This window comes from Pipra filicauda, unplaced genomic scaffold, assembly GCF_003945595.2.
Source record: "Pipra filicauda isolate LSUMZ 115617 unplaced genomic scaffold, ASM394559v2 scaffold633_size201376_pilon, whole genome shotgun sequence".
Classification (NCBI taxonomy): Eukaryota; Metazoa; Chordata; class Aves; order Passeriformes; family Pipridae; genus Pipra; species Pipra filicauda.
The window spans coordinates 20,071-85,605 of NW_024104791.1; the positions used below are offsets into that span (position 1 = coordinate 20,071).

Below are 65,535 nucleotides of genomic sequence, written 5' to 3' on the forward strand. Positions count from 1 at the left end.
GTATTTGTTTGTTTTAACAGGTTATTTAAAACAAGGCCTGACAAATAATTGGCGGGTTTGGAGTCGTACCTTGCATTTTTCTGTTTCCAAAGGTCTGCCGTGATATTTGCTGGGGATTGGATCCCCCCACAGGAGGAGAGGAGTGGGAACTCTAAACCAGCGGGCAAATTCTGGGATTCTTTTTTTAGGAACTTAAAAAAAAAAAAAAAAAAAAAAAAAAAAAAAAGCTGGTTGCTTTTCAGGACAAGAACAACTGGAAAAGTTTTGAGTGTTTCCCGCCGGGAATTCAAAAAAGGGTAATCAATGGCTGTCCACAGAGGTGGAATAAAAATGATTAGAAATGATCATTTTTGTTGGATAAGGGATTAAAGCCTTTCCACCTCTAACCTGCTGGGAATCTGAAAGGCCTGAGGAGATGGAAGGGTAGTCCTGGGTCCTCTTCAATTGTAGGTGGAAATTATTGGCTCAGAGACATGATGAGCCTTGTAAATTAAATATACCTCAATTCCTATGTAAATTATGGCCTGACACCCAGGGAACCCTCCATGAATTCAATCCACGGGTGTGCAATCCGAGCAACAGAGAGCAAAGGGTTTAGAAAAACACAGAGGTCAAAAAAAAGGGTCCTAAATCTACGCTGGGCCCCACAAACCAACACCTGATTTTCGAGCTGCTGGAGCACCAGTGGCTTGGCCCCAGGTCTGAGGGCTCTGGCTGACGTGACTCGTCCAAAGCCACACAGGAAATCTGCTGCAATTCCAGGAATAGAGCAAAGATCCCGGGGCTTTAACCACAGGCTGGCTCCGGGTTGTTTGTCAGCAGCCCATTCCCACAGGGAAGGAGGGATCCTGTTCGAGCAGGACCTCGCTGGGGATGAAGCTGAAAGGTGCTCCTTGTTCTCCGAGCGTGGGAGTTGTGGGGGAGAGCCCCCAGCAGCTGGGTCTGCCCAGGACACTCGGGATGGGAGAGCAGAGCTAAGGGAAAGGTTGGGAAAAAAGGAGGAGACGGCACAGATTGGAAGAGCTGCTGTTGGCACTGAGGGAGAGGTGGGAAAGGCTTTTTAGTTCCTTCAACCAGCTGGTTTTGGGGTACCCAGGAGGACAGAAGCTCCTCTGCCCACGGGTGATCAGAGAATCATGGAATGCTTTGGGTTGGAAGAGAACTTAAAGATCATCTGCTTCCAAACCCCCTGCCATGGGCAGGGACACCTTCCACCAGCCCAGGTTGCTCCAACCTGGCCTTGGACACTTCCAGGGATCCAGGGGCAGCCACAGCTTCTCTGGGCAACCTGGGCCAGGGCCTCCCCACCCTCCCAGCCAGGAATTCCTTCCCAATATCCCATCCCACCATGCCCTCTGGCAGGATGTTTGAGGGTGCCAGGGAGGAGTGAAAAATATTCCAGTGGTTCTCCAAGACTCTGCGCTGAGGTAACTCAGGAGTGTTTACCCCAGGGAAGAGGATGTTCCTGACCTTCAAGCTCCTAAATCCATGAATTCAGCACTGATGGCAATCATGGAATGGTTTAGAATCATGGAATGGTTTGGGTTGGAAGGGATTTTAATGATCATCTTGTTCCTGCCATGGGCAGGGACACCTTCCACCAGCCCAGGTTGCTCCAACCTGGCCTTGGACACTTCCAGGGATTCCGGGGCAGCCACAGCTTCTCTGAGAATTCTATCCCATCCCCTTCCCACCCTCCCAGGGAAGAATTCCTTCCCAATATCCCATCCCACCCTGCCCTCTGGCAGTGGGAAACCATTCCCTGTGTCCTGTCCCCCCAGCCCTTGTCCCAAGTTCCTCTCCAGCTCTCCTGGAGCCCCTTTCAGCATTGGAATGGGCTCTGAGTTCTCCCTGGACCTTCTCCTCTCCAGGCTGAACAATCCCAGCTCTCCCAGCCTTTCCTCCCAGCAGAGGGGCTCCAGCCCTGGGATCATCTCCGTGGCCTCCTCTGGACTCTCTCCAGCAGCTCCACGTCCTCGTGTTGGGGTCCCAGCACTGCCCCCTCTCAGTTTGAAGCCATTCCCCCCTGTCCTGTTCCTGCCCACGAGCCTGAACTGTTTGACCCAGAATTATTGTGCAGGTGAGAAGGGGCTGCAGGGAAATAAAGCACCAAGGCCCAGCTTTTGCATGGAAAACATCGAGAGTCTCCTCAGGATCCATGAATTTGCCATTGTCCAAGGCCAGACGGTGGTTTCCAAATGACATCTTATGTAAGTCCTGAGAGGAATAAGATAACAAAAAGGTCTGTGTTGCAGTCAAAGACCCGTAACTAAAAACTCTCTGAACATTATACTTATATACTTATTGCTAAACCAGGGAGGACAATTCCAAATTACAAAGTCTGACTGTTCATTACCATAGTTCTCCTATCGAGGCAAACCACACATTCCTCTTTGGCAGATGCTAAATTTGAGGATTTAAAGGCAATTTTTTTCTGGAGTTACCCAAATAAAAGGAGCGTTTGAGTGATTTTTTTTATTTTATTTTATTTTTTAAATTGTTCTGATTGATCAGTTCTAATCTGCACAGATTTTCCTTTGTCTCAAAAGGAAATATATTAAACTCTGGATTAAGCCCAAAGAGAGAAGGTTTCAGGCTGTGCAATGTGAGGGGTGGGGGAATTGTCAGTGACAAGTGGGTTCTATTGGAAGTCCCAGCTTGGTTACAACAATAGAACTGGTATCTTGATACTTGCATGTAAGAAATGTGGATTTCCCCATCCTGACCATCTTCCATGAATTACTGCAGATCTGACACATCGGAGTTATTGGGCTCCTCCTGGGAAGTTTTTAAAGCCAATTGTAACAACAGATTATATGAAACAGCTGCTCAAACAGAATGAGGAACCAGTCCACTGGCATTTGATGAATTAATAAAAACAGGCACAATACAAATTTCAGCAATAGGCAGAAATTCTCCCGCAGAATGGGGAGCAAAAAAGCAAAGAGGGGGGATCAAATTACAGCAGCTGTTTGGCCAACAGGTAAGGGGGAACTATTTCTTCGTGGCTAAGGCTTGGAAAACTCTTCAGTGATTCCCTGGGGATAAAAAAAAACGAGCTGCTTGCAACTTGTGCAGATGATAAGAGGAGTGCAGAGGGGTTTAAATGGATTTCTGACTGGAGGAAAAGCTGGTGAAAGAGGGGAAAAATGCACAACAAGTTGTCTGCAAATGCAGAGGCAGAGAAGAACAGGCTCAGGGGTCTTGTGGGAATGAGGGGCTGTGGGGGCAGGAATCCTTTCACTGTTGCATGAACTGTAGCATAGAATCCCAGAATGGTTTGGGTTGGAAGGGACAGTAGAGATCATCCAGTGCCACCCCTGCCATGGGCAGGGACACCTTCCACCAGCCCAGGTTGCTCCAAGCCCCGTCCAACCTGGCCTTGGACACTTCCAGGGATCCAGGGGCAGCCACAGCTTCTCTGGGCAACCTGGGCCAGGGCCTTCCCACCCTCACAGCCAGGAATTCCTTCCAATATCCCACCTAGCCCTGCCCTCTGCCAGTCTAAAGCCATCCCTCCTTATCCTGTCCCTCCATCCCTTGGAAATAGTCTCTCTCCATCTTTCCTGGAGCTCCTTCAGGCCCTGCAAGGCCACAATCAGTTCCCCCCAAAGCTTCTCCTCTCCAGGCTGAACACCCCCAGCTCTCCCAGCCTTTCCTCCCAGCAGAGCTGCTCCAGCCCTGGGATCCTCTTGGTTCCTGCTCTGGCCTCTCTCCAGCAGCTCCATGTCCTTGCTGGGCTGTTCCCCAGGGCTGGAGCAGCTCTGCAGGGGGGTCTCCCCTGAGGGGCAGAGGGGCACAATCCCCCCCTGCCCTGCTGCCCACGCTGGGGGATCAGCCCAGGGCACGGGGGGGGTCTGGAATTCTCAGGACTCGAGGGCTCAGTCCCTGGAGAACCCCGGGAATCCAAGTGGCTGCAGCTGAACTGCTGCTCACAGGGTGCTCTCTGTCACCCACCACATCCAAGGGAAGAAAGAACCACCTGGGAAATGGGGATTCCTGAAAAGCTTTGGATGAGGCCCCTCAGCATAGGGGGTTAAATACAGGAATGAGGCTTTGTATGAGAGGGAAAGAAGGAAAAGTGGAAGGAGCCCATTGGGGTAGAACTGAAATGTGAGAGAGGAGGGTTAGATGGGATATAGGGGAGAAATTCTTCCCTGTGAGGGTGGGGAGGGGCTGGGATGGAATTCCCAGAGAAGCTGTGGCTGCCCCTGGATCCCTGGAAGTGTCCAAGGCCTGGTTGGACGGGGCTTGGAACAACCTGGAATAGTGGAAAGTGTCCTGGATTGGATCTGGATGATCTTTAAGGTCCCTTCCAACCCAAACCATTGCACAATTCTGTGTTTCTAACTGAACTGTTGCTATTCAGAAAATTGGTCTGGGAGCCCCTGGATAATTCCCAGAAAAGCCAATTCAGTGTTCAGTGATGGTGAAGAAGAGGAAAAGACAGGTAGCAAGGATTAGAAAGGAACCAACTCCCCCAAAATATGGATTAAATCTCTGTTCAAATCCATTCTGTGCAGTTGTTGAAACTGGAAAAAGGCAGAAAAGAGGAAAATAAAACTGATGAGAAATGTAGGAGAAGAAATGAATAGACTGGAAAAGATATGAATGGTAATAGAGATCCATAAAATCATGAGGAGTGAGGAACAGGGAAGGATTACTCATCACTCCTGGGAATAAAAGAAGCAAGAAGAAGCTGATAAAAGTATCAGGCAGAGGTTTTAAACCAGACCAAAGCAAGAACTTTTTAATTCAATGTGTAATTAAGTTGTGAAACCCTCTAATCCCAACAAATCGTGGAGGCCAAAGGTTTCAATCCGTTGGGAGCCAGTTTGGACAAATCCACGTGGGATGGGTTTGTTTATGACTAATAAACAGGCTCCAGCCCTGGATTTTCCAGTGGGAAATCCCAGAAATGCAGGAGCTGTGGCAGGGAGGCAACACTCTTTCCATGGATGAACCTTGGACACCAGGGGAGGTAACGGGATGCTCCATTCTGGGAAAACAAATCCATCCTCTCTGAATTCAACTCAGGGTGAAAAGAGAAGGGGTTGGTGTGAGAGAGATTTAGGAGGAGGTGGTTTCCTTCTCCAGAAGACCTTTGTTTGATCTTTATTCTCCTGCAGCCCCTTTTTTGACCTCCTCCATAAATTCCTTGAAGATAAGGGGAGCAGAAGCAGGAAATTCCTGACCCAGGAGCTGCAGGCAGTGGGAATCTCCCCCCTCCTGGTGGAGTTCCAGCTCCAGGCCATGGAAAGACCTTCTGAGAGGGGAACTCTGGAGAATGGGGGCACCACAAAAAGGAGCTGCAAGGCACAATCAGCGTCTCCAGCTCCCTGGGATCCGTTCCCAAGGATGTCCTCAGGCTGGGGATGTGTTTTCCTGGAGAAGAGAAGGCTCCAGGGAAACCTTGGAGCCCCTTGCAGTGTCTGAAGGGGGTTACAAAGAGGAGGGAGAGGGACTTGTTATACCTGCAAATGCTGACAGGACAAGGGGCAATGGTTTTAAACCGGAGGAGGGCAGGGATAGATGGGATATCAGGAAGGAATTCCTCCCTGTGAGGGTTGGGAGGGGCTGGGATGGAATTCCCAGAGAAGCTGTGGCTGCCCCTGGATCCCTGGAAGTGTCCAAGGCCAGGTTGGAGCAGCCTGGGCTGGTGGAAGGTGTCCCTGCCCATGGCAGGGGTGGCACTGGATGGGCTTTAAGGTCCTTCCAACCCAACCCATTCTGGGATTCCAGAATTCCGGGATTCCAGAATTCCAGGATTCCATGTGTTTGATCACAGTGGAGACTTTCTTCCACCAGATGTTCTTCAATGGCATCCCAAGGCTCTCCACACCCCCCCAGTGTGTTCAGCTCCGACCCAAAGCAATCCAGGACACTCTGGGACAATCCAGGGACAATTCCTGGGACATTTGGAGGCTCTTCCAGAAGAAAGAAACCAGGAAGGGCTCATCCCAGTGTCCTGCAAAGGACACCCTCCATTGTCACCCCGTGGTGACAGGGTGTGAGGGAGCACAGAGGACCCGAGGCAATTAAAATTCAAATTATTGGCTCCTTTGAACTCCATCCTCCAGCTCTTTTAGTCTGGAGCCGTTTTCAGGACCTGGAACAGTTTGGATTTGGGATCTCAGTGGAATAACACTCCATCTCCCAGCAGCAAACACAAAATAATACCTCAAAATAATTGAGATGTTCTGCACCCACACCACGAAGACTTCCAAGGCAGTTTTTCAATGGATCTTGCACTGGGGGGAAATTGTTCTTTATATTTTTCACCGGATGGAACAGAATCCTATTTTTTTTAACTCAAGACTCCCCTAGAAAAATCTTTCCTCACCAAACAGAAACGACCCATTGGGATATATTTGATGGGGCTCTGTTGTGACATTGTCCAATTCCCAGTGTGGATTTATCCAGGACAGAAAATATGAGTTGACCCTGGAGTCTGAAAACCGAAATAGCCACAAGATTTATTTTTTTTTTTTCAACGGGAAAAAAACCCCCAATAAATCCTCAGCTCTTCCAAATGTGTGTAAGAAAATGCTGCATAAAGGTATTGTTTGAAAACCTAAATATTCAGTTTTCATCAGGCAAATCAATCAAGGATTTTCCAGGGAACTCTGCTAAGCTGGTTGACTGGTTTATGGGAGAGTAGTCAAATATTTCAGGCCTTGAGCCTGTTCTAAAGTCATTTAAACAGATTAAATTGGAATAAGGGAAGCTATTAATTTTTCAATCATATGATCTTATATTTACTCTTGTAATCAAATGACATTCCCACCCCCTCAGCCTCACTAAAGAAATGGGAATCTCAGTTCAAAAGAGAAATTAAATTACAGCGAGTTTACTTTATATGGAATTGCTTCATCAGGATTCAGAGGTCCTTTAATCATATTTAAATATAGTCACTCTAAGCCAAACATTGACCTCAGGTTAAAAGAATATTATGGGCTACTTCATGCAAATCCATTTATAGAGCACCCTAAAGAATTGTGGAGGGCAAATTGAGATGAGCAGAAATGCAGCAATGAACTGCCCCAAACCATCGGCATGTCTGGGGAACAGCATTATTTGCTTTTTATTTATATTATTCTGCAATAAAAAAAAGGAGTTTTTTATCACAGAAAAGAGGGAAAGAGCAGGAAAATCAGGATTTTTGCCTCCAGGACAGCAGAGATTTCCAGAAGGTGAATATGAAGTGAATTCCATGTGCACCTGTGGTGGTTTGAGAGCCCCAAAAAAGCAATTTCCAAGCCCCCCTCCCACAATTCACTTCAGTGTGAGAGGGTTTTCCAGACATAACACAAGACTCAGTATAGGGGGGAAGGGAATTATATTACAATCATTACACAAATAAATACTATAATATATTATATACACAATTTTAACTCTCTCTCCTATGGTAAAGCAATATATTTACACCAGATCAAATCTCCCTCCAACAAAAGTTCAGAGGGGAAGAAGGAAAGATCCTTTCCATGAAAGATAAAGATTTTTATATCTCCAACACATTCTTTTGGCCACGGACACGAGGTTGAGGTGTGAAGATGCACAGGCTGAGATGTCTGAGGGTCTTTGTCCTCCTGGTTTTAATTCTTGTGGAGCACCAGATGATTCCCAAAGGCACGAGCAGCTGTTTGGCTGAATAATGATTAGAAATGACAGGGAATTCAATGTTTTCCTGATGGTCTTGGCACGGAAAAGCTCCCCAGGAGCTGCAGCATCTCGTGGCTCCCACAGCTGGCTCTGCCTTGGCTCAGGGGAGGGGCGGCATCCGTGGAGTTGGGGCTCCATAGTTGGGAGAAGAGAAGCTGGGAAGGGTCTGGAGCACCAGGAGCAGCTGAGGGAGCAGGGGGGGCTCATCCTGGAGAAAAGGAGGCTCAGGGGGGACCTTCTGGCTCTCTCAGAGGGGATTGTGCCCCTCTGTCCCCTCGGGTGAGACCCCCCTGCAGAGCTGCTCCAGCCCTGGGGAACAGCCCAGCAAGGACATGGAGCTGCTGGAGAGAGGCCAGAGCAGGAACCAAGAGGATCCAGGGCTGGAGCAGCTCTGCTGGGAGGAAAGGCTGGGAGAGCTGGGATTGTTCAGCCTGGAGAGGAGAAGCTTTGGGGGGAACTGATTGTGGCCTTGCAGGGCCTGAAGGAGCTCCAGGAAAGATGGAGAGAGACTATTTGCAAGGGCTGGAGGGACAGGACACGGGGAATGGCTTCAAACTTCCAGAGGGCAGGGATAGATGGGATATTGGGAAGGAATTCCTGGCTGGGAGGGTGGGGAGGTGGGGAGGCCCAGGTTGCCCAGAGAAGCTGTGGCTGCCCCTGGATCCCTGGAAGTGTCCAAGGCCAGGTTGGATAAACTTGGAGCAACCTGGGCTGGTGGAAGGTGTCCCTGCCCATGGCAGGGGGTGACACTGGGTGAGCTTTAAGTTCCCTTCCAACCCAAACCATTCCATGATTCTATCAGAAAAATTCCCACTATAATCTCAGATTTATCCATCAGCACCTGCAGTTTTCCCAATCAATGTGGACACAAAAGTCAAGCTTTCCTTGCCCTGTCTGGTTGCAACAACAAACTCCTTTCCCTGCCTTCTCCTGGTTTTATTTCCTCTCAATTTACTGCTCTCTGAGCCTTGTTCAGGTCACGTTTCTGAGCAGTGCAGAGGTGGGGTGGCATTTTCCTGGGCTCAGAAAGGCCTGAGGGTGAAGAGGGGCCAAAGAGCCTCAGAAGAACTTCAGGTAAATCCCTGCAAACCATGTCAGTCCTTCCCTGTTTTATCTTCCAGCGCCGTGGCCAACGACCCTTCCAGGTTCAGCTCCTCGGGGAAGCTCGTGTTGCAGCAGCACTGAAATTAAGCTCAACCCCTCTGTCTGTCTGTCTGTCTGTCTGTCTTTCCAGGCCTAAACCAAGATATTTATATCCTGCTCCTCACCGAAGCCGAGTGTCCTGGATCCCACAAACTCGCCTGGACGTGAGGGGGCAGGATTTGGCCTGGGAAGCTGAATCAGCCCTTTTTTTTCCTGCCAGTCCTTCACAACTTTGTCCAGGGGGTGGTTTCTGCTGTTCTGCTGCTCCTCCAGCCAGCACAGCTTTCCAGAGGCCTTGGGATGTTCTCCACTGGTGGGAACGAGGGGACAAGTTCCTTGAGGGACTCAGGGAGTGCAAATGTGCAGTTGGCAGCTGGTCAGGACGCTGGAGCTTGGGTCCAAGAGATGGAAAAGTGTGAGATGAGCTATAAATAGGATTTAATCCTGGTTTTCCTTCTGTGCAGATGGTTCTGTGACCTGGAGGACTGGGACCTGCTGTGGAAAGTGAGTCCCTTCCATGAGGGCATGGAGTGACAGGACAAGTGGGAATGGCCTTAAGATGAAAGAGGGAATGGTTAGATGGGATATTGGGAAAAAATGCTTCCCTATGAGGGTGATGAGGCCCTGGTAAAGGTTGCCATGGGCAACCACGGGCAGGGACATCTTCCACCAGCCCAGGTTGCTCCAAGCCCCGTCCAACCTGGCCTTGGACACTTCCAGGGATCCAGGGGCAGCCACAGTTTCTCTGGGAATTCTATCCCAGCCCCTCCCCACCCTCCCAGCCAGGAATTCCTTCCCAATATCCCATCTAACCCATCTCCTTCACTTTGAAACCATTACCCCTTGTGCTGTCACTCTCTGCCCATATAAAAATTCCCTCTTTTATATAATCCCCCTTGGGCACTGAGGTCTTTCCAGAGCCTTCTCTTCTCCATGCAAGGGAGAGAAGTTCATCTGCTCTTCAAGACCACTGACACCCCATGTGTTTGATGAAGACAGTGAGAAACCCTTTGATCTTTAGGGATCTTCTCCATTTTAGGGACACACTGTTGTTTTCCCCAGAGTGAGGTTACTCCTTCTGGAATGACCAGATGTCTGGGAGTAGGGAAGGCTCAGACAGAGACAGTATTTCATATTTCCCTGTGGTCTTGTGTCTCACTCCTGCCTCTCTTGATTTATTTGCTCCCATTTATCTCTCCTTTCCTCCTCCTGCCTCTCGTTTTTCATTCTTTTGTCCTACCCATGTTCCTTTTTCCTCATGGCCTTGGATTTTCCTGTCTCATGGAGAGCCCAGCGAGTGAGCTCTACAGCAGTGAGTGAGGTCATTTTTACAGCTTATGTTAACACTTGTTGAAGAAATCATCGAGAAATGATGGTTTAGAAATGCCCCACAGTTTCATTTGGAAACCAGCTGTCCAAGCCTTGCTCTGCTTCCAAGTTTTTCCAGCATTCAGATGAGGAGAAGTGATGGGTGGTGACACCAACAACCAGGATATTGCCTGTTGGATGCAGTCACTGTCCTGACTGCCACCAGGATCCAGCCCTAGGATCCATCTGCTCCAGTGCAGGGATTGAGGATGGAGGCGTTTCCTGCAGGATTAGTCACCCTGCGAACCCTCCGTGGTCAATAAGGACACACAAACACCTGCAGAGCACGTTTCATCCAGTCCTAAATCAATCACCTACTTTAGGCCAGATGAATCCCACCCTAAAAAACTCCTTGTTTGGTTCTTGCTTAGCAGGGGGAATTAAATCAAGTGGCCATATTGTGTCTCCTAAAGCCACGGGATCCGTCTCCCCTTGTCACTGTCTCAAGTCAAAGCTTAGAATTCTTTGCTTCAAGTTTCTCTTTGACTGCTGAGCGTGGGGCAAAAATATTGCCAAGCTGGAAAGAACAACTCAGAGCAGGGTCAGGAGAGCTCAGCCCAAGAAGAGGAAGTTCCTCATGTCAGCTGTGAACCTAAAAGGGCTTTGAGCCCTTGTGTTGGGCACGGGTGAGGCCCCTCCAGGGCGGTGTCCAGGTCTGGAACCTCATGGAAGAGAGACATGGAGGGGCTGGAGGGAAGGGAACGGAGCTGGGGAAGGGGCTGGAGCAGCAGGAGGGGCTGAGGGAGCTGGGGGGGCTCAGCCTGGAGAAAAGGAGGTTCAGAGGGGACCTTCTGGCTCTGCAACCCCCTGACAGGAGGGGGGAGCCAGGGGGGGTCGGGCTCTGCTGCCAGGGAACAAGGGACAGGACCAGAGAATCATGGAATTAACCAGGTTGGAAAAGCCCTCTGAGATCATCCAGTCCAACCCTTGATCCAACCCCGCCGTGGTTCCCAGCCCATGGCACTGATGCCACATCCAGTCTGTCCTTAAACACCTCCAGGGACAGAGAATCCACCACTTCCCTGGGCAGCCCATTCCAATGGCTGAGCACCCTCTCTGCAAAGAAATTCTTCCTAATATCCAACCTAACCCTCCCCTGGCACAGCTGCAGACCCAGCCCTCTTGTCTTGCTGATGGTTGCCTGGGAAAAGAGACCAACCCCCCCCTGGCTCCCCCCTCCTGTCAGGGAGTTGCAGAGAGTGAGGAGGTCTCCCCTGAGCCTCCTCTTCTCCAGGCTGAACAGCCCCAGCTCCCTCAGCCTCTCCTCACAGCACTTGTGCTCCAGTCCCTTCCCCAGCCTCGTTGCTCTCCTCTGCACCTGCTCCAGCCCCTCCATGTCCTTCCTGAGCTGAGGGCCCAGAACTGGACACAGCACTCCAGGGGTGGCCTCACCAGCGCTGAGTCCAGGGCAGGAATCACTTCCCTGCTCCTGCTGCCACACTGTTCCTGAGCCAGGCCAGGATCTATCGGCCCTCTTGGCCACCTGGGCACACTCTGGCTGAGAGGGAACGGCCTCCAGCTGTGCCAGAGGAGGCTCAGGTTGGACAGGAGGAGGAATTTCCTGCTGGAAAGGGTGGTCAGGCCTTGGCAGGGGCTGCCCAGGGAGGTTTGGAGTGCCCAGCCCTGGAGGTGTCCCAGGAAGGCCTGGCCGTGGCACTCAGTGCTCTGGGCTGGGGGACAAGGTGGGGATGGGGCACAGGGGGGATCCATGGGCTGGGAGGGCTTTTCCAGCCTCAGGGATTCTGGGATTCTGATAGAAATGGCATTTTGGCCGTTGCTTATGGATCTTCACAATCCTTGTCTGTCCTTCCTCTCCCGGTCGTTGAATGAGTGTACAGGGAAGGAAAAACTCACAAACTGCCTGGTTTAAACAAGAAGAATCTGCAGGAAAGGTGGGATGGGGAGCACTTACTCCTCTTCAACACCTTCCTCTGGCAGTGCCTTCTCCATGAGCCTCATTGGGGATCTTTGCTCAGAGGTCCTGGAGCCTTCCCTTCCAACCTTCCAGCTTTGCCTGAGACAGCAGAATCATTTTACCTCAGCACTGGCACTCTCCAGAGTCCCCTATGGAATAGCTCGAAGCTACACAAACACAAATCCTCGAGAAACAACATTTAGTTTTCGAAGACAATGGGAATGTTTTGCCCAACCACCGTTTTGGCCCAGGGCTCGCGCTTTCATCTCCGATTTGTACCAGATGCAAAGGCAAAGATATTTCCTGCACGTCCCCCAAAGCGCCCAAATTCCTCTGCCTTTGTGTTCACTTAACCTCAGCTTCCATGCCACATAATTTCCTTCACCTCAACTATGTTTCGTGGGACAACATTGAATTTTTGGGCTGCTCATCGTTGGCTTTGTTTGCCTTTGGTGCACTTTGCAGGGTTGGCTCGAAACCCAAAACACAGTGGAGAAGGAATCCAATATGGGAATATAATCATTTGCCTACTGCTGCAGGAATAGTTTCCATTATGGCCCCTATTTTTCACACTCTCCTAACTTTCCAAAACACTCACCTTTTAGGAGTTTTCCATGGCTGGTGTTCGCCTGGAGGTTCAATTTACCTGTGGGAGCGAAGACATGGAGTTGCTTTTACAAGACGGGAGAGTGGAAAAACCCTACTTTTTTATTTATTTATTTATTTATTTATTTATTTATTTATTTATTTATTTTCCCCTCTCCCAGCATGGGGAGAAAAATGTGAAACCACATTTCTAAGAAGGGCAGCGGCAAATCTGCTGAGGGTTTGGAATTTGCCAGGCACAATCAGGGGTCTTAAACTCATCCCCGTGTCTCCTGGTGTCTGTTTGTGTTTGATGGTCCTGCAGGATGAGAGTCAAACCAACCAGTCACCCCAACCACCAGCAACTCATCCCTGTCCCTTTTTCCCTGTGGAAGCACAAAATCAGGAGCTGTATTAACCAAACTCAGGAGCTGTATTAACTAAAGTTCAATTTCTGACCATGTTAACCCGGTCTATTGGAAGGGGTTCAATAAGTCTGGGGGTGAAGGGGTTGTTTGTCCAGTTAAACCTGGAGAACTGAGTGGTATTAAAAGAGCTGGAATCTCTCTTGTGCCATTGCTTTTCTTTTTCCTGCTTAAAACATCCACCTGGTCTCTCTGAAGAAGTTTTGGGTTGGAAGGGACCTCGAAGATCATCCAGTGACACCTTCCACTAACCCAGGTTGCTCCAAGCCCCGCCCAACCTGTCCTTGGACACTTCCAGGGATGTGTCCCATTCCAGGGCTGGGGCTCCACAACCTCTCTGGGCAATTAGTGGATTATTATCTGCAGGAAGAAGTTGTCTTGGTTTAACAGCCAAGCCATTAAGCCAAAAAAAAAACAACCGAACAAACAAACAACAAAAAAAAGGAAAGAAATACAATAGTTCCACAAGAGCATCTTCTCAGTTGATACACCAGGAACTCTTAAGAAACCACCCCTGAGCTTCAGGGAGCAAAGAGGCCTCATCCACACCACGTGCAAGCCAAAAAAGCCAAAAAGAACATCATGACCTGCAGGCTGAGGAAGCCAGGCTGCCCAGGACCCAGAGAAATTACAAGTTGTGGGTGAGATAAAGGTGATTTTGGTGAGCCAGACGCTCCCAGAGAATGTTTGAAGCACTGAATTAAATGAAATGTCACGATTCTACCTCTGAGAAGACGCTTTTACATTAATTCACTATGGGAATGAACAGTCCTAAGCAACGAGGCAGGAATTAGCAGTGGGAGGGGGAGAAGTTGGAGCTGGGAGTTCTCTGGGGGGTGTTGACACTGCCCAGGTGAGATTGAAGAGAAGTCCCAGAGCCACGAAACCACCTGCTTTCAGTCAGGGGAGGTCATTCCAGCAGTGATTCCAGAGCAGGATGAACAAAGCCAGGTATCCCAGCTTGTGCCTGCCCTGCGCTCCGAGGTGCAGGATCACAGCACCCCACCCGTGTTCCTGGGTGGAATCCATGGCTGTGGCACTTCTCCCACACATCCCTGCACCATTTCAGTCAGGCTGAAGATTCATCCTCACTCTTCACTCCTGAGCCCCAGGGACACCCTTTAACTGGCCACGTTGGAGCCCCTGATGTCTCTCCCACCCGAACTGCCCCCCCTGCAGAGGTGCTGCCCTGTGGGGTCCCCCACAGTCAGTCACAACGGGGTTGGGTGTCCCTGGCTCTCTGACCCCCACAGGTGGCCCCTGTGTGCCCCAATCCCTGTGCCTGTCCTTCCTGGGAGTTCCCCACCACCCCCTGTGCCTGTTTATTGTCTGGATTGCTGGCAGGAGGTGTCACCCTCCACACTGTGGGATCTCCCACCTCCAGCAGCCACCCAAGTGACCGTGGGGAGCTCAGTGCCACCCTCAGCTCCTGCCAAAGGTGTCCTGGGTGTCTGAGAGCTGCCTGGAGAGACCAGCTGAGAGCAAGACCTGGGGCACCTTCGTCCCCAACCTGCCCCAGGGGTGGGCAGCCGGTCCTGCTCCACCAGAGACAGCGATGGGACACGGTGGGAATGTTGTCCACGGGGCCAGGCCCCGAGGGACAGAGGTGAGGGCTCTCTGGCAGGTCAGCGAGTGCAGAGAAAGGCACGTGTGGTAAAAATACTTTCTGGTCGACAAGTGTAATCCTGTGGTCGAGGCCCAGCAATCAGCAGCAGCCTCACGCAGAGAAGCTTCTGGCACGAAGTCATTCCTGAAAGTCAGCTCGCATTCCGTGGCACATCCGTGCAGTCCTGGAGGTCACTCGCATTCCCCGGACCCAGAGAGATGGGTCATGGCCCGGGAGGGAGGTTGGGAGGGTTATCACAAGCCACAAGCTGGCCTGACCTTTTTCTGCCCCGAGCTGCAGGGCAGAGCTTGGCTCCCCGGGCCGGCTCCTCGTGGAAGTCGCTCCGGGCTCAGGGAAAGTGGCTCTTCTGCTTCCTAAAGTCTGGGGTATCAGAGGCTGTAAAAAGGGGGTGGGAGGCATCTCTCCCTGAAGGGGACAAAAATCAAGAGGATGGAGGAAAAGTAGAGGTGAAACAGAGCCCCAGGTCCCTCAGCTCCTCACCGGCCCCGTTCAAGGAGCTCTCCCAGGGTTTGGTTGCGGCTCCTCCCGAGGGGCAGCTCCGACCTCTGGGAGCAGGGACAGGACCCAGGGAAGGGCTGGAGCTGGGACAGGGCAGGCTCAGGGGGGATCTCAGGACAAGGTTCTTCCCTCACAGGGTGGTGGGCACTGCCCAGGCTCCCCAGGGCAGTGGGCACGGCCCCAAGGCTGCCAGAGCTCCAGGAGGGTTTGGACAACGCTCTCAGGGACAGGGGGGATTGTTGGGGTGTCCTGGGCAGGGCCAGGGCTTGGGCTGGATGATCCTTGGGGGTTCTCCCAACTCAGAAGATTCTCTGACTGCCTCTGGTTCAAGGGCTCAGCCTTGATGTGGAGGACACAGGGCTGAGTCTTCAACCTCTCCACCTGCCTGACCTCCCAGAGCCTGGGAATGAACCTCAACAAACTCTGCTGGACTGACCTGAGCAAAGCAGGAACAGGCAGATCTGTGAGGGAGTGGGGCCACCTGAAAGACAAAATCCCACTGGATTTGGTAGCTGGAGCCCACTCCCTGCCTATTACCAAGAAGGATCTCAGCTTGGCCGGGATTTTGTGACATCTCTTCTCCAGCTTTGGATGCTCATCGTTGCTTCACTAGGCACCACTTGACCTTAGGAAGGCTTGTTCCCCTGATGGCCTCCTTAACACAGAATCCCTGAGGTAGGAAAAGCCCTCCCAGCCCATGGATCCCCCCTGTGCCCCATCCCCACCTTGTCCCCAGCCCAGAGCACTGAGTGCCACGGCCAGGCCTTCCTGGGACACCTCCAGGGCTGGGCACTCCAAACCTCCCTGGGCAGCCCCTGCCAAGGCCTCACCACCCTTTCCAGCAGGAAATTCCTCCTCCTGGCCACCCTGAGCCTCCCCTGGCACAGCTGGAGGCCGTTCCCTCTCCTCCTGTCCCTTGTTCCCTGGCAGCAGAGCCCGACCCCCCCCGGCTCCCCCCTCCTGTCAGGGGGTTGCAGAGCCAGAAGGTCCCCCCTGAGCCTCCTTTGCTCCAGGCTGAGCCTCCCCAGCTCCCTCTGGGAGGGCTTTCCTGTCTGAGGGCTTCCTGAAAGTCTTCATACTTAAGGCAGAAATATCTTCCTCCTTCCCAAGTGGTTGTTCCAGCTCTTGGTCTTGAAGAAATCCTGTAACTTTTTCCCCTTTGCCCCCTAATTTCCCTTTCTCCCAGTGGCCAGTCTGGCCAGGGATCTCTATCCCGTGGCCTCTGCAGCTCTGCTCTGTGAAATCAGAGCCCTGTAGGTATTTCTTTCCCTGTTCCCCTCAAGTTCTGTCCATTTAGTGAGGACAATGTGGGCCTTATTTGGTCCCCACCCTTGGGTGGCAGTGACTGGCACGCCTGGCTGGGGACAGGGAGCTGAGAGGACCTGTGGCACCTCCAGGGTCCAGCTTTTGCAGAGACACCCAGTGTTTGAAAGGACAAGGGAGGGGGATTGAAGTGTCCCAGGCCACATTCCAGATACATCCCGGCAAATTCTGCAGTTCCAGAGGTGCTGCTGCTGCTTCCATGACTGGTCATGCACGTACAGAATCATGGAATGGTTTGGGTTGGAAGGGAGCTTAAAGATCAACCAGTGTCACCCCCTGCCATGGGCAGGGACACCTTCCACCAGCCCAGGTTGCTCCAAGCCCCGTCCAACCTGGCCTTGGACACTTCCAGGGATCCAGGGGCAGCCACAGCTTCTCTGGGAATTCTATCCCAGGGCCTCCCCACCCTCCCAGCCAACAATTTCTTCCCAATATCCCACCTAACCCTACTCTCTGGCAGTTTGAAGCCATTCCCTTTGTCCTGTCCCTCCAGCCCTTGGAAATAGTCTCTCTCCAGCTTTCCTGGAGCCCTTCAGGCCCTGCAAGGCCACAATCAGGTCACCCCAAAGCTTCTCCTCTCCAGGCTGAACAATCCCAACTCTCCCAGCCTTTCCTCCCAGCAGAGCTGCTCCAGCCCTGGGATCCTCTTGGTTCCTGCTCTGGCCTCTCTCCAGCAGCTCCATGTCCCTGCTGGGCTGTTCCCCAGGGCTGGAGCAGCTCTGCAGGGGGGTCTCACCTGAGGGGGCTGGAAAGGGCTTCTCCTGAAACCCCAATTTCTCCATAAGTTGGGGTGCTCTCAGGTGTGCACCCAGCGAAGTCAGGGAGGCTTCTCCCTCCCACCCTTCAGTGACACCCAACAGGGCACAACACCCGTTTTTTGGGACATTTCATGTCTCAGTCCAACTCTTTATGCAAACGAGGAAGGCTCCGGGTGTTATTTCTTAGCGAGGAGCAGCAGACCTTGAATTCTGACCTTTCCACGCTGTTCGGTTTTCTTGGCTGGTTGATTTGTTGGTTTTTGGTTTGTTTTTTTTTTTTAATGACTCTCCAGGCCTGACCCGAGAGCACTGGGCACGACTGAAGGTCGGCATCGTTCTCCTGCCAGCTCTGCCCATGGAAGCCGGGGCTGGAGCAGCGCTGGAGGGAGGGAGGGGGATATTTACGGGCATGCAGATGAGCTCCCATTTGGATGGATTCCCGCTGGAAGGGATGCGGGGATGGATGGAAGCACAGCTCTGTGGGGACACGCTGTGGTCGCTCCCGAAAACGGCAGCCGGCGTGGATAAGCTGAGCTTATTTTTGGGGCTGGTTTTAGGCGGGGTGTAGGCAGAGAGAAGAGCGAAGACCAGCTGAGGAAACCCGAGTGCCAACTCGCAGGGGCATCTGGCCCTCGGTGCCAGGCTTTGGGGTGGCCAAATTCCGACGCTGAGCGGTCTGTGAAGAGGAAAAGTGTTGATTCCATGTTCTGCACTCGAATTCCTGGTGACTCTGCCCTCCCCCTGCTCGGGGGCACTCAGGGGAAAGGCCAAGTGTGTCTGAGGTGGTGGAAATCAGGACTCCTCCTGCCTGGCAGGAATAACCCCAGAGCAGCCCCACGCGTGTGTGAGCAGCTCTCTGGGAGCTCCAGCAGGACTGGGAGAGTCATTCCCAGGAAAGCTGCTCCCCCCCACGCCCTGCAGCATTCCCAGCAGGCCTGTCCAGCTCCAGCTGCACTTCCAAGGGAACTCCAGGTGCTCCAGGCCCTTCCCAGCTCCATTGCCCATTCTGCCCATTCTGGGAGCTTCAGGCCCCTCTGGTCTGGTGTTAACGACCAATTAAAAATGCTGCTCCTTTAGGAATGACTAATTCTTGTTTCAAAGAGCAGGTGGAGCCCTGGGCCATGGCCAGCTCTGGGGGGACTCTCCAGCAGGTTCCACCTTGCAGGGCTTGGGACAAGAATGAGAATTTCTGTGGGGGTTTGGGTTCATAAATCAATCTCAGCATCAAAGACATCAGGAGTCGGGGGGTCAGCAGAGACAGGCACAGCTGAGAGGTGGTGGATTCACCCTCTTGTGCCATCTCAGAGTCATTCAGAGACCACACAAACCACTGAACTTCTCAGAGCTCTTTTGGTTCCTCACTCCCACTGATTTCAACAGGTTGGACTCACCTTGAAGTTGCTTTTCTAAAAGAGAATCGTTGATGTTTTCCTTTGAACTTCTCGAGCCCGTGGTGGTCCTGCCACCAGGAAAAGGCTCCCAGACACCAGGACAGAGCTCTGCACAAAGCCCTGCAAGCAGAGCCCTCCTGGGATGGCAGACACTGGCTGTGCTGTGTCTGTGTCCTTCACAACAGCATGGAATTATGGAATGCTTCGGGTTGGAAGGGAGCCTAAAAATTATCTTGTTCCACCCCCTGCCATGGGCAGGGACACCTTCCACCAGCCCAGGTTGCTCCAAGCCCCATCCAACCTGGCCTTGGACACTTCCCGGGATCCAGGGGCAGCCACAGCTTCTCTGGGCAACCTGGGCCAGGGCCTCCCCACCCTCCCAGGGAAGAATTCCTTCCCAATATCCCATCTCTCCCTGCCTTTTGGCAGTGGGAAGCCATTCCCCGTTGTCCTGTCCAAAGAGAATTCCAGACAGGAGTTTATCCATCAGCACAAACCAAATAAGCAAAATTCCTGTAATTTCTCAGGTTAGACCATCACTTCTTCCTATTAGGGTGTTTCATTCTTATTTGTTTTGTAGTTTTCAGTTTTTCATGTGAAAAAAAAATTGGAGGAGCCCATTTTGGGTCACCGTGGGATGCTGCCATGGCCTTTGTTACTGGTCTGATGTCCAAAGGGAAGGAGAAACATTTCACTTCTTTAATAACACCTCAGTTGGCCCTTCAAACATGAAATTATATTTAGAGCCAGCTGGAGTTGGGAACCTGCCTCCTCATGTGCTCCAAGAGAGAAAAAAACAAGGGACCGTCCTGATTTATGGAAAAATGTGTCTCTGGATAAGATTAAATCCTCTCCTGCTTCGCTGGCCAAAGCGACCCAGATATTTTTATCTCTAATCAGGTTCCTTTTCATTTATCCTGATGTTTAGGCAGAGCTGGAGGTCAAACAAAAGGCTTTGTGCCCTGTGCCAAGCACGGGCTGATCGGGAGCCTTTGAAGGAAGGAATGGGGACAACCTTCTCCCCACAGGTTTGGGGGACACAAGGGACACACCTCTGCTCAACCCCCCCCCGAGCACTTCAGGGGGGTTCATTGTGGTAACTCTCAGCAATTTTTACTCATCAAAAGTCAAACCTGACTAAAGAAACCACAAAATAATGAAGTTTTATAATCAGCTTTAACAGAAAGGCTGGTTTTGATGAGATTTTTGAGCCCTCCCTCCCGAGAAGATCCGATTCCTCCGGGTGAGCCCCGAGCTGTGGCAACTGTGGGGTTATTCTGATGATCAACGTGGGCAAAATCAAACCCCAGGGATGGGGAACCCTCCAGTTCAAGGCTCTTTCCCTTCAGCCAACCCATCCACGTGGTTTGGATTGGGAAGGGTTGGGATTCTTCTGGAGGAGGGTCAGTTTGTAAAGGGGAACTTCTCCATTTTTCCCCCCGGTTTGGGGTCAGGGGAGAGCCCAAAAATCTCAGCTCAAATGTAACACATTAACATGGAGGAACATGCAGAGTTCAGTTCAGTTCTTGCACAGGTCCAGATTCAGGAATGGTCTGCAGAGTTTGAACCCAGGGTTGGATTCATATTTGAGGGAACTGAGGTCACAAAGGTCAGCTCTGCATCCTTGTCAAGCAAAGCTCCTGAATTATGGCACTGCAGAGGGGAGTGAGGCCTTTTTCCTTGGAATATCCTCCAGGATAACTTTAGTGGAGACACACATGTGCAAATCCAGGCAAGGAGTCTATCCTGTGCTTCCCAGCTCCCCAGGGACAACGGGTTGAAGTTCATCAGCATCTGGAGGAGATGAGGAGGAGACAAACAAATAAACACCCACTTGACTCCAGACTGTTCTCTTTAAATGTAGTGAGACCAAAGTGCTGACTTTGAGCTGAAGTCTGGTTGTGTCTTTTAGAACTAATTTGCATTAGGAACCTTGGACTGGATTTTTTTCTGCCACTCCAACCTCAGCAAGTGCCTGAAAATCAAAATCCAGCGAGTCAGACAATGCACAGTCACACTGCACAGCATCCCATAGTTCTACACACAAAAAGACCTTCTGGGAACTGTGAAAAATTGGATTTCTTTTGGAAGGCAACCAGAAGTTTTATGAAAATGGCAATTTCTTATCCTTCTTCCATCTTCAGGTCAGTGAAAGGCGGCACCAGAGACACCCATCTCATCGTTCTCCAAGGTGTCACTGGAACTAAAAAAACAGGACCAAAGCACAATTCCATGACTTTGGCAGGATAAAATGTCATTCCACAATGCTTCCAGCACGTGTTCCTGGCAAGCACACTCACAGTGTTCATGAAAATTAAGGAGAACCATCAGTGGGTCTTTACTGGAGCTTTTTCTGGAGCCTTCAAAGGAGACGCCAGGACACGGATTCTGGAGCTCTGGACATCAGCAGATCCAGCAGGGTAATTATTGGGATGGAATCCAATTAAAAGATTACTGTTCTCCACACAGGGTGTTAGAGAGATGCACAGAATTATCTGTTGAAATCCCTCAGGCAGCTTACCCAGAATAACCTTCCCCTGGATGGGCTCCAGCTCCCAGCGGAGGCTCCGGCTCAGGAAATCATCTTTATGCAGAGCAGCACTTGAGCTTTTGCTTAAAGTTAGGCATGTTCTTAAGAGCCACTTCCAACCAGGCTGAGCTTAATTGCACCCTGCCTTCCGAAATTGAGATTAATGTCAACGGGAAGGTTCCAGCTGGGAGGAGGCCGCTGAGAATTCCACGGAATTGCTGCATTTCTTCGAATCCCAGAGGGGTTTGGGTTGGAAGGGACTTTAAAAAATCATCCTGTTCCACCCCCTGCCATGGGCAGGGACACCTTCCACCAGCCCAGGTTGCTCCAAGCCCCGTCCAACCTGGCCTTGGACACTCCCAGGGATCCAGGGGCAGCCACAGCTCCTCTGGGCAACCTGGGCCAGGGCCTCATCACTCTCACACACAGGAATTCCTTCCCAATATCCCATCCATCCCTGCCCTCTGGCAGTGAGAAGCCATTCCCCCTTGCCCTGTCACTCCATGCCCTTCCTGGCCATGGGAATACTCAGAGTTATGCAGTGCACTGGATCTCCCAAATCCCACACTCCCTCAGGAGAGGGATAAACACGTGTGGCCCAGCAGATCAGCGCGAGGAGCTTTCCTTGGCTTCCAGCACCTTCCGGGGGGAGCTGCTGCTGGATGGGGGACAGCCTGGATCCGAGCAGGGTGGGCACAGGATCTGGAGCATCCCGGTGCCAGAGGTGCCACCAGCCCCTCAGCCCAGGGTGTGGATCCAAGGCCGGGTGCCAGGGAAGGGTTTGGCCTCTTCCCGCCCCTCCAGAGACTTTCTCCAGGATTTTCTGCTGGAAGCAGGAGCTGGACACGGGCAGATGGCAAGGCCGCTTTGCACAACCGGGATTGCAAATGGGCCCAAGGTCACGGGAGGGTGAGGAAACCAGGACCGGGCCTGTGCTCATGCACCAAATACCAGGTTACAGGAGCAATTATTGCCCAACTCCTGTGCTGACACACTTGTTTTCCTCCCTTGGCAGCGGCTGGAAATGATGGGTTGTCTTTACTTTTCCGACAGGGTTGTGTGGGAGGCCCCCTGGGGTGTGCCGGGGTTTTGTGGGGCCTGGGGATACGTTTTGGCCTCGGTGACCTCTGTGGATGGTTTGTGTGTCAAACACAGAGGTTCTTCTGCCAAAATAAATCTCGGTGTCACGTGCCCTTCTCTGACACCAGAGCTGGGCTCAGGAGGTTGTGGGGGGTGACTGCTCTGTTTTTTTGTGTCACTAAAATGTCCTGACCTGGCCTTTTCTTGCCTTTTTCCTCTCACTGTAGTACCAACTCCACAGTCACAGGGCTCCATTAAAGCCCCAAGTATGGACAAGGAGCATCTCCACTAAGCTGGACCCAGGTCTACAACTTAAAAACAACCAGCACCTCTTTAACATGCAGTGATGGAGAGCAGGAAAATCAAAATACACGGCAGCTCTGGGCCCAACTTGAGATTCCTGCCACACACTGAGTTTGGCAACGGGTTGTGCCCAGCCATGGGGACCATGGGCTCAGACCAGGTGGTTCTGGCATGTCCTGGGCTGGGGGGTCTCCTCCTCTTCCTGCCTGTGCAGCTCGACGTGGCACAGACACGTTGTTGATGGAGCCCCACAGCTGATGGAGGTGATGGTTGTGTCCCACAGTTGATGGAGGTGATGGTTGTGTCCCACAGTTGATGTAGGTGTTGGTTGTGTCCCACAGTTGATGGAGGTGATGGTTGGGTCCCACAGTTGATGGAGGTGATGGTTGTGTCCCACAGTTGATGGAGGTGATGGTTGTGTCCCACAGTTGATGGAGGTGATGGTTCTGGTCCCACGGTGATGTAGGTGATGGTTGTGTCCCACAGGTTGATGGAGGTGCTGGTTGTGTCCCACAGTTGATGGTTGTGTCCCACAGTTGATGGTTGTGTCCCACAGTGATGTAGGTGATGGTTGTGTCCCACAGGTTGATGTAGGTGGTTGTGGTCCCACAGGTTGATGGAGGTGGCTCAGTGGCACCAGGGATTTGAACAAGGGCCCTCCCAGCACATCCCCAGCCAGCAGCTTTCCCACAGCCTGGGATCCAGGGCCAGGGCAGCTCCCTGGGTGGGAGGAGGCCTCGGTGCACCCCTGGAAGCAGCTCAGTGCAAGCTGAGCTCCCCCCGAGGGCTGTGAGGAAGGGGTGAGCTGAGCTCTGTTCTGCTCTCAAATATCCCAGATTTGCACCCTGACTTGCTCTCTCCTCAGATTTCCCAGCTTAAGCTCGGCCTCTGCAAGCCTCAGGCTGTACCTTGATGTCTCCAGTCCATTTCTCATTCCCCTTCTTTAGCAAAGCCCTCCTCTAGTTTTCAAAACCAGAAGGGATTAAGATACATAAAATTGTGTGTTTATATGTCTGTTGTTTTGCAACCTGGTCTGGTGGAAGGTGTCCCTGCCCATGGCAGGGGGTTGAAACTGGATGATCTTGAAGGTCTCTTCCAACCCAAACCATTCTATGGTTCCACGTAGAAACTTTCACGTAAACACAGGCAACGGTGGAGTTTTAAACACAAGTTATTTAACATAAGATTGTCCTGCTTTCAGGCACTTTCATTTGGCTCCCTTGCAGCTCTTGAGGCAGCTCTTGATCAGTGGCTAAACATGTCTGGGAGGGAGGCCATCAAGTGTGAAGCAAGGCAGAGCCTTTCCACACGTGGCTGATACCTGGTTTTAAGCACATCTCGATCTTCTGGAGCAGGAGAAGTTGTCTGTGTAGATCAAACCACTGGACAAGCCCCAGACTTGCTGTCAGGACCTTCAGGGCTTGGTAATACAAGGAAATGCTTCCAACACAAGGCTCAGAAATGTCTTGTATTTTTTTCACAGACTGAGGGGCTGGAATTTAATCCCCAACTTTGGCCCTCTGTCTTCTAAATGGCTTTGTTTTGAAACGTGTCTTGAAATGCCTCCTTGCTAAGGAAACACCTGGAGAAGGGGCTGAACTCTCCAGCCCGGGTGGATCAGGCCCCTTGTTTTGCTGAGGAGTTTTCAAGCAGATGGTTCCCTCCCCCAGGACACTTTGCAGCAATAATTCAGGAAGTCTGTGGACATGGGAGTTACCAACACCAGAAGTGTTGGATTGTGCAGAAGTGGGGATTGGCAGCAACTTCAGCTCCAGTTCAGGCTCTCCAGGTGTCTTTCCATCCAAATTCCCCGCTGGTTCTGTGGAGTTCCCTTAAACCAGAGGGCAGAACCAGCTCGTTCACAAGCCAGGCCGTGCCAGAGGGGCTGGCACCACAGGATCCCTGCACCTCCACCCTGAGCCACCTCCCAGCTGGGACTTCACGTTTCTGCCACCAAACCTGGGGCTGAAACCCACTCTGGGACATCCATGGGCTACAACAACACCAGGATGTCCCTCCTGGACCAGCCTCCAGTGCCAAGAGGGACACGAAGCACCCTGAGGGTGGCAGGTCGTGATTTCCCTTCTGATCCCTGAAGAACCTCCTAGAAAGGCTTTGTCTGCTCTCCTGCCCTCCCCTTTTTGTTCCCCTTGTCCCATCTGAAGCTCCATCAAGTCTCTGCACCCTTGAGTTCCACAGGAGCATCCTGGTGACCTTTCCATCCCCCCCTTTGTCTCTGTTGTCAGAGGTTGGTTCCTGCTGGCACGTTTTTAATTTTCCCACAGCCCTCTTTCCTGCCTCTCCCTCCCCTTTCCCAGACAGGGTGGGGAGCTTTGAAGTGAAGAAATCAGTCAAGGGACTAGACAAAGCTGAGCTTAAGGAAGAACATACCGGTGGGGCAAACGTGGTCACACCTCCCCACAATAATCCTCTGCTGGCACTGGACACGACGTCCTTTTACTCAAACACTCCTGATGCATTTCTTTGCTCTGAATCACCTCGTTCTGGACGTGTCCTGTGGCAAGAAGGTCCAAGAGCTTCTCAGGGCACTGGGAGAGGGAAGAAGGGGACGAGGTGAACCAGGAATTCGGTCAGGATTCGGATGCAGCTCCCAGGACACTCTGTGGTGAGGATGTGAAAGGAGAAGGAACGAGACTGGTGTTGCTGTGGGGATCAGCCCTGTCAGGAGCTGGGAGCTGCCCCTGCCCAGAGGAGCTGTTGCAATCAGTGACCTCTGCCAGGGCCAAACCCAGGGCCTGTTGCTGCAACTGCTGCTGTCCCTTCCCTCTGCTTTATGGGTGTGATAAACAAAGTCTCGAGTTTCTATAAGTTTTTGAATATGAGTTTATTACATGGTAAAAGCAAGCAGCCAGCTGGATAACAGAAATGGGGACAAGGTTCCCAAATCTGCACACCTACTACAGGGTACATTTGGCATTTATCTTAGCTACTTCATGCATATTAATTATCTCATATACATAGACATTTTACAGTTTTTTGCTAAGTATTGAATATATGGGTTTTCTTACAGCTAAAGCTAAAGGGTTATCTCTACAACTGGTCATAATTCATGTATTCTTGGACAAACAGGTGCCTAAAAGATTTGAAATTCTACCATATTTTATTCTTAGGATAGCAGGGAGGTTTGGGGCCCCTTGACCTCGTAAGGGTCTGTTTTATTTCTTTATGGGGGTGTAATTAAGTTTTACAGTCCGTTTGTTTTATTTTGATGTAATCACCCATTTGCTTCACGAATCACAATTATTTATCACAACGGGGACAGGGCTTGGCAGTGACATGTGGCCTCAGCAGTGGTGTCTCTCCCACTCTCCATTCCCCAATCTCCACAAACTCACTCTCAGGGAGACCCCTGGTTGTGGAGATTGGCAGGTGTGACTGTGACTGTTGCACATCGGGGCTGCAATTCCTGCCGGCTGCTTCCCACTGCAATCCCAAAAAACCCCCCTCAGGTGTGCTGGAGGCCAAGCAGCTCCTGTTCTCTAGATCTGACCCAGAGCTGCCCTTTCCCAGCAGCTCCTTGGCCAGGAGGGCTCTGTGTCCCCAGTAAATCCATCCCTGGGGCTGCTCTTTGGCAAGGTGTTTGTTTTCCAGCTTGTTGTGATCTCCGAGAGAGGCCGGGGAGTGAATTTCCCCAGAAGCAAAGCTTCGAAGGTGGCGAAATATCCGTGTTTGCTTTTGCATTTCAGCGCCGCGGGGAGGCAACACCCTCATTTATCCTCTAAAGCTGCTTCTGCAACGGCGACACAGAAAACCATGGCAACAAAGCTGGAGGGTTGCAGCTCCTCCTGCTCCCATTTCTCCAGCCTGGGCCGAGGGGAGCAGAGCATTTCTTGGCAGGACATCATTGCTCTCCACAAATCCCTGACAGGAGGGGGCAATGAGAGGGGGTCGGGCTCTGCTGCCACATCCAGAGGGAAAGGAGGAGAGGAAACGGCCTCAAACTGATTAAAATGAGAGATTAGGGAAAAAAACCATCCTTGGCAGAGTGGTCAGGCCTTGGAATAAGTGTCCCAGGGAGGTGGTGGAGTCCCTGCCTCTGGAAGTGTCTGGATGTGGCCTTGGGGACGTGGATCAGGGTGATCCTGGTGGTGGGATGGATGATCCTGAAGGTCTCTCCCAACCCTGATGATTGTGGGATTCTGGGACTCCGGGATTTCTATTTAGCCCCAAAGGAGATTTTTATTTAGCCCCTCTCGGAGATCACAACAAGCTGGAAAACAAACACCTTCCCAAAGAGCAGCCCCGGGGATGGATTTTCTGGGGGCACAGAGCCCTCCTGGCCAAGGAGCTGCTGGGAAAGGGCAGCTCTGGAGAACAGGAGCTGCTTGGCCTCCTGCAGACCTGAGGGGGGGTTTTTTGGGATTGCAGTGGGAAGCAGTTGGCAGGAATTGCATTCCCAATGTGCAACAGTCCCAGTCACACCTGCCAATCCCCATCCCAGGTGTCCCTCTCACTGTTTTGGGATTAAGGATGGTGAATCCTGACGGGAACAACCTTCAGCCACGGAGTTATTTAATATTTAGAGAGAGGTTTGTACCAGCCATGGACCTTTGGGGACATCCCTATGGATAACAGCCAACCTTCCAGCAGGATCAGATCTCGGCCTGATCCTATGGGAAAGGTTGGAAATCAATACTCTGCAAACACACCCAAGGTGTTACAATGGGTGATCAAGCTCTAAAACACACAATTAAGTCTCCAGATCCCTCAGAAAAACCAACTGTTGAACCAGTAAATGTATTTATGGAGCAGACAAAAGCCCCAGGAAAATAAGCTACAGAGGAAACCTCTAAATGTTGCACCCCAAAAGATGGAAGAGCAGTTACACAAGAAATAAGTGATTGCAAAAGGGTTTCTTCTTTTAAAGGGGAAACCCAACCTGCACAGGGCAAGGTATCAAAACTCCCAGCTGTGCTGAAAAATATAGGAAATGATGGAGAAATCCTAAATCCTTTCTCCTGGGAGAGAAAAATCATGCCCTGCATTCGTGGGGTGAATGAAAGAAAGAAAGAAAGAAAAGAAAGAATGCAGAAAGAAAATGAAAGAATTGGGATTTTCTTAGAGGAAATCTTAAAGGGAAACAGAGGCAAGAAGAGTTAAATGTTGACCCAGAGCCTGGTGCAAAAATTAAAGGAACAGAGAAGAGACACAGAAGCAAAGCTGCAAACGAAAAATAAAGAGGCAGCATCTTTAATTACCAACACTTGCAATAAAGGAGCAGGAAAATGTCTTAAGCTATAGGAAAAATTAGGTTTCCTTTAATTTATAAAGGAAAGTCAAGAGAAAGAAACAGTTTAAACTTAATTAATAGAAGAAATTGCAAAGGTAAACTACCCAGGGACATATTAAAGGATATTCATAATTCCCCAATAATCACATTTAGCAGCTCCATTTTTTTTTTCTCTAAGAATTAACCCTATGAAATTCATGATCCTAAGTTATGGACCCTGTGAGTTATGTAGGAGTGATTTTCTCACTTTAAAGACAATGAAGGAAAGATATGGCCAAAAAAAATAGTATAAAACCAGCAGCTGCTGATGGAAAATAAAGTGCAAAGTTTGTTTATTGTAGAGAATGAAGGGAAACAACTAATGGGGGATTGGGACAACACTCCCAGGGACAAGGGGGGATTGTTGGGGTGTCCTGGGCAGGGCCAGGAGTTGAACTGGATGATCCTTGTGGGTCCTTCCAGCTCGGATATTCCATGATTTTAGGAGCTCAGGAGCATTTTCAGTGTCAGTCTCCACCCCAGACACCAACATCGAGGCTCTCACCTTTCCTGCCCCTCCTGCTTTTCCATCATTCCCACACTGCCTGTCCTCGAGCACCTCGGGGCTACTGAGAGCCAGCAAATCCCTTCACAATGGGATTATCCAAGGAGCCTTCAAGGATCTCCAGGGAAATTTCACATCTGTTTGAAAACAGATGCATCTTTTTGATATATATATATATAAAATAGATATGTTTTACCAGTGGCGCTGCAAGTATCAACCAAGCAGGACTGGCCAGGAATGGGTGGGAGGAGAAATGGGTTGAAGGAAGGATAAATTTGCACTTATGGCACTTGTTTTCTCAGAAGTGACTCAGAGCTCTCAGTGAAGTGGCAGCATGTGCTGTTTGCCAGAAATAAAATCTACATTCATTCATTCATTCTGTTTTTGGTTTTTTTTGTTTGGTTGGTTTTTTTGGTTTTTTTTGGGTTTTTTTTGTTTGTTTGTTTGTTTGTTTTTGTTTTTGTTTTTGTTTTTGTTTGGTTTTTTATTATTATTATTTTTATTTATTTTTACTGAGGTTTTTTGTCTTTTCCTTCTCCAGCTCGTGAGGTGCCCCCAGAGCAGAGCTCGGAGGGGCTGGGCCTGGGGGCAGGAGAGGACTGGCTTTGCGGAGGGGTTGGGCACTACCAGGCCTGATCCTGGTGGGAGAAAGGAAGGGAAAGTCCCATTTTGGGTGTTGAGCAGCCTGGCAGGCAGGTCTCTCACTGCCTTGCTCTGTGCTCATCTCTCATGCAAGAATTAGCCAAGGAAATAATAATCATCATCATAATAATAATGCTATGGTAGATATTGTATTATTCATAGAATCACAGAAAGGTTTGGGTTGGAAGGGACCTTAAATCCCATCCAGTGCCACCCCCTGCCATGGGCAGGGACACCTTCCACTAGTCCAGGTTGCTCCAAGTTTATCCAACCTGGCCTTGGACACTTGCAGGGATCCAGGGGCAGCCACAGCTTCTCTGGGCAACCTGGGCCAGGGCCTCTCCACCCTCACAGCCAACAATTCCTTCCCAATATCCCATCTATCCCTGCCCTCTGTCACTTTGAATCCATTCCCCCTTGTCCTGTCCCTCCAGCCCTTGGAAATAGTCTCTCCCCATCTTTCCTGTGGCTCCTTCAGGCCCTGCAAGTCCACAATCAGTTCCCCCCAAAGCTTCTCCTCTCCAGGCTGAACAATCCCAGCTCTCCCAGCCTTTCCTCCCAGCAGAGCTGCTCCAGCCCTCAGACCCTCTTGGTGGCCTCCAAGAGGTCACTGCACGAGGTCCCTCAACCATTGCTGGGCCTCACACACGACCCTGCAGAGTCTTTGTGGCCCCAAAACACCAAAACACACGGTGGGGAAAACCCCCTGCAGGGACAGAAGGAGCTGAGGGAAAAGCCTGGGAAGAGGGAAGGCAGGAGGACAGAGCAGTGCCTGGGGCTGAAGTGGCCCAACAGCAAATCCTGGGGCCACAGAGACCACCCGGAGCAAGGAAGGACAACGACAAATCCCCGGGAGTGGGGGGGGAAAACAACCCCTGCCCTGGGCAAGGAAACCCCCTTCCAACACAGAACCCACCCACTGCTGGGAACAGCAGCAATTCCCTGCTTTAGGAATTCCCTGCTTTAGGAATTCCCTGCTTTAGGAATTCCCTGCTTCCTCACAGGGAATCATTCTAATTCTTAATAATTCCTCTTATTATTTCGCAGAGCTCATCTTCCCCCTTCTCCCCTCTGGGTCACCAGACACGGAGCTGAATCTCCATCCACCCCCAGGAAAGCACAAAAATGCTTTTAAAACACAAGAATTCCCAACAACTGGCACAAAGAGTCGTTCCCAGCATCCCACGGGATGACTGACGGGAGCTCCCGGCCAATATTTGACTTTCCAGGTGAGATTAGATTGAGCTTTTCACTAAACATACACAAAAAGTGTGCAGTGCAAGGCACTTCTGTCACGTCCAGCAGGCTGGAGGCTGCTCTCTTTTGGAGATCATCCCCTTACTATCCAGTGGAATTTGGAAATCCCCAGTGAATCTCCTGGAAAAGGACAGGGGGAAAGGTGAGTTTCTCTCCGTAATTATTTTCTATTGGAAGAATAGAGCAATTTTTGTTCTGAATCAAAGCAAAAGCAGAGAAATTTTACAGAGAGAAAAGTTTCAAGGTAGTTTGTATTTATATTTGCTTATAATTTCATTAATTGCCTTTATCCTCTATGCCTGAGCATGTGTGAGAGTATAATGTCAGTATAATCTGAATTCATATAATTCAGTGTAATCTGCATGTGGACCTTCATCCTTCTGTGTGTGCCACAAGGCTGGGCCCAAAATCCAAGGAATTCCCAAATTCCAGTTTGAAAGATCCCCCAAATTTCCTATGAATGCTGAAAATCCACCCCCTCTTGCCCCAGGCTGCAGCAAACTCCTCGTGGCTGGAGGATTGACCTGAGATCAAGTGGCTCTTTTTGGGAGCTTTCCACAGCTTGGAGGGTTTGGTTGGCCTGAAGAATAGAAGGAATTCACTTCCCTGTGTCCATAGGGATGAGGATCAGCCTCGCCCTGGGTGGGAAGGTCCCATCCCTCCCTGAGAACCCCCGGGAAGTGGCTGGAGTGGAACCTGCCAGCCCTTAGAGGACCTGACCTCTGCTTTGGCTTCTCCTCAGGAGAAATCCTTCTGCTCTTGGTGTCTCCCGTCTGTAGGGAAGGGACTGTCCCTCAACCCCCCTGAGGTGGCTCAGGGGGGCCCAAACTCCCTGGCCCTCAGCAAAGCTTCCCACAGAGCAAAGAGACCTCTTGGAGGCCACCTGGATGATCCCAGGGCTGGAGCAGCTCTGCTGGGAGGAAAGGCTGGGAGAGCTGGGATTGTTCAGCCTGGAGAAGAGCTGGGATTTGTCGTTGTCCTTCCTTGCTCCGGGTGGTCTCTGTGGCCCCAGGATTTGCTGTTGGGACACTTCAGCCCCGGGCACTGCTCTGTCCTCCTGCCTTCCCTCTTCCCAGGCTTTTCCCGCAGTTGCTTCTGTCCCTGCAGGGGGTTTTCCCCACCGTGTGTTTTGGTGTTTTGGGGCCACAAAGACTCTGCAGGGTCGTGTGTGAGGCCCAGCAATGGTTGAGGGACCTCGTGCAGTGACCTCTTGGAGGCCACCAAGAGGGTCTGAGGGCTGGAGCAGCTCTGCTGGGAGGAAAGGCTGGGAGAGCTGGGATTGTTCAGCCTGGAGAGGAGAAGCTTTGGGGGGAACTGATTGTGGCCTTGCAGGGCCTGAAGGAGCTCCAGGAAAGATGGAGAGAGACTATTTCCAAGGGCTGGAGGGACAGGACAAGGGGAATGGCTTCAAACTGCCAGAGGGCAGAGTTAGATGGGATATTGGGAAGGAATTCCTGGCTGGGAGGGTGGAGAGGCCCTGGCACAGAGAGGTTGTGATGCCCCATCCCTGGAAGTGTCCAAGGCCAGGTTGAAGCAACCTGGTCCAGTGGAAGGTGTTGGGGGTTGGAACTGGATGATATTCAAGGTCCCTCCCAATCCCAACCATTCCAAGACCCCACTGGGTCTCTGAACACACTGAACCCCTGTCGTGGTTTGAGACCCCCAAAAATCCAATTTCCGAGTCCAAGCCCCCCTCCCACAACTCACCCCAGTGTGAAAGGGGTTTTCCAGACACAACACAAGACTCAATATGGGGGGGGGAAAGGAATTATATTACAGTCATTACACAAATAAATATTATAATACATTATATACACAATCCTAACTATCTCTCCTATGGTAAAGCAATATATTTACATTGGATCAAATCTCTTCTCCCTCCAACAACATCCTCATCCTTCTTTTCCAGTCTGGTGTGATAGGTTTAAATTTTGCAGGGGCACTGATTGGGTCAACATCAAGAGATCCCACCCCTTTGGGAGTTACCATTTTTTTTAACTCCAGGGGGAAAAATCCTTTTTTCCCCACCACAACCCCTCAGACTGGGGATTCTCAGCTGCCTTAAAATGGCCCTTCCAAGCAGCAGAGGGGGTGTTGGTCATGAATTGTCCTCACGCAGACCAAACACAGCAGTGCAACTCTTTGATCACTGCCATCTGATTAAAATGAGCGTTGTGTTGTCCGCAGCGAGGATGGCCGAGGTGAAGAACCTCACGTGGGCGGTGGAGGACGTTTTCAAGGACACCTTTCTCAGCTACATGAACGGCTGGAGGAGGAACATGACGGAGGCGGCGACCAAGCTGCAGGCCCAGGTGGCGGCCGAGAACTTCGACTACGTCATCCTGTACCTGATGGTGATGATCGGGATGTTCTCCTTCATCATCGTGGCCATCCTGGTGAGCACCGTGAAGTCCAAGAGGAGGGAGCACTCCAACGACCCCTATCACCAGTACATCGTGGAGGACTGGGGAGAGAAGTACAAGAACCAGGTGCTGATCCATGAAAATCCGGGAGCGAGGGATAAAACGAGCCCCGAGTCGCCCTGAGTTTCGGGAAACGACGGCGGTGAGGAAATCAGGGAGTCACACACTGGGAACCCACTGGCATTATGAAAACCTGGGAAACTGTTCGTTAAATTAACACACAGGTCGAGGTATAACGGAGGAAACCAACTCTACTGGTTCCCATCGACCTTACTGGTTCCCATCCACCTTACTGGTTCCCAATCCACCTTACTGGTTCCCAATCAATCTTACTGGTTCCCATCAACCTGACTGGTTCCCAATTCACCTTACTGGTTCCCAACCCACTCTACTGGTTCCCAGTCCACCTTACTGGTTCCCATCCACCTTACTGGTTCCCATCCACCTTACTGGTTCCCATCAACCTGACTGGTTCCCATCAACCTTACTGGTTCCCAATCCACCTTACTGGTTCCCATCCACCTTACTGGTTCCCAATCAGTCTTACTGGTTCCCAGTTCACCTTACTGGTTCCCAATCAGTCTTACTGGTTCCCAGTCCACTTTACTGGTTCCCAACCCACCTTACTGGTTCCCATCAACCTTACTGGTTCCCAATTCACCTTACTGGTTCCAAATCAGTCTTACTGGTTCCCATCAACCTTACTGGTTTCCAATCAGTCTTACTGGTTCCCATCCACCTTACTGGTTCCCAGTCCACCTTACTGGTTCCCATCAACCTTACTGGTCCCAATCCACCTTACTGGTTCCCAACCAGTCTTACTGGTTCCCAGTCCACCTTACTGGTTCCCATGAGGACCTTGGCACAGCCCCTTGTGAAATTCCCAGGAAAAAATGTCTGTTTGTGCTTCGCTCTGAGATTTTCTGTTCTTCGGGAAAATAAAACCAAGAGAACGAATAATTTGATGATTTTGGCATCTTTTTTTCCAAATCCAGAAGCAGCTCTGCATGTTCCCACCTCGGAATAACTGCGAATTTGTGAAATGCTGACTTAGAGCTAAACCGAACGCCTTAAGCCCGGCTTAAAAATAACTCGCAAATATAGAGGAAAATCTCCAATCTCCATTTATTGAGTGAACAATGGGTTGGGATGTGAATCACAGGAGGCAACTTATCCCTCCACGCATTCACTCCAAACCAGTTTTTAATGCTCTGACTCCCATTTCCATGCCATTATTCCTTGGCAGCAAAGGTTGACTCAGGGCCTCCCGACAAGGCTGGTTTGTAGGAAAGCTGCTCAACTAAAAGCCTCATCCAAGAGCACGTCCTGGGCATCTGAGGCAGCTTCCAGAGGTTCATCCCCTGGCTTCAAGCCTGTAGCTGGCCAAGCTGACCCTCCTGCTGCTCCTTGGTTTTCCAGAGGAATCTGGGATGCGTTTGGATGACATCTGCTCATAACCAGATGTCTGTCACCAGTGAGGGCTCGGTTGAAACCACCCAGATTTCACCTTCTGGCTTTCACACCCCAAATTTCCACACCCAGCCATCAAAGCTGTCCCATTTCTATGCTTCCTGAGGGATTCTCATACTGATTCCTCCTTTCCACTGGCTGGGAAACGGGTTTCCAAGATGCTTTGCCTTCTGTGAGGCTGAAGTATCACAACTCTCGGGGGGTAATGAGAAGCAGAAGTGGTGTCACTTCTACCATTAAAACACGTTTCAATTTGTAAGGCTTTGGGTTTAGCTCCTGCCAGACTTAAACCACTTCAAGTCACATTTCCAGAGCTGGCTGGCTGTCCTGTGGGCTTGTTTGTTATTGGAAGGTTTTGGCTGGTGCCACGTTTTTGGACAGTTTTTGCTTTGCTCGTGTTAAAAAATAAATGAAAAAAGGGGCTGCTTCTCATTGGGAAGCTTTGGCTCATTTTGGAGACTGGTCTGGAGATTTGGCACAGCAGAAGCTGTCACGGGCCAGATGTGCTGGAGGTGCACGAGAGGCATGACCAGAAGGTCAAGGGAAGGGGTTCTCCCCCTCTGCTCCTGTGAGACCCCCCTGCAGAGCTGCTCCAGCCCTGGGGAACAGCCCAGCAAGGACATGGAGCTGCTGGAGAGAGGCCAGAGCAGGAACCAAGAGGATCCCAGGGCTGGAGCAGCTCTGCTGGGAGGAAAGGCTGGGAGAGCTGGGGGTGTTCAGCCTGGAGAAGGCTCCAAGGAGACCTCAGAGCCTCTTGCAGGGCCTAAAGGGGCTCCAGGAAAGATGGTGAGAGACTATTTCCAAGGAATGGAGGGCCAGGACAAGGGGGAATGGCTTCAAACTGGCAGAGGGCAGGAATAGATGGGATATTGGGAAGGAATTTCTCCCTATGAGGGTGGGGAGGCCCTGGCCCAGGTTGCCCAGAGCAGCTGTGGCTGCCCCTGGATCCCTGGAAGTGTCCAAGGCCAGGCTGGACACCTTCCACCAGCCCAGGTTGCTCCAAGCCCCGTCCAACCTGGCCTTGGACACTTCCAGGGATCAAGGGGCAGCCACAGCTTCTCTGGGCAACCTGGGCCAGGGCCTCCCCACCCTCACAGGGAGAAATTTCTTCCTAGTATATAAATCCCAATATCTCATCTAACCCTACTCTCTGGCAGTTTGAAGCCATTCCCCCTTGTCCCGTCACTCCAGCCCTTGGAAATAGTCTCTCTCCATCTTTCCTGGAGCTCCTTCAGGCCCTGCAAGGCCACAATCAGTTCCCCCCAAAGCTTCTCCTCTCCAGGCTGAACAATCCCAGCTCTCCCAGCCTTTCCTCCCAGCAGAGCTGCTCCAGCCCTGGGATCCTCTTGGTTCCTGCTCTGGCCTCTCTCCAGCAGCTCCATGTCCTTGCTGGGCTGTTCCCCAGGGCTGGAGCAGCTCTGCAGGGGGGTCTCACCCAAGGGGGCAGAGGGGCACAATCCCCCCCTGCCCTGCTGCCCACGCTGGGGGATCAGCCCAGGGAATGGCCGCCCCACAGCTCCATCCATGCCCGGGAAGCAGCCGCGCTGCTCGGGGCGGGCTCAGCCTCACGCTGGGCGGGCGGAGCGGCCCCTTCCCGGGGCTGCCGGGAGCTGCAGTTCCCACAGTTCCTGCCGTTCCCGTGTCCCCCTGTCCCCGTGTCCTGCCCGCCATGGCCGCCCCGTGAGGTAGGACACGCGTCCCTGGGCCTGCCCTCCCCTCACGGAGCCCCGGGGGACCGGCCCGGAGGGGGAGAGGGCACCGAGGGCCCTGCCCGGAGCGCTGCGCTGCCCGCGGCCTGCGCCGCCTCCCGCCCGGCCCTGCCTGCCCTCCTGCCCGTCCTCCTGCCCGGCCCTGCTCGCCCTGCCTGTCCTCCTGCCCTCCCACCCACCCTGCCTGCCCTCCCACCCGGCCCTGCCTGTCCTCCTGCCTGCCCTGCCCTGCCCTGCCTGCCCTGCCTGTCCTGCCTGACCTCCTACCCGGCCCCTGCCTGTCCTGTCTGTCCTTCCACCCGCCCGGCCTGCCTGTCCTCCTGCCTGCCCTGCCCGCCCTGCCCGGCCCCTGCTCACCCTGTCTGTCCTCCTGCCCACCCCTGCCTGTCGTGCCTGCCCTCCCACCCGGCCCTGCCTGTCCTCCTCCTGGCCCCTGCCCACCCTGCCTGTCCTCCTGCCCAGCCGACCTTCCTCTGACCCTTCTCCACCCCCCTCCTTGCTCTCCATCCCCCCCTTGTTCTTCAACCCCCTTCCTTGTTCTTCTCCCCCCTCCCTTCTTTACTTTTCTCTCCCCTCCCTTCCTTGTTTCCTTGCTCTCCAGCCCCCCCTCCGTGTTCACCAGACCCCTTCCTTACCCTCCAGGCCTTGTTCTCCATCCCTCTTCCTTGTTTTTCAACCCCCTCCTCCTTGCTCTCCATCCCCTTCCTTGTTCTCCATCCCCCCTTGCTTGATCTTCTTCCCCTCTTCTTTGCTCTCCATACCTGCCTTGCTCTCCAGCCCTCTTCCTTACTCTCCAGCCTCCCTTCCTGGTTTCCTTGTTCTCCAGGCCCTTCTCCTTTCTCTCCAGCCTCTTCCTTGTTCTCCTTTTCCTCTTCCTCGCTCTCCATCCTCCTTGCTCTCCATCCCCCTCCTTGCTCTCCATCCCCCTCCTTGCTCTCCATCCCCCTCCTTGCTCTCCATCTCCCTTCCTTACTCTCCATCCCCCCTCCTTGCTCTCCATCCCCCCTCCTTCCTCTCCATCCCTCTTCCTTCCTCTCCATCCCTCTTCCTTCCTCTCCATCCCTCTTCCTTCCTCTCCATCCCTCTTCCTTCCTCTCCATCCCTCTTCCTTGCTATTCCCCCCCCTTCCCTGTTCTCCACCCCCTCTCTTACTCTCCAGTCCCCATTCCTTGCTCTCCAGTCCCCATTCCTTGTTCTCCAGCCCGGGGCAGAGCTGGGCTGGGCTCAGGGGAGGTGCCTCCTGCAGACCCTTCCCAAGGTGGGACAGAACCACACCAGGGTTTGGGCTGGAAAGGCCCTTAAGGATCATCTCATTCCATTCCCTGCCACGGACAGGGACACCTTCCACCAGCCCAAGTTGCTCCAAGCCCCGTCCAGCCTGGCCTTGGACACTTCCAGGGATCGCCACAGCTTCTCTGGGCAACCTGTGCCAGGGCCCCCCCACCCTCACAGCCAAGAATTCCTTCCCAATATCCCATCTAACCCTGCCCTCTGGCACTGGGAAGCCATTCCCCCTTGTCCCCAGTCCCTCTCCAGCTCTCCTGGAGCCCCTTTAGGCCCTGGAAGGGGCTCTCAGGTCTCCCTGGAGCCTTCTCTTCTCCAGATGAACACTCCCAGCCTGGCTCCAGAGCAGAGGGGCTCCAGCCCTGGGATCTTCTTCCTGGCCCTAATGCTGCCCTGGGAGCCAGGATGGAACAGCTGAGATGCCACTGGCATTTCTGCTCGGGATCTGCCTTTAATCCAGGCACTGTGACTGATCCATCCCATCCCATCTGCTCCCTTCTTATTTTCCACAGTTTGGAGCCCGTGAGGAGCTGCCAGAGGAATCACTGATGTTTTCATTTCAGCTTTGTCAGGTGTGAAGATCTTATGTGGCTCTCGGTGTTTATTTAATTGTTTTCAGTTGGAACCTTGAGTTCCTTCAGTTGATCCAAAATCAGAACCACGGAGTGGTTTGGGCTGGTTTGAGCTTAAATCCCATCTCATTCCACTCCCTGCCACACCTTCCACTAGCCCAGGTTGCTCCAAGCCCCATCCCGCCTGTCCTTGAGGAGTGAAACCCCTTTTCCAGCTCAGCACATCCCCTTCCAGTGCAGTCGGTGGTTGGTGCTCTCTGAGGCCTCGTGACTTTTGTAACCAAGTGGATCCAATGGAGCTGTTCAAAATCCCCAAAGGAGTGTCCCAGGGTTAGTTGGGTGGCTGGAGCTGTTGGCAGAGTGGGATGTCCAGCCAAGACAACTCCAGTGGGTCAATGAGTTCCCACGTGGTCGTGTGGATGTTCTCTGGCGGTCAATCCGTGCTCTGGCCAACGATGCCATGGGAGGTGGGCTGGGATGTGTTCCCTGTGGTGGACTGGAGCTGTAATCCAGTGGCTGAGAGACCTGGATTCAGTTCTGGGCTCCACCACAGGCTTCCCACCTCACCGGGGCCCAGCTGGGACGGTCCGTGCTGCACAACGTCGTGCAGAGATCCCGGGGCTGGGATCAGCTAAGCCAGGCTCGGGGCTTGGTGCAGCCCTTGGGCCTGCTGAGGACACGACCCAGAGGATCCCACAGCGTTTGGAGCTCCCGGAGAACTTCCAGTGCAGTGCTGAGGTGGGATGTGGGCAAAGCCTCTCCTTTCCCACTGCGGGAGTTTGATCTGCACCCCTGAGGGAACAGGGAGGGATTGGGAGCTGCAATCCCAGTGAACACATGGGAGACTGATTCCATTTGATGCCGTGTTGGATTCTCATGGAGCATCCATCCTGGAATATGTGTCAGGGCTCCAGGCAGAGCCTGGTGCTCCTGTTTTTCCCTCACGTGGCTCCACACGAGACCTCCTTGCTTGGCAGTGAAGGTAACCCTGGCCTTCTGTGGGGCCCAGGAGTGTTTGGCCAGGGATTTGCCTGGGGAATGAACAATGCCTGCCTGTGGATGTGTTCCCTGCTCCTATCTGGGCCTTATCAGCCTCAGGAAAGGGCAAACACAAAATTCCAGCTGTTTATTTGCCCACAGGCTTTTAAGATACCACAACCTTGGGTGTCTGAGCTTTTGTGCTCCTGGATTGACAACCCCAGTGCTGAGAAATGTTGGATTGTCATCGACCCCTGGAATGGTTTGGGTTGGAATGGGCTTTAAAGATCATCCAGTTCCAATCCTGGACACCTTCCACTATCCCAGATTGCTCCAAGCCCTGTCCAAGCTGGCCTTGGGCACTTCCAGGGGTGGGGAGTCCACAGCATCTCTGGGCAAAATCCTGGCTTTTTCCCCTCCTCTTCCCACTTTCTTCTCCCTGCTCTGTGCTCCAGCTTCACCCACGTTTTTCACTCCTGGGGTTTCATATTCCAAAAGGGCAGGATCAAATGGAGCCTGGAAGAGTCAAGAGGTGGAATGAGGAGAAGTCCTTGGCCACTGGAGGTTGGTGGCACAGGATGTGGGAATGCAGCATGGAGGGAACAGATATCCCAAGTGTCAGCTCTCCCAGGAAATGTTTTGGGATTATAAAGAAGGCTGGAGAGAGACTTTGGACAAGGGCATGGAGTCACAGGACAAGGGGGAATGGCCTTGAGCTGAAGGAGGGCTGGGGTAGATTGGATTTGAGGAAGACATTCTTGGCTGTGAGGGTGGTGAGGCCCTGGCACAGAGAGGATGGGAATGTCCCATCCCTGGAAGTGTCCAAGGCCAGATTGGACAGGGCTTGGAGCAACCTGGGCTGGTGGAAGTTGTGCAGGATTGGAATGAGATGATCTTTAGGGTCCCTTCCAACCCAACCCATTCCATGATTTTGGATCAAAACCCCACTCTTGAGAACACAGGGAGAATTTCTTTACTTCCCATCCTGTGTGACTCCTGAGGGACACACAGTCCAGGCAGATTCCAGCTCCTCTCTCAGCAGAGCCGGAATATTCCAGCAGTGTTGGCTGAATAATCCCAACCAAGGGCTGAATAATCCCAACCAAGTGTTTTGAGGTGAGGACACCCCACGTGGTCCCTTTGGATCGGGTCAGGTTTGGATCACTTGGATTTTTGAGGAGCATCCAAAACCTTCTGAATCCTGCCCTGGGAACCAGATTCTGCTCTGCTGTGGGATTTTTCTTGTGCCCATCAGGCAGGGGACTTCATGTCTGAATGGTTGCTGGAATTGTGGAGGCAACATCAGAAATTCCTAAAAGAAAGATGGAGAGGAACTTTTTCCAAGGGTCTGGAGCACCAGGACAAGGGGAATGGTTTTAATCTGAAGGAGAACAGGGTTAGATGGGATGTTGGGAAGGAATTCTTCCCTGTGAGGGTGCTGAGGAGCTGGGATAGAATTCCCAGAGAAGCTGTGGCTGCCCCTGGATCCCTGGAAGTGTCCAAGGCCAGGTTGGAGCTTGGAGCAACCTGGGAGAGTGGAAGGTGTCCAGGGCTGGAACAAGATGGTCTTTAAGGTCCCTTCCAACCCAGAGCAGTCTGTGATTCCATGATGCCATGAAGTCCAAACACCTGGGTTTGGAGGTGTCCTTAGTTCACCTGTCCTGACATTTCCTCAACAGAAAAATAAGGGAACTTGGATATGGTTGGATCTCCAGAACAGTGTCTCTGGAGTGTCTCTCCAGGGGGATGTCCCAGCTGGAAGGGAGGGTTTGCAGCTGTGGGAAAAGGAGGGAAGAGGATTCCCTGGCTGGGGAAATGAGAACATCTTCTGTCTGAACAGAGCACTTGTTTGACTCCTGGTTTCTCAGGCACTTCCCAACCCTCAGGAACTCATCCCTGGAATGTGTGTTGCCCACCCAGGGAGTGGTGTCTTTGCTAAGGTGTTATTTTCAGCGTGGAGGATTTAATTGAAGTTACAGTTTTAATGTGGAGGAGTTAACTCATTAGTAAATCAGAGAGAAGTGGTAAATCAGGGTAGATTCCCGAATTTATTGGGCATTCAGGCTCCAAACAGGGCAGGTGGGCTGGGAAACCACGAGAAGCTCTTCTGGGAGCCTTGGTGTCCTGGAGCTCTCAGGCACCACCCAGGCACAGGGTGGAGCTTCCCAAAGCTGTGTTTTCCAAGGGGGAGCTGCTGGGCTGTGGAATCCCAGCCCTGCCACCTGTCCAGGGCCTGTCAAACCCCCTGTCCTTCCACAGGGACGCTGCTCCTGTCACTCAGCTCCCAAAAAAGCCCAGGGGGGGTCATTTGGGAAGCCGAGACACTGCCGGGCACACGAGCCCGCTGGAGGTGCAGGGTTGTCCTGCTGGGTGGAAGCAGGTTGTCTAATTCTCTTTTAACTTTAATCCCCATTTCTCCAAGATCTGATTTGGCTTTAATTCCCATTTCTCCAAGATGATCCCGCCCCCCCGTGTGACTTCAGGAGCGTGACGCGTGTGCCGGAGTCGGTGTCACCCCGCGGCCGAGATGGTGGCATTCAACTGGAAGGTGAGGCTGTTCCACATTCCTAAAGCTGCTGTGTCTGTAGAAATCTGTGAAATCTCTGCTTTTGCTTTGATTCAGAACAAAACTTGCCGTGCTCTTCCAATGGGAAATAATTACGGAGAGAAACTCACCTTTCCCCGTGTCCTTTTCCAGGAGATTCACTGGGGATTTCCAAATTCCACTGGATAATAAGGGGATGATCTCCAAAAGAGAGCAGCCTCCAGCCTGCTGGACGTGACAGAAGTGCCTTGCACTGCACACTTTCTGTGTATATTCAGTGAAAAGCTCAATCTAATCTCACCTGGAAAGTCAAATATTGGCCGGGAGCTCCCGTCAGTCATCCCGTGGGATGCTGGGAACGACTCTTTGTGCCAATTGTTGGGAATTCTTGTGTTTTAAAAGCATTTCTGTGCTTTCCTGGGGGTGGATGGAGATGCAGCTCCGTGTCTGGTGACCCAGAGGGGAGAAGGGGGAAGATGAGCTCTGCGAAATAATAAGAGGAATTATTAAGAATTAGAATGATTCCCTGTGAGGAAGCAGGGAATTCCTAAAGCAGGGAATTCCTAAAGCAGGGAATTCCTAAAGCAGGGAATTGCTGCTGTTCCCAGCAGTGGGTGGGTTCTGTGTTGGAAGGGGGTTTCCTTGCCCAGGGCAGGGGTTGTTTTCCCCCCCCACTCCCGGGCATTTGTCGTTGTCCTTCCTTGCTCCGGGTGGTCTCTGTGGCCCCAGGATTTGCTGTTGGGCCACTTCAGCCCCGGGCACTGCTCTGTCCTCCTGCCTTCCCTCTTCCCAGGCTTTTCCCTCAGCTCCTTCTGTCCCTGCAGGGGGTTTTCCCCACCGTGTGTTTTGGTGTTTTGGGGCCACAAAGACTCTGCAGGGTCGTGTGTGAGGCCCAGCAATGGTTGAGGGACCTCGTGCAGTGACCTCTTGGAGGCCACCAAGAGGGTCTGAGGGCTGGAGCAGCTCTGCTGGGAGGAAAGGCTGGGAGAGCTGGGATTGTTCAGCCTGGAGAGGAGAAGCTTTGGGGGGACCTGATTGTGGCCTTGCAGGGCCTGAAGGGGCTCCAGGAAAGATGGGGAGAGACTATTTCCTAGGGATGGAGGGACAGGACACAGGGAATGGCTTCAAACTGTCAGAGGGCAGGGAGAGATGGGATATTGGGAATTCTTCCCTGTGACTGTGGTGAGGGGCTGGAATTGAATTCCCAGAGAAGCTGTGGCTGCCCCTGGATCCCTGGAAGTGTCCCAGGCCAGGTTGGAGCAACCTGGGATATTGGAAGGTGTTGGGGTTGGAACAAGATGGTCTTCAAGGTCCCTTCCAACCCAAACCATTCCATGATTCCATGATTAACAATTTAACATGTTAATCAAGCCATTTATCAGGACAGCAGTGCCAACCCCCAGCCCTGGCTTTACTTTCCTGCTGTTACAGAGCTGTTGACTTGGACAGATTCCCACTTTTAATATATGAGGAAGCTGCTGTTGTTTTTCTGAGCCTATGGATCCAAGGCTTTTCCCAAATCCAGTAGTTTGATGATGTCCAGGCAGCTTTATGAGGTGCTGGAAGGCTGAGAGTACAGCAAATATTCCAAGTTCACAATGTTATCATGGAATCATGGAATATCCTGAGCTGGGAGGGACCCCCAGGGCTCATCCAGCCCAAGCCCTTTTCCAGCTCCAGGTCCTGGGAATATTCCATTGGCTGCAAAACCAACCCAGACCTGTCCCAGGGGGCTTCTCCATTTTTTTACATTCAGGTACAACTTGAGTGAAGGGGATTTGTCTTTGGTTTTTCCCCTAATTGTTGATCTGCCTGCTTTAAAGTTCCCTGCAGGAATAAAAACCCTTGGACAGAGGAGCCTTTTCAGCACCTGGATAAATGCTGTTGCTGGAGGGGAGCTTTAGAACATCCCTGTAAATGCATTTGGAATTATCCAAGTGTTCCAGTAAGTGCCTCCATCTATTCTTTGGCATTCCAGGCTCTGGAGAATTTCCCATTGCTGATGTACATTTTGGCAGCTAAAACATTGATCCTCTGCTTGGCGTTTGCTGGGGTGAAAATGTACCAGAGCAAAAAAATTGAGGAAAAACTGAAGAGGGAACGGGAAGAGAAGCTGAAAGGAGAAGCAGAGAAGAAGGAGGATTGAAGAGTCCCTCAGGTATGGAATTTATTCCACATCCTGCTCTTCCCTCGTGGCACTGACACGTTAATCCCATTATTTTGGGGTTGGATTGTGCCATTTGAACCATCAAATCATGCCCATCTCAGTTGGAATTCCAATTAAACTTGGCAGCCAGGCTCAGGTTTGAGGGTGTCTTAGCACAATATTCCTTCTCTGCTCCTTATCTCCCTGGATTTTGAGGCCCAGGAAATGCTGGGGCTGCCAGAGAGGGTGAAATGGGGCAGGAAATGCAATCAGAGCTCTTGGCCTCAAGTCACATAATTAATGAGAAAATAATCAGCCATTCTGGATTGGTTAAATCCCTGACAAGCTGGGAGTTCAGCTGGGAAGGCCAAATCCATGCCAAGGAACAGGTTATTTGGTATAACATCCACCATATATAATGCACTGAGAAAACTGCTCATCTCTCAGCACAAAAAGAACAAAATGAACATCACATTCCTTAAAATTTGGGGGTTTCATTCCCCAAGTGCAGAATTCCTGCCCTGTTTTCCAAGTTTAAGCAGCCTTGGATCAAATCCATTATTAAAATGAGTCCTGCCTGGTGCTCAGATTCTATTCCCTGACTTGTTTGTGATTTTTTGGTATCATTTTGCTCCCTGTTATGCAAAAAAAAAAAGGGAATTTTTATAATTCTCTTCCTGCCCCGTGTGAGCTCAGTGGGAGTTTGATGTCGTGTTATTCAGCTAAAAAAACTTCCTTTCCCCTCCTCAGGTTGTTCCCTCACACCTGAAACCACTTCCAACCTTCCAAAATGTTCAGGAGCTTTTATTTCCAACCTTCCCCTTGTTTTATTCCCTGCAACGAGGGTTGGGAACTGTGCCTAGAAATGAGGAATAACCCTGGGAACCATTTGCAAAGGGGAAAAACCAACACAACCAAAGGTGTTTTTCCAGTCTCCTGTTTGGCTCCGAGGGAGGGTTTGGATTTGGGCAGATTTGGAGCTTTTCTTGGGAATCAGTTTTGCTGTTTTCTGGGAAAACAGGAGAAGGCGGAGTCAGAGGGATTTTATCCTTCTTACATTTTACAATTTCAATTACAATTTACATTGCAATTCAAATGATTACGTGGAATTTTATCCCTAAAACAGATGAAAATTGAGCTGCCCTTGCAAGGGAGCAAAAGCTGCTGCTTGGCATGAGGTGACCAGAGTGATCCCAATCCCTCTGGGGGCTCCCCATCCCTGGAATTGCAGGGATGGATAAGGATTGGAGCAACCTGGCCTATGGAAGGTGTCCCTGCCCCTGGCAGGGGGTGCCACTGGATGAGCTTTAAGGTGCCTCCCAACCCAACCCATCCCATGATTCTGTGATTCCATGCTGTGTGTGCAGCGTTTTCCAGGGAATTCTGTTGGGAGAGCCCACATCCCAAGGGATTTCTGCAGCAGCTCATCCCACAGGGATGAGCCTGTGGGATGTCCAGCCTGTGCCATCCCCCCTGGTGAATGGCATTAAAACATCCCTGATTTCCCAGAGGACACCCAGGGGGCCTGGTCATTCCCAAATTCTGCCATCCCTCAGCCGTGTCCTTCCGTGCTGGGATAGAGGGGAGGGAGGGAATTCTCCCCCAGCAGATTTATTCCTGGTGCTCTCACTGCTCTCTCCTCACCCTGCAGAATTCCTGACACTTGGCAGCTCGTGCTGGATTCCTTTCCCAGGAGGGTGAAGCCTTCCTGGAGATGAAGGATGTGTCAGAGGAATAAAACCCTGGAGAGAAACATCCACTTCAGCTGGATCTCCGTTTTTTCCGTGGACAGAGAAGGATTTCAGCCTCTATTTGTGCAATAAAAAACCCCTTTGTTAAAAATAAAAATAAAGCCCTGGCCTCGTTTGCTGCTTGTTTAAAAGATTAGAGCTGCAGGGGAGGTGGTTTTTAAGGAATACCTGCCAGGAGGTGGTTGGGTTTAAAGGGAAAAGTGCCTGAATCCATCAGGGAGGAGCAGAAGGTTCTTGGAGAGGCAGAAGGAAAAGGAGAGGACTCTGTGCAGCTTCTCAGAGCAGCTCGTTCCTGCAGGGGGGTCAGTCCCGGGGGCCCTTTGTAGAACCAGAGGAACAGAGCCAGGAGAGGAGCTTTGCCAGGAAAACCCCTCTGTGCATCCAGGACTTCCTTGGATTCCTGCAGATCACGGGGTCACCTCTGAGGAAGTTTCGTGGCAAGAGTTTTATTCTGATAAAATGGAATTTTTGGCTCTTTGTTTACTCCTCAACTCCTGCCATAGCACCAAATCCTGGGGGATATGCCAGCTTGGTCATGGAATCCTGGAATCCTGGAATGGTTTGGGTTGGGAGGGGCATTAGAGATCCTCCATTCCCACCCCCTGCCATGGGCAGGGACACCTTCCACCAGCCCAGGGTGCTCCAAGCCCCGTCCAACCTGGCCTTGGACACTTCCAGGGATCCAGGGGCAGCCACAGCTTCTCTGGGAATTCCATCCCAGCCCCTCCCCACCCTCCCAGCCAGGAATTCCTTCCCAATATCCCATCTAGCCCTGCCCTCTGGTAGTTTGAAGCCATTCCCTGTGTCCTGTCCCTCCATCCCTTGTCCCCAGTCCCTCTCCAGCTCTCCTGGAGCCCCTTTAGGCCCTGCCAGGGGCTCTCAGCTCTCCCTGGACCCTTCCCTTCTCCAGGGGAACCCCCCCAGCTCTCCCAGCCTGGCTCCAGAGCAGAGGGAGGTTCATCACTAGTTATAAATAGATATAAATAGATATAAATAGATAGAAATAGATAGAAATAGATATAAATAGATAGAAATATCTGTACAGATCTAGAGAAACACAGAACTGAAGGCTCAGGCACGAGCAGCCCTCAGGAACTTTTGCCTTCCTGCTTCCCTTCTCATTCCCACTCCCTTTTCCATCATCAAGCACTTCCCAGATCCTTGTGCCTTCCGGGGGTGCCGGGGCAGTGGGGAGGGAAGGGATGGAGGGCCTTGGAGAAGCCCTGGAATTCCAGCTGCTCCCGCTGGAGTCGCTCCCCGGGAACTGCAGTGAGGCCTCAAACCTGCTTTTCCTTCTGTCTCCCTGGAGACTGGAGCACAAAACACTGCGGGAATATTGTCCCCAGTCTGGAATTTTTAGACTCTCGAGAGTAGAATTTATAATAATAATAATAATAATAATAATAATAATAATAATAATAATAATAATAATAATAATAATAATAATAATAATAATAATAATAATAATTTTTAGACGAGAGTAGATTTTATTATAATAATAATAATAACAATAATAAGAATACTAACCATAATAATATAATAACAGTAATATTATTACAATATAATATTATTCATATTATTTTATGACTTATAAATCCTGCATATCTATAATTTAGATATTTAGATAGGCTCTGTATATAAATATATATTCAATATCTATAGATATAAAATATAGAATATAGAATACATCTATAAATATAGCATATATATTTAATATATAAAATTACATATAGTACATATTGTATATTTATATAATATATTCTATATAATGATATATTTATAATTTGTGTTATTTATACTATATAATATACTATATAAATATACTATACATATAGTATATATAAATATACTATATAAATATAATTTTATACAATATAACTATGTATTATATAGTATAATATAATATATATTATAAGTGATTATATTGTTTTATACAATTATTATTATTACTATTATTGCTATTATTATTACTATACTACATAACATACTATACATATATATACATATAGTATATTTAAATATACTAAATAAATATAACTATATATTATTATATAGTATAATATAATATAAGTGATTATATTGTTTTATATAATTATTATTATTACTATTATTGCTATTATTATTACTATACTTAATAATATTCTATACATATATATACATATAGTATATTTAAATATACTATATAAATATAACTATATATTGTTATATAGTATAATATAATATATATTATAAGTGATTATATTGTTTTATATAATAATTATTATTACTATTATTGGTATTATTATTACTATACTACATAATATACTATGTATATATACATATAGTATATTTAAATATACTATATAAATATAACTATATATTGTTATATAGTATAATATAATATATATTATAAGTGATTATATTGTTTTATATTATTATTATTATTATTATTATTATTATTATTATTATTATTATTATTATTATTATTATTATTATTATTTTAAACTACTTCAGTTGCTCTGGGAGCAGAATCCCAGGAACACAATCCCCCTTTCAGCCATTCAGCATCAAAACCTTTGGGCACCATTTGGCCTCCAAAGCAACCAAGGCCTAAAATCTGGAGGCCCTCCCTTAAAGAAGGGAATTCACTTCTTTTTTCCCTGGAATTAACACTTCCAGGATAACAACAGGTCATGTCCAGCCTTCTCCCTGGACAAGAGTCCGTGTTCTCTGGCCCAGCAGGGAGGGTTTGGGGTGTCCTGGCCAAGGCAGGGGCTTTTATCTCTTGTTTTCTGCAGCTCGAACAAGAAAATCTGCTGACACTGGGGGGAGACAGCAGCTCAGAATTCCTGCAGCTCAGAATTCCTGCAGCTCAGAATTCCTGCAGCTCAGAATTCCTGCAGCTCAGAATTCCCGGACAGGCACCTCGGACTCGGAAGGAATCCCAGGATCCCTGAGGCTGGAAAAGCCCTCCCGGCCCGCGGAGTCCCAGCCGTGCCCGGTGCCCACCCCGTCACCCAGCCCAGGGCACCGAGTGCCACGGCCAGCCCTTCCCTGGGCACAGAGGGCTTGGAAAACGAGCTTGGCACGTTTGGAATGGGAGGAGGGAATTCAGTTTGTGGGTGAGAGGAGGCAGCAGGAACAGAGAGCCTTGGATCAGAATCCCAGAACCATCAAGGCTGGAATATCCCATCCCACCCTCACCCAGCACCACCAGGATCACCCCTAACCCACGTCCCCGAGGGCCACGTGGCAGCTTGACCTACACAGGACCCTCCTGGAGATATTCCCATCCCAGGTCACACCCTGCTCCCACAGAACTACTCCCCTCTTCCAGAAAATTCCTCTTTTCCAAAGGAATGTTCAGGCTCCCTTGCCTTTCACTGTCGAATATTGTCGCTGTCCCCAGTGCCAACTGTCGAAGTCAGAAAATCAAAGGATTACTTTTCTTCACTGAAGGCTGTGTGGTCTTATCCAAAACTGAAATCCTTGGGGAGTATCAAAGGAGCTGTTGGGATTTAAGGGGAAAAAATTAAGCTCTCACAGGTTCTGGGATGACTCAGGTGGCTGCTGGAAGGGGGCTCTTCCAGTCCGAGGGAGCTCAGAGGTCCTTAAAATGAAAATAAGAAGGATTCAGCAGGACTGTTCCCTCCTTAGGCTTCGGCTGAACTGAACTCAGCTTAATTTTGAAGCTTTTAGTCTGAGGCTTTGGCCACAAACACGAGAGCACAGGGGCTGGAGGGAGGCCCAGCTCCCTGAGAGCATCCCAGGGCAGCTCCTCCAGGAGCCTCCCGGGCAAACAGCCATTCCCAACCTTTCCTTCCTGGCTTTTCCTCTCAGGAATCAGCCATTCCACCCGGCTTTTCTTGCCCTTCTCAGCAAATGTTGTGTCTGGGGGAGGGTCCTTGGTGTTCTCCAGCTCAAGGTTTGGCAGAGTTGTTTCTGAGGAGGCTTTAATTGGTGTGGCCCCTCATTAGAGCCAATGGGACACAACTCAGAGTTCATATTTGTTAATTATGTCTTGACCTCAGCACTCAAGGCCACTGAGGGGCTGAGTTTGCTGCCCTGGGCCAGTCCTGTGTCTGAGCATGGAATCCTGGAATACCCTGAGCTGGAAGGAACATCCCAGGATCATCCAGTCCAAGCCCTGGCCCTGCCCGGGACACCCCAACAATCCCCCTGTCCCTGAGGGCGTTTTCCAAAGGCTCCTTTAGCACAAATCCAATCCCAGTCCAGCTCTGGCTCCTGAACCTGGTTGGTCTTGGCTGCAGGAGCAAGTCCAGCCCATCAGCTCAGCTCAGCTGGGCCTTGCCTGGCAGATGTGGGGACCAGTCTGGGGGACAAGCACAGCCCCAGCTGGCCCTTCTCCGGAATTCCTGGTGGCTTCCAGGAGTTATCCCCACAGCCATGGCCTGCTCATACCTTCCTGCAGATAGAGAGTTTGAGCAGAGCTGGATAATCAGGAATGTATCCACGTGTTTCTCCCTATGGATCCATTTCTCCTGCTTAGGATCTGCTGAGGGAGCTGCTGGAAACGTCCCCTGTGTACAAACCTCCCATGGGGCTGTTCCCAGTGTATCCCAAGGCTCTCCAGTGGCTGCACAGAGTGGAGGATGGATGTGGATGCTTCCTATTGATGACTAAAACCACAGATGGGTGAATATCCCTTTTTATCACTCTTTTATTCTTGGATTTCCTCATCCTGGTTGGCTTTGGAGCTCAGCTCCAACGCTGTGGCCTTTTCCCAGTCCTGCAGCTCTTTTTATGTGCTGGGACTCAGATCCCTCTGGCCTAAACTCAGATCCCTCTGGCCTTAACTCAGATCCCTCTGGCCTTAACTCAGGCTCAATTCCTGGCTTGGTGCTTCTCCTTGATCTGAGGAGGCTCAGGGCCAGCCCAGGAGAAATGGCAGACATGGATATTGAGTCACAGAAATGAGTCTGGACCTCGTGTTTGTGTCCTAAAACAGGGTTGGTTTTGCATTTCTCCCCCATGCTCCTCCTGCTTCCCATCCCTCTGTCCGCTCCCCATGGAAGGAGGGAATGTCAAGGCCCAAGTCCCAGAGACAGAGGCTGGGCTTTGAGGGATCCCTGCTGGCTTTCCACCCTTCTGCCAGTTCCCAGGGATGGCCCAAAGTGGGATTTACTCCTGCTGCTCACTCACAAAAGCTCTTATCCCAGAATCCCAGAGTCAGCAGGGTTGGAAGAGCCCTTCAGGATCATCCAGTCCCACCATCATCCCCCTAAACCACGTTCCCAAGGGCATTTGTCCCATCCATCCCCTCAGGTGCAGGGCAGGACTGTCAGAACTGAGGACTTGAAAATGGGGGAAAAACCCATGTTGAGCCAGTCCCAGACCTATTTCAAGGGCTGGAGGAAAAATAAATTGGTGTTTTTTTCCATGAAAATGAGCCTTGGAAAAGCATTTGGAAGTAATTAGTCAGTGAGACATGATGACAATTCAGGTGATTTGCATTCCAGGAGGGGGACATCTCTTCCAGCTTCTTCATCAGCGTTTGCATTTGCATCTGCCCCTCATCTTTATGCAAAGATCCTTTAGTCATTTTATTCAGGAGGTGCATTCACAGAGATTCCTGAGTGGGAATCAAGAGGTTTCCTTTGATATCCTGCACTGGTCAAGTGCCCTGAACTCCTCTCCAGGAGCCATTGCTGGCAAATAATAAAATAACAGGTATTTCAAGGCCTCCCAAGAAGTTGTCAGACTTGTGCCTGTTATTCCAAGGGCTGCTCTTGGGTAACATCCTCCCATTACCTTGGTTAGTCATGTGTTGAAGGAATTGCTTGTCATCCTAAATTACCACTTGAGTCAGAACTGGATGAGCCACAATATTTTTCTTCAGCACAAGGGTGACAGGGATTTGGGGGAAAACAGGGGTTGGAATGACCCTGATGCAGCAGCAAAGGGGGAGGGAGGAAAAGGGCTCATTGGAGAAGTTTTTCTATAAAATCCCAAAGTTCTTTTGGTTTCCCACTCAGCTCTTTTTCCCGCCCCACAGGTTTCCACGCTCAGGAAACGGGACTGGGCAGAAAAGTTTTGCCTCAACGTCCCAAAGGGAAGAGTGAAGGTGTCTCATGAGGCTTTCCCAGGAAAAGGAGGTTTTTCCCTTGTTTTCTGGGAAATGTGGCGTCAAACATTCTGTGTTTCCTGGTGCTCGTTTCCGTGGAATCCTTCGTGGGGAATCCACCCTTGTTTTACCAAAGAATACAAACCAGGGAAGGTGGATGGATTCCTGTGGCAGGAATGACTTCCTCTGGATAATTCCTTGTGGAATTATTAACTGGGGGAGAGCAGGTGATTGGGGGTGTTGGCCTGGAGAAGAGAAGGTTGTGTGGAGACCTGAAACCATGTTCCAGGGCCCAAAGGGGCTCCAGGAGAGCTGGAGAGGGACTTGGGACAAGGGATGGAGGGAAAGCACAAGGGGGAATGGCTTCCCACTGCCAGAGGGCAGGGCTAGATGGGATATTGGGAAGGAATTCCTGGCTGGGAGGGTGGGGAAGAGCAGGTTGAGAGCAATGAGGGCCCCCCTGAGCCTCCCCTTCTCCAAACCAAACAACCCTTTCCTTGTGGTCCAGAGGCTCCAGCCCGATTCCCGTCCTCGTGCTGATCTCCCACCTCTTCACATCCACAGACATGTCCTGGGAGGAGCAGCTGAGGGAGCTGGGGGGGTTTATCTGGAGAAGAGGAGGCTCAGGGGGGACCTCATTGCTCTCCCCAACTCCCTGACAGGAGGGGGCAGGGAGGGGGGTCGGGCTCTGCTGCCATGTCCCGAGGGAAAGGAGGAGAGGAAACGGTCTTAAATTGGACATTAAAGATTCAAATCAGGAATTAGAAACACTTTTCCCCTGCAGGAGTGGTCAGGCCTTGGAATAAGTGTCCCAGGGAGGTGGTGGAGTCCCTGTCCCTGGGAGTGTCCCAGAGGTGTCTGGATGTGGCCCTTGGGGCCATGGATTGGGGGTGATCCTGGTGGTGCTGGGTGAGGGTGGCACTGGATGATCCTGGAGGTCTCTTCCAACCTTGAGGATTCTGGGATATTTAGTGGAGCAATTGGTGCTTCAAGACAACGTGAAATCATGTTCAGGTTCAAGACACCAGGACAATAAAATCATCCCAGTCTCTCCTCTTTCCTCCTCGCACTGGAAGCACCTGATTTTTTCCCTTCTCTGCCATGTCAGGTTAAAAACTGAGCAGATGTTTTTTTTCTGATGCAAATGAAGCTGAGAAAAGGTGGTTATTTTTCTCTGTGCATTCACATCTCAGCTCTAGAGAATTAGAGACCTGGATCCTTCTGAAGGGGGGGATGAGACTCCCTTTTTTACCCTCTCTCTGCCACCCCGAATTCCAATTCCCATTGAGATGGTTTCCAAACACAGATGAAACGTTTGTATCAGGGTATTGAAATGTTTTAGTGAACCTGTTTTTATGGTCTTAGTCCTCTTAGAAGTACAAAATAAGCACAGATTGTAAACTGGGAGCCACGTTCAAAAAACCAAAAAAAAAAATAGAAGAAAATTTTCCATGAGCTTGAAAATCCCCCTTTGCATCACTCACCATCTTCTGAACTCAATTCCATGAGAAACCATCTCGCCTCAGCAATCAGTGGAATGGGAAAAGGAAATCCCTGATGGTGAGGGACCATATTTTATCCCGAGACACTGAACTCCTCGGGCTTTAAAGCCTGAGCCACCCCCTGATTGTTGGGCTCCAGAAAGGAACTTCCCCTTCAGAGAGATTTCTCCTCCCTGCCGCTGAAAAGTTAATTCCAGGCTGCTGGAAGTGAAGGACTTGGTATCATGAACGTGAGGTGATACCAGATTTTAATGTGTTTAGGATGGGAGAGCCACATTAAATTCTCCAGGTGTCAGTGGTGGTCCAACACATTCCCTGCTCAGGAGCAGATCCCCTGGGGGATCAAAGACAGGCTTGACCCATGGAATTCATTTTACAGCCCTTTCTCCCTCAGAATTGAGGGAATTTACATCCAAGGCGTGACCTCGTGTCCCCCATCACAGGAATTTTCCACTGGTGAAGCTGCACCTTGGGCCCTCTTTGGCCCATTTTTGTGATAAGCCCAAGTTAACTGTCCCTGCCTGGTTCCAGCACATCTCCAACTGTTCCCAGAATACACCTGAAACGAAACATTTGGGCTGCAAATCCTCTCTTTTATTAGTGCTCTGTCAGTGCTGGCTTTGATCCTCGAGAAGGGTCACCTTTAAGGGCCTGAGGTTCCCCAAAAATCTCCTTCATGGGCTTCACTGGTAGAGAACAGGGTGTGAAGTGCTGAAAGAACTGCCTGCGGTTCTTTTTGGCACTTTTTTTGCGCTCCACCAAACTCCAAAATGCACCTTTTTGGTGCTTCCCAACTTTCCCACCCAGCTAAACAACCAATTACCCAGGAACAAAGACCCCGTTAATGCCACAATTACCAGCAATTATCACTTACACACCAATTACCCGTTTGGGAGTCATTAAGTTATTAGTTTACCAGTCACCACATTTTATATTCCAGATAAAAAAATCCCTTTTATTTTTAAATGCCAAATAAAAACACGATGAAATCCAGAACATAATGGAATACACCCACACAGCAGGCAGCATTTTAGGCACACAGTGGCTGCTTTTACTGCTGGATTATATTACAAGTAGCAGCTAAAATTAAATTGCTAAGTTTGAAATTGAACATTTTATTTTGAGCTAAATTAAACGGTTTATAGGTTTAATTTTTTTTTTTCCCCTGGTTCTCTCCCAGGTTTTCACAGAGTGAGAAATATCAGGCTTCTTTTCCTAATAAATCCCATAAATTTAATAATTTATTTTCCCTCCTGGCTGATGAATTCCTGAGCACCAGCTGAAGTTCTCCTGGCAAAGTTGTATTTAAAAATACCTTTCCAAAAGTGTCAAAAAAGACTTTCCAAAAGGGTTTAATTTTAATTCTTGATCCACCATGGGACCAGGAAGAGAAACACCTGCCCAAATCAAAGGTGGCTTCAGGATGGAACCAGAAAAAAGTGGAAAATTTAGGAAATAAATTAAATAAAGCCAATATTTAAAGTAAGAACCCCAAACTTCTCAGGGCAAGAGCTGGTGGTTTCCCAGGAAGACCAGTGAGAGACCTTGGGAAAACTGCTGAAATTTGGGGTTTTTTAGGAATTCTCTGCCAGGGTTGAGTTCATCACCTTTCCCATCACAGTCACAACTTCTGCCTGATCACAGCCACTATTTCAGGTAGGAATACCTGGATATTTAGAGCCTGGACTCTGTGGGAATGTGGTTTCTTGAGGAGTTGAAGGTTTTTATCAGATGTGGGTGGAATTGTGGGTACACACAGATGAGGAAGGAAAAACCAGAAGGGAAAACTCCAAAGGGAATGGCTTGGCAGTGGTTTCCTGTCATCCCTCAGCAGGGAATTTGGTTTGGGAAGCAAAAAGGGAGGCAAAGAGCCCTTGGTTGGGGTGACAAGGTGGGATCAGTCCCAGGTTGTCCCTGCTCAGATCCTGGGATGGGTGAGGGGGGACAAACCTGCCCCTGGCACTCCCCATGGAAAGGGTCACCATGGACCTGCTTCCCGACTGGAAAAACGGATGAACCGGAGGTGCAGAGCAGGAGGAATTCTCAGGAGTGCTGGAATTCAGGCTCCAATCTGGAATTGATCCTCCCCCAGCGTGGATGGGGATATCTGGCACCTTCTGGAAGACTCTGGGGACAAGGACCAAACCTGGAATCTGCTTTTCCTGCCTTTTCCTCTCATTCTGCAGCTCGGAACAGCAGCAGTGGGAATGGGGCTGTTGGGAGCAGGAATTATGGAGGCTCCAAAGCAGTTACTAAAGCAGACACAGGAATGAAGCCAAAGGAATGGGATCCAAAACTAAGGAATGGGATCCAAAACTAACTCCAAGAGCCTAATTGGCCCCTGCTGGAGACACTGCCTGGGGAATATGCACCTGTCCAAAAAAGGAGATGCCTCCCTTGGAAAGCTGAAGCTCTGGAATTCCAAGTGTGGAAAGCCAAGAGTGGTTTGGGTTTCATCCCCACTATCAGCTGGAAGTAGCACTTGGAATGTGTCTGAGGAGAGATCTGGCCCTGGAATCTTAAATCTCCCTTAAAGGGTGTGGCCCACGCAAAGGAAATCATTTCCAGGAGTTGGGTTGGACCAAACAGTGGCAAAAGCCCCTTAATAACAACACCACCATGTCTTGGAAGAAAAGGATTCAGGAAAAAAAAAAGAGAGGAAAAAAAATAAAATCACAGTAAAAATTTTTACAAAACAAAAATCTGTGAAAGGAAAATTAAGAAATAATGTTTCCTAGGGCACAAAATCCTTGGGAATTTTTGTCCACTCAGTGATGACAATGACCAAACACACAAAGGAACATAAAAGGCTGAGTGGAACCCCCAACTCCCACCCCACAGGCACACAGTTTTGTGGGATTTCCTAGGATTTTTGCTTCCTTTAAATGCCTTCAAGTCCTCGGAGTATCTGCCCTGCTGGTTTCCAACCATTTTGATTGGCAGATTCCAAAGCTTTTTCCAATGAATTCGTGGACCATGCATGGCAAGCTGGAGGTCAATGCCAGTGTTTGCCTCTCCACATGTGCCCATCCTGGATGCCAGGGCTCTGCAGGGCATGGATTGAACACTCCTGGAATCATGGAATGGTTTGGGTTGGAAGGGACCTTAAAGCCCCTCCAGTGCCACCCCTGCCATGGGCAGGGACACCTTCCACCAGCCCAGGTTGCTCCAAGCCCCGTCCAAGCTGGCCTTGGACACTTGCAGGGATCCAGGGGCAGCCACAGCTTCTCTGGGAATTCCATCCCAGCCCCTCCCCACCCTCCCAGGGAAGAATTCCTTCCCAATATCCCACCTAACCCTGCTCTCTTTCAGCTTAAGGCCATTCCCCCTCGTCCTGTCCCTCCATGCCCTTGGAGATAGAACGTCTTGGCCCTCCCCATTTTCCCAGTGAAGGGCTGACACGTGGAAAAGCTGCTGAGAAATGCATGACCACTGTCCCAAACCCACTGCAGACCAAGCCTGCAAAGCAAGCAAATGAGTTCAGGTCCAAAATGTGCCTCCAGATCCTTGGAATAACCTTCCCTGCAGAAGGGCAGGACACGGATCCACACCGAATTCCAACTCCCAAGGGTGGACCCCGAGGCTGTGGTGGCTGTTTGTGCTGGCAGAACACCCACCAGGGCTCACTGGCAGCTCTGACCCCCCCCCAAATAAATTAAGGAATGAATAATATTCCCAGGTGGACACGTTGTGGCCCTGCTTGAAGCAGTGGCAAAGGAAGGGCTGATCCGTCCTCCCGAGGGCCAAGCCAGGAAAACACGGGATGGGAACGGCCATGGAAGAGCAGCCCAGCAGGGACTTGACCTCCAGCCTCTTCTCCAAGGGCCAGGGTATGAAATCACACAGGTTGTGGTGTGGTGCCCTCCCAGCTGCACGTGGGAAGCCTCCACGAGGCCAGTCTGCTCCTCGGGAATGACAAATATCCCTCGGGGATACGGGAACGGCAATGGAAGGAAACATGTCACACGTCCCTCAGGACCGAGTCTGTCGCCTCAGAGCCGGGGTGGGGTTTGCCCTCCTGCCTGTGCAGCTCCAGGAAGGCAGAGCTGTTGATGATGACGAAGGTGTCCTTGCTGTCCTTCCCTGGGAGCTCCCCCTGGCCCCTGGCAGGGCTGAGCTTCCCCGAGTACAGATAATCGATGTAGTTCTCGGGCTTGCTGGAGACGATGTTGCTGAGCATCATGACAAAGAGCAGGAAGCCGAAAAAGCCCACGATGATGAGGATGTAGAAGGAGGCCATGATCTCCTCCTGCAGCTCCAGGGCTGGGTTGCTGTAGTTGTTGAACCTCAGGGCCTTCTTCTGCTCCACAAACATCTGCAGGACGTCGGGCACCACCGAGGTGCTGTTGGTGTGGTTGCTGAGAGCCATCGTGGCCTCCCCTCTGGATGGCAGAGCTGAGAAGGGGAAAGCAAAATTAACCAGGATTAGCTGATTCATGCACGTCTGCCCTTGTGTGTTTTCTAGCCCAGGGCCTTCCCACCATTCCCTCTCCTGTGCCCTGTGGCTCCTGCACTTGGCTGGTGCAGCTGGAGCAGAGGAGCCCCAGGGCAGAGCTCAGCTCTGACCTCTGCTCACTGGGAGCAGGGACAGGACCCAGGGAAGGGCTGGAGCTGGGACTCAGGATGGATCTCAGGACAAGGTTCTTCCCCCAGAGGGTGGTGGGCACTGCCCAGGCTCCCCAGGGCAGTGGGCACGGCCCCAAGGCTGCCAGAGCTCCAGGAGGGTTTGGACAACGCTCTGAGGGACAGGGGGGGAGTGCTGGGGTGTCCTGGGCATCCTTGGACGATCCCTGTGGGTCCCTCCCACTCAGGATATTCCGTGGTTTTATCCTCTAGCTGAATGTCTTGCCTGCATGGAGCCACAGTGAAGGAGTGGCAAGTTAGTGCAGGAATTCTGGGAATCAAGAGCTCTCTGCATGGAAGACGTGCTTGGACATGCACGGCCTCCCCCAGGCTGGCTTTGTTCTGCTGGGCACAGGAGTAACACTGCCAATTCCAGGGAACATCTCAGTGGAAACAGCATGGCTCGTTCTTAGACACCAGTATAACTCCAACAGTAACACCTTTAAGGGCAGAGGAAATACTGGGATTATCATAAAATCACAGGATGGTTTGGGTTGGGAGGGACCCCAAAGCCCATCCAGTGCCACCCCTGCCATGGGCAGGGACACCTTCCCCTATCCCAGGTTGCTCCAAGTTTATCCAACCTGGCCTTGGACACTTGCAGGGATCCAGGGGCAGCCACAGCTTCTCTGGGCAAATCATTGTCTCTAAACAAACCACAAAATCCTTCCATTCTGAGGAATCTCCAGATAAAAAAATGCGACTCCATCTCCCAATCCCACATCGCAAAATAAGCTTTTTCTTCTGGCAGCGACAATTTTCCGACTCTGATAGAAACCCAGATATAATTTTTGGCTCTCAGAAATCCCCTTCTTTGGGAAGGATGTGATAATCTGAGAAAAGACTCGTTCAAATCTGCTCAGGAGATCTTGCCCAGTTGTAAATACAAGCCACGAGTTTCATCCCAAATGTGCAACTTCTGCTAATTTAAAGTCATTTCCCTTCCCTGGTGGGGAGGCCCTGGCACAGGATTCCCAGAGAGGTTGTGGACTCCTCAATCCTGGAAGTCTCCAAGGCCAGGTTTGGAGCAATCTGGGCTAGTGGAAGGTGTCCCTACCCATGGCAGGGGGTGGGACAGGATGGTCTTCAAGGTGTCCCTTCCAACCCAAACCATTCCAAAGGGTCTGCACAACCCAGGGCTGCAACCTCAGGAACTGCAAGCGGAGCTCTGGTGGTTTTACAACACCTGAGGCTTTGACCTCTCCCTTCCATCTCATCCCAGAGCCCATTTAAGGAGCTAAATGTGAATAACAGAACAAAAAGCTCTGCAAAGATTCTGGTGGAGACTCCAGAAAAGCTCCCTCGGCGCAGCTCTTCCTGCCAGTCACCCCTGGGATGTTTGGTTGGGTTATCCCGGGAAAACAGAGTGCCCTGACCCCCAGCTCAGGCCAGCTGGCATCCCTGGCTGGCAGGAGGTGTCTGATCTTCCCTCCTCGTGCCTCCCACTGGGATGTTCACTCCCCCTGACTCAGGGAAGTCAGGCATTTCCTCCCTGCTCCGGCTGGGATGAGACCATCACCCCACCACTGGAGTGTCTGGAATGGCCTGAACATCCTGGGTGATTAAGGTTGGCTATTCCTGGTTAGGTTTCCTCCTCCTTGCAGCCACCAACCTGCTAATGGGTGTGTTTATACCCTGCCTGGCTCGTGACTGCTCTGCCTGGAATCTATTAATAGCCAAGTGGGGAGTTGATGTGGGATCCAGCCCTGGAGGATTGTGGAGATTTACAACCACACCACGGGAGCTGGACATGTCCCAGGGGAATATAAGGAATATAAGGAATTCCAGCAGTGTGGGATCACACGGGGCAGGTGGAGCAGAGCTTTCAGCCAACCAGGGTTCTTTTTTTGTGTCTATATAACAAAAACAGAGAGGCAAAATTCCTTCCTGATTCCAAGTAAGCTGCCCATGGGTTACAAAGCTCCTCTTCCCTCTGCCCCAGCCCAGTCTGGCTACAGAAAGTCATGGAATTCTTTGGGATGGGAGGGAACGTAAAGATGGTCTCATTCCACTCCCCCTGCCGTGGCCAGGGACACCTTCCACCAGCCCAGGTTGCTCCAACCTGGCCTTGGACACATCCAGGGATCCAGGGGCAGCCACAGCTTCTCTGGGAATTCCATTCCAGTCCCTCCCCACCCTCGTAGGGAAGAATTCCTTCCCAATATCCCATCTCTCCCTGCCCTCTGGCACTGGGAAGCCATTCCCTGTGTCCTGTCCCTCCAGCCCTTGGAAATAGTCCTTCTCCAGCCACTTGTGTCACCAGAACTCAGTGGCCACCACCCTCCTGAGACAGGAGAGCTGTCCTGGGGTTCCCCTTCCAGAGGGCACAACGTGGGAAAAGCTGGATTTGGCCTTGGCTGAAGCCCAGGGGAAGGTTTTGCTCTGGAAAAGGTTGACTGAGAGTAAATTGAATATAAAACCCCGGTGTTGTGAGCAGGTCCTCACATTTTCTAAGGAATTCAGTGTTTTCTGCTCTAAAACAATGAGACTCGTTGAAAGTTGGATGGGCACTTAAAATATCTTAAATTAGAAATAGAAAATGTAAATATTTAAGTTTCAAGTAAAAGAAATATAAAATATAAAATAAAAATATAAAAATAAAATAAAAATAAAATTTAATGTAAAATTGCAGTATAAATATATTAAAATTATGAATATAAATATAAAATATAAAATATAAATTAATATAAAATATGAAATATATATAAAATATTAAGATAAAACCTAATGTAAAATTGCAGTATAAATATATAAATATAAATATATAAATATATAAATAATATATAAATATATAAATAATATATAAATATATAAATAATATATAAATATATAAATAATATATAAACATATAAATATAAATATATAAATATATAAATAATATATAAATATATAAATAATATATAAACATATAAATAATATATAAATATATAAGTAAATAAATATATAAATATATAAATATATAAATATATAAATATAAAGAAATATAAATATAAAATAAAATATCAATATAAAGCAAAATAAAATTTAAAATATAACTATAAAATTAAACTATGATTATAAAATTTACATGCATTATTCATTTATAATTAAAGTACATATTAAAGTATATATTAAAAGTTACATTATAAATATTATATATATAAATATATGTAAATTATAATTATAAATCAGAAATATATTTGTAAAATTCAATTATATTTGTAGTTATAAATATAAAATAAAACAGAAATATAAAATATAAAGGTAAAATTAAAATCTAAATGTAAATATATAAATACGCATATAAATATAAACATATGCATAAAATAGAACTATGGAATCAAAATATAACTGTGAAATAAAAATATAACTGTGAAATAAAAATATAACTGTGAAATAAAAATATAACTGTGAAATAAAAATATAACTGTGAAATAAAAATATAACTGTGAAATAAAAATATAACTGTGAAATAAAAATATAACTGTGAAATAAAAATATAACTGAAATAAAAATATAACTGAAATAAAAATATGACTATGAGATAACTTAAAATCTCTGCAAGTGTGGCTTTGTTGGAGCCCCGTGCCACGTCACTACACCAACATCCTGCCCCTGCAGGAAACATTTGTGAGGGGAAAACACCCTCATTTTTTCCTTGTTTCTCCTCCCCTGCAAAACACAACAGGAAAACAACCCACCAGGTCCCAATTCCCAGAAAATCCTGGGAGGCCTGAGGGAAACGACACCACGAGCACGACGGGCCCAGCGGTGCCGTCACCTTTAACAGAGGCCTAACTCTGCTTAGGCCGGGCCTAAACGCCCTGAGGGACACCAACCAAACCCAAAATAAGTCCAGGGCAGGATCTGCCGTCGGAGACGGCCATGGGAAGGATTTGTGGCTGCTCCTGGGTCGTTCCAGGCCCCCGGGAAAGGGAAAAGAGGGATTGGGTAGCTCAGGATGGGGAGGTTTGGTCATGGAAGGGACCCACCATGGGCAGCTCACCCCCTACACAGACAGGGCTGGAGAGAGCATGGAATCACTGGGGTTGGGAAGGATCTCCATGGTCACTGAGTCCACCCTGTGACCCACCAAGACAGGGCTGGAGAGATCATGGAATCACTGGGGTTGGGAAAGATCTCCATGGTCACCGAGTCCACCCCACCACCAGCACAGACAGGGCTGAAGAGATCATGGAATCACTGGGGTTGGGAAGAATCTCCATGGTCACTGAGTCCACCCTGTGACCCACCACAGACAGGGCTGGAGAGATCATGGAATCACTGGGGTTGGGAAGAATCTCCATGGTCACTGATCCATTCTGTGACCAGACAGGGCTGGAGACATCATGGAATCACTGAGGTTGGGAAGGATCCTCACGGTCACTGAGTCCACCGTGTGACCCACCACAGACAGGGCTGGAAAAATCATGGAATCACTAAGGTTGGGAAGGATCTCCATGGTCACCGAGTCCAACCTGTGATCCACCACAGACGGGGCTGGAAAGATCATGGAATCACTGAGGTTGGGAAGGATCTCCATGGTCACTGATCCATTCTGTGACCAGACAGGGCTGGAGAGGTCATGGAATCACTGGGGTTGGGAAGGATCCTCATGGTCACTGAGTCCAACATGTGGCCCACCACTGCCCCAGACAGGGCTGGAGAGATCATGGAATCACTGGGATTGGGAAGGATCTCCACAGTCACTGATCCATTCTGTGACCAGACAGGGTTGGAGAGATCATGGAATCACTGGGGTTGGGAAGGATCCTCACAGTCACCGAGTCCACCCTGTGACCCATCACAGACAGTGCTGGAGAGATCATGGAATCACTGGGGTTGGGAAGGATCTCCATGGTTGCTGAGTCCACCCTGTGACCCAGCACTACCACCACAGACAGGGCTGGAGAGATCATGGAATCACTGAGGTTGGGAAGGATCTCCATGGTCACTGATCCATTCTGTGACCAGACAGGGCTGGAAAGATCATGGAATCACTGGGATTGAGAAGGATCTCCACAGTCACTGAGTCCACCCTGTGACCCATCACAGACAGGGCTGGAAAAATCATGGAATCACTAAGGTTGGGAAGGATCCTCACAGTCACTGAGTCCACCCTGTGACTCACCACCACCACCACAGACAGAGCTGGAAAGGTCATGGAATCACTGGGATTGGGAAGGATCTCCACGGTCACTGAGTCCACCCTGTGACCCACCACAGACAGGGCTGGAGAGATCATGGAATCACTGAGGTTAGGAAGGATCTCCACAGTCACTGAGTCCACCCTGTGACCCACCACTGCCCCAGACAGGGCTGGAGAGATCATGGAATCACTGGGGTTGGGAGGAATCTTCACTGTCACCCCCACAAAGATCCTGGGATGTGTTTTGTGTCAACCCAAAGACACTGAGATGCTCCATCTGAGCCGTTCCAGGCTCCAAACATCTGTGGTGCCGCTTTTCCCCGTCGTTGTGCCACATAAACAGGTTGGAAATCAGCCTTTTTTTCCAGGATGGGACTCGGCCCTTTCCTACCAAGTCCCCTCTCTGCTGCTTTTCCACAGCCTGGGGTTGGTTTTCCATTTTGACCATTTTCTCTCTATGTGTGTCCCATCCAAAGATAAATCAAACTGGCAGAGGGGAGGAATAAATGGGATATTTGGGAAGGAATTGTTGGCTGGGAGGGTGGGGAGGCCCAGGCCCAGGTTGCCCAGAGAAGCTGTGGCTGCCCCTGGATCCCTGGAAGTGTCCAAGGCCAGGTTGGACAGGACTTGGAGCAACCTGGGCTGGTGGAAGGTGTCCCTGCCCATGGCAGGGGTTGGAACTGGGTGATCTTCAGGGTCCCTTCCAAGCCAAACCATTCCAGGATTCCATCACCTGTCATAAATACCATAATTTATGGAATAAATTTAATTCCATCACCGCCATAAACAGCCACGAATCCACGCACACAGGGAAGTTTTCCTCAACTTCTCCTCTCTCTAAACACACAAACACACCTTAGAACACAAAACCACCCACAGAGCCACAGGTAATTAAAAAAAAAAAAGAAAATAAAAATTATTAGGAGCTTCAGCGTTAAACAGAGCTGATTTTCAGGAGGAAAAAAAAAATAAATTCTAGTAAACGCATCCAAAATAATGAAAAAAAAATTCAAATTAAAACTTCAACCTACTTATCACCGTGGAGATGAAACTCCAGACAGCCCAGGCAGTGTCACAGCATCTCCCAAATGTTGTCACTCACCTGCAGAGCTGGCTCTGTCCCGGGGCAGCAGCTCTGCCTGCCGTGGCTCTGCTCCCCTCTGACCACTGCTTTTAACTATTTAAGGAGCGGAGGAGAGGAGGGGCCGCCCCTCGTTGCCCGGGGCGAGTAATCACAGCACATTATTGTGCGCGAGGGAGTGTCCTGGCGATGCGGTAACAGGATACCAGGGAGGCTCCTGCCCGGGGGGAGCGGCCACGGCACGTTCCTGTATCCAGCAGGGGATGAGGAGCACAGCGATGAAGGCTCAGTGGGGTCAAAATGGGCAAAAATAAACCAGCAAGGCTGTTCTGGAAGGGAGCAAAACAAACCATCAAGGTCGTTCTGGAAGGGAGCAAAATAAACCATCAAAGCTGTTTTGGATGGGAAGAAAATAAACAATAAAGGCTATTCTAGAAGGGAAGAAAATAAACCATCAAGGCTGTTTTGGGGGGGGGAAGAAAATAAACCATCAAGGCTGTTTTGGGGGGTAACAAAATAAACCATCAAGGCTCTTTTTGGGGGGAACAAAATATCAAGGTTGTTCTGGAAGGGAGCAAAATAAACTATCAAGGCTGTTCTGGAAGGGAGCAAAATAAACCATCAAGGTTGTTCTGGAAAGAAGGAAAATAAACAATAAAGACTGTTCTGGAAGGGAGCAAAATAAACTATCAATGCTGTTCTGGAGGGGAAGAAAATAAACCATCAAGGCTGTTCTGGAGGGGAAGAAAATAAACCCTCAAGGCTGTTTTGGGGGAGAAGAAAATAAACCATCAAGGCTCTTTTTGGAGGGAAGAAAATAAACCATCAAGGCTGTTCTGGAAGGGAGCAAAACAAACCATCAAGACTGTTCTGGAAGGGAAGAAAATAAACCATCAAGGCTGTTTTTGGGGGGAAGAAAATAAACCCTCAAGGCTGGTTTTGGGGGGAACACAATAAACCATCAAGGCTGTTCTGGAGGGGAAGAAAATAAACAATAAAGGCTGGTTTTGGGGGGAACAAAATAAACCATCAAGGCTGTTCTGGAGGGGAAGAAAATAAACCATCAAGGCTGGTTTTGGGGGGAACAAAATAAACCATCAAGGCTGTTTTTGGGAGGAAGAAAATAAACCATCAAGGCTGGTTTTGGGGGGAACACAATAAACCATCAAGGCTGTTCTGGAGGGGAAGAAAATAAACCATCAAGGCAGGTTTATGGGGGGAACACAATAAACCATCAGGGCTGTTCTGGGAGGGTACTTGTTGCTGGAGGTGTTAGAGGAGATTGTGGGCCTGGGCTGAGTTTTGGTTATTGGTGGTAAATCTGTGATTTTTTTAAGTCAGTGGCTGTCAGAAGTCTCCTGGTGTCCCTTGATGTGTTCTGGCTCCATCACACCAGAGGAATCATGGAATGTCCTGAGCTGGGAGGGACCCCCAGGTCCAACTCCTGGCCTACATAGGGGCATCCCAAAAATCCCCAGAATCCCACTCTGTCCCTGGGAGGAAACAGTCTGTGAGTTATGTGTCCCTGCTCAGGACACACCTGCACCCCTGCCCGTCCTGCTTCACCCTTCTGGAGAAAGGATGGGGAAAGAAAGTTGCCAGGAATAGGAAAGAGGATGCTGGGTGAGGCAACCTCCCTATCTTTCATCTCTCACCTTCCTGCCCCAACCTCTTCTATCCTGTTCTGCCAGCTGGGCATGGGTGTTTGGTGCCATTCATACACCCTCTCCATGGCAAAACAGCAGGAGTTCCACCCCTTCCCAGCCAAATCCCCTTTTGGGATCAACACAACACCAGCCACGTCTTGCAACATCCCTGATTTCAGTCAGACTTGGAGCCCCAGACAGTCGCTGGCAGGAGGTTCCTTCCTGCAACCAGAACAGCTGAAAGCAGCTGAGGGAGGGGGAGAGCTCAGCTTAAATCCAGTTGCTTTTCCTGCCCTGGGAAGCAGGAGGGA

General features: G+C 50.3%; 2 protein-coding genes across 3 annotated transcripts; both read left to right on the top strand.

Annotated features, from left to right (window-relative positions):
* Positions 1-32,494: 32,494 nt before the first annotated feature.
* KCNE2 (potassium voltage-gated channel subfamily E regulatory subunit 2) lies at positions 32,495-33,673 on the top strand. Its single transcript, XM_027716743.2, has one exon. The coding sequence runs from the start codon at positions 32,495-32,497 to the stop codon at positions 32,846-32,848; it is 354 nt and encodes a 117-aa protein (XP_027572544.1). The 3' UTR covers positions 32,849-33,673.
* A 2,118-nt stretch (positions 33,674-35,791) lies between these two features.
* On the top strand, positions 35,792-45,288 carry SMIM11A (small integral membrane protein 11A). 2 transcript variants are annotated; one of them, XM_027716746.2, is made up of 4 exons: positions 35,792-35,880; positions 41,194-41,286; positions 43,262-43,441; positions 45,081-45,288. In XM_027716746.2, the coding sequence occupies exons 2-3, from the start codon at positions 41,266-41,268 to the stop codon at positions 43,427-43,429; spliced, it is 189 nt and encodes a 62-aa protein (XP_027572547.1). In that variant the 5' UTR covers positions 35,792-35,880; positions 41,194-41,265; the 3' UTR covers positions 43,430-43,441; positions 45,081-45,288. The 2 variants fall into 2 exon arrangements, with proteins under 2 accessions (XP_027572547.1, XP_027572546.1); XM_027716745.2 differs by lacking the exon at positions 35,792-35,880 and adding an exon at positions 37,701-37,760 and having other exon boundaries at positions 41,161-41,286.
* Positions 45,289-65,535: the final 20,247 nt, after the last annotated feature.

Coding starts and splice junctions, on each gene's coding strand:
- KCNE2 (XM_027716743.2), top strand. CDS start 32,495: ATGGCCGAGGTGAAGAACCTCACGTGGGCGGTGGAGGACGTTTTCAAG.
- SMIM11A (XM_027716746.2), top strand. CDS start 41,266: ATGGTGGCATTCAACTGGAAG. Junction 41,287..43,261: donor TGGTGGCATTCAACTGGAAG/GTGAGGCTGTTC, acceptor TTGGCATTCCAG/GCTCTGGAGAATTTCCCATT.